The sequence below is a fragment of the Schistocerca cancellata genome, chromosome 7 (genome assembly GCF_023864275.1).
Source record: "Schistocerca cancellata isolate TAMUIC-IGC-003103 chromosome 7, iqSchCanc2.1, whole genome shotgun sequence".
Taxonomy (NCBI): Eukaryota; Metazoa; Arthropoda; class Insecta; order Orthoptera; family Acrididae; genus Schistocerca; species Schistocerca cancellata.
The window spans coordinates 77,157,110-77,229,198 of NC_064632.1; the positions used below are offsets into that span (position 1 = coordinate 77,157,110).

At 42.4% G+C, this 72,089-nt stretch overlaps 1 protein-coding gene and 1 non-coding gene across 2 annotated transcripts; both read right to left on the minus strand.

Moving 5' to 3' along the window:
• Positions 1-36,440: 36,440 nt before the first annotated feature.
• On the minus strand, positions 36,441-49,549 carry LOC126092491 (uncharacterized). Its single transcript, XM_049908108.1, has 5 exons — positions 49,516-49,549; positions 45,311-45,564; positions 37,363-37,428; positions 37,175-37,267; positions 36,441-36,577 (listed from the first exon to the last, which is right to left on the minus strand). The coding sequence occupies exons 2-5, from the start codon at positions 45,548-45,550 to the stop codon at positions 36,563-36,565; spliced, it is 414 nt and encodes a 137-aa protein (XP_049764065.1). The 5' UTR covers positions 45,551-45,564; positions 49,516-49,549; the 3' UTR covers positions 36,441-36,562.
• Positions 49,550-70,118: 20,569 nt separating this feature from the next.
• On the minus strand, positions 70,119-70,193 carry Trnat-ugu (transfer RNA threonine (anticodon UGU)). Its single transcript has one exon. It is a non-coding gene; the product is annotated as a tRNA-Thr (tRNA).
• Positions 70,194-72,089: the final 1,896 nt, after the last annotated feature.

Consider the following 72,089-nt stretch of genomic DNA (forward strand, 5'->3'; position numbering starts at 1 on the left):
ATAGACTACTGCATGATACCATGGGGAAGCGTATGTTGACGACGTCTAGTAGACAGAAGAAGAAGTTTGATAATTTGCTACCTAATCAGACTGTTCGGCATTTAGACGTTTCCCGGACCGTTATCAATTTGTCCAAACGTTCGTTATCTGACGATGAGACATCTGTGCTTGCCAAGGGAGGAAATTTTGCTGTTAGTCCGCGTTTTGTGCCCACGGAAGAAATTATAGCCAATGTAGAAGCAGGAATTCGCAGTGTAGATTCTGTAACAGCTGAAGAAATCCGTATAGAAACAGTGAGAATATTAGCCAATGCAAAACCGCCGAAAAGTAATATAACTGTGGGTGAGAGAAGAGCTTTAAAACTCCTGAATGACGACGGTAGTATTTTGGTTCTCCCAGCTGACAAAGGAAGCGCAACGGTGGTTATGGATGTGGCCGACTATCAGAGAAAAATTACGGATCTACTGGATCCGCAAGCATATAGGAAGCTGAATAAGGACCCCACTAACAACGTTCTCAGAACTGTGTCGCGGTTAATAAAAAAGTCCTCCATTGAAGAGAGTGTACAGAAAGGTCTCTGCAATTCGGTTGCGCTACCACCGAGGCTTTATGGATTGCCCAAAATTCATAAAGAAAATGTTCCGTTAAGACCGATACTAAGTGCCATTGGTTCGCCCACCTACTCGTTAGCCAAGTTTTTGACTACGCTGTTAAAACCACATGTGGGCCGTTCGGACTCTTATATAAAGAATTCGACACATTTCATCAGCAGATTGAATGGCATAGTGGTCCAGCCGGAGGACTTATTGGTCAGCTTCGATGTGGTATCGCTGTTTACCATGGTTCCACTTAATGATGTATTGGAACAGCTGGATCGAATTTTTCCTGCCGATATTTTAGAGCTGTTTAAGTGTTGTTTGACGACCACATACTTCAAGTGGAATGAACAGTTTTATGAGCAAACGGATGGCGTGGCTATGGGAAGCCCCCTAAGTCCCGTAATTGCAAACTTCTTTATGGAGAAATTCGAAGAACAGGCCTTAGGTACTGCCAGCAAGAAACCAAATGTATGGTTCCGATACGTGGATGACACGTTTGTGTTGTGGAGACATGGTAGGGAGGAACTAAGCCGGTTCCACGAACATCTGAACAGTATAAACCCAAGAATTCAGTTTACTATGGAGGAGGAGGTAGACGGCAAACTACATTTCCTCGATGTGCTTGTGTTTAGAAACGAAAATGGTAGATTGGGCCACTCAGTGTACCGCAAACCCACGCACACGGACCGTTATTTGCACCGGGATTCGAACCACCACCCACAACAGAAGCGGGGTGTTATCAAGACGTTAGCGGACAGAGCTAGAAATATTTGTGAACCTGAGTTGCTCGACGCTGAGATGGAACATCTCCACAATGCACTAACGAAGAACGGGTATTCGTCCGCCGAAATAAAACGTGCGTTGAGGCAGCCACGCAGAAATCATACTGACGTACAGGCTACTGCAAAATCTAAGGTTTTCCTGCCGTTTGTTAAAAATGTAACGGAAAGAATAGGGAGGATCTTGACGAAGCGGAATATTACCGTAATTTACAAGCCCACCAGGAAGATACAGGAATACCTTAGGCCTGCCAAGGACGCTCGCAAACCATTGGAAAAATCTGGAGTGTATAGGATCCCATGCAGCTGTGGTGATGTTTATGTGGGTACCACTAAAAGAACTGTTTCTAAACGTTTGGAAGAGCACAAGGGAAATTGTAGAAGAGGAGAAACAGAACGATCAGCTGTTGCGGAGCATGCTTTCCAGCCGGGGAACCACAATATTCGTTTCGAGGAGACGCAAGTACTAGCGGCCACGAGCGGATATTACGAAAGGCTCTACAGGGAGGCGATCGAAATCGCTAAACACCCAAATAATTTCAACAGAAAGGAAGAGGGCGTCAAATTAAACGGTATATGGATGCCGGTGTTAAAAAAGATGTGTACCACTCGTCCACTACTGGGTGACGGCAACGGCGATCGACGGCGACGGACAGCGGCCAATTGCACTGACGTTTTCAAAACACGTGACGTCACGCCGCGGCGCGGGGGCGCGCGGACACGGAATGTAGCGGCAGTCAGTAGCGAGCCAGTGTGTGTGTTGGATCTTCCATCAAGCTACGGACCCCCTTGAAGATGTCTCCCGCAGTCGGAGACGAAACGTTGGGAATCACCACAGCATTCATCAACCGACCACGGCATAACAGCCCGGATAATTATAATGGACATGATATTTGCGAAGTGCACGGAGTAGGAAAAATTTGTAGCGTTTCCGATGCTGCCGTCCAAGTAGGTGAAGTACGTCTCCTAGTGTTAGCGGGATATTCACGAATAAATTAGCTTCCGGAGAACTTCGTATTTCATTATTTTGATTGACTATTTTAATTCACTTTGTGTTCGTTGTGTTGGAGCTACTTCTTGATCAACTTAAAGAGACTTCACGAGCATCTATTTATGTGGCTTACGTCGCGATTTTGAGCAAATAAATGACCTATTGAATTCGCACTTAATCTGAGTGCCACTAGCAAACCCGAACTATTGTCCTGTAACTGACCTTGGGTATGCGAACCTCCAAAAACAAGTATAGCCCCTGCATTTCCAAGTTGCTTTCCTCAGTGTGACTGTGCTCTATTGCAAAGCAGGTGCCAAACTTTTTCTTTAAATATTAAATGTGAGAATATTTTGGCCTGTGATTATTGTTCATGATTTATATGCATTGCACTAGGTTCGTCTTAAACATGCTAAAGACAGGTCCCAGATTCAAGAACGTAGATAGGCAGCACAGGTATTGTTCGTGTCGACACAGATCGGTGGCCAAAACGGTTATTATGCAAGAAAATATAAGATCTGATGTAAAGGGTGAGCAACGAACTGCGGCGGCCTGCTGATGACGCTGCAGTGTACAGAAAAGTGTCGTCATTGAGTGACTGTAGGAGGATAGAGGGTGATTTATACAGAATTTCTGTTTGTTTTGATCAACGGCAGCTTGCTCTAAAAAGTTAAGTAATTGTAAATGAAATCAGTGAAAAAATAGTCTGGATCGCTGAGCAGTTTCAGCAACTCAGGTCAACTGACTTTTCTACGCAAAGTCAACTTCGACTGATGGTGCTGTCTGAGGATGGCCTCAGCCTGGGCCGAAACCGGTCATTTTAATAAAATGCACATTGCGATCTAGATTACTTTTTAACTGATTTTCTATAGATAACAAGATCGCTATTCCCAGAAATATTACCAAAAATTTTGAATTGCAAGTGAGTTGGAAAAACAACACTGTAATATTAAAATGCGGTGTTAGTTTCGTGCTGCTTCACACAGAGACGTCGGTTAAATATCTTGTCGTAGCGCTGAAAAGCGATACCAAATGGAACGCACACCTAAGGACAGTACCAGTGAAGGCGAACGGTCCTCACTCTATTGGGATAATTTGAGAAATGTGCACCTCATCTATAAAGGAGACTGCTTATACACACTGTGTGATCAAAAGTATCCGGGAACCTCCTACGTTTTCCAAGTAAGATGCATTGTGCTACCACCTACTGCCAGGTACTCCATATCAGGGACCTCATTAGTCATTAGACATTGTGAGAGAGCAGAATGGGGCACTCTGCGGTACTCACGGGCTTCGAACGTAGTCAAGTGATTGGGTGTCACTTGTGTCACATGTCTGTACGTGAGAATTACACACTCTAAAGCATCCCTCTGTCCACTGTTTCTGATTCGATAGTGAAGTGCAAACGTGAAGGGACACGTACAGCACAAAAGCGTACAGGCAGACCTCGTCTGTTGACTGACAGAGACCGTCAGCAGCTGAAGAGAGTCGTTGTTCTTGTTGTTGTTGTTGTTGTGGTCTTCAGTCCTGAGACTGGTTTGATGCAGCTCTCCATGCTACTCTATCCTGTGCAAGCTTCTTCATCTCCCAGTACCTACTGCAACCTACATCCTTCTGAATCTGCTTAGTGTATTCATCTCTTCGTCTCCCCCTACGATTTTTACCCTCCACGCTGCCCTCCATTACTAAATTGGTGATCCCTTGATGCCTCAGAACATGTCCTACCAACCGATCCCTTCTTCTGGTCAAGTTGTGCCACGAACTCCTCTTCTCCCCAATCCTATTCAGTAGCTCCTCATTAGTTATGTGATCTACCCATCTAATCTTCAGAATTCTTCTGTTGCACCACATTTCGAAAGCTTCTATTCTCTTCTTGTCCAAACTATTTACTGTCCATGTTTCACTTCCATACATGGCTACACTCCATACAAATACTTTCAGAAAGGATTTCCAGGCACTTAAATATATACTCGATGTAAACAAATTTCTCTTCTTCAGAATCGCTTTCCTTGCCATTGCCAGTCTACATTTTCTATACCCTCTACTTCGACCATCATCAGTTATTTTGCTCCCCAAATATCAAAAACTCCTTTACTACTTTAAGTGTCTCATTTCCTAATCTAATACCCTCAACATCACCCGATTTAATTCGACTACATTCCATTATCCTCGTTTTGCTTTTGTTGATGTTCATCTTATATCCTCCCTTCAAGACACCATCCATTCCGTTCAACTGTTCTTCCAAGTCTTTTGCTGTCTCTGACAGAATTACAATGTCATCGGCGAACCACAAAGTTTTTATTTCTTCTCCATGGATTTCAATGCCTACTCCGAATTTTACCCCTGCCACCTTTAGAATTTGAAAGAAAGTATTCTAGTCAACATTGTCAAAAGCTTTCGCTAAGTCTACAAATGCTAGAAACGTAGGTTTGCCTTTCCTTAATCTTTCCTCTAAGATAAGTCGTAAGGTCAGTAATGCCTCACGTGTTCCAGTATTTCTACGGAATCCAAACTGATTTTCCTCGCGGTCGGCTTCTACTAGTTTTTCCATTTGTCTGTAAAGAATTCGTGTTAGTATTTTGCAGTTGTGGCTTATTAAACTGATTGTTCGGTAATTCTCACATCTATCGACTCCTGCTTTCTTTGGGATTGGAATGATTATATTCTTTCAAATAACTTCCGGGAATTCAGCCAGGTAACACTTTCAGCGACCGCCGATATTTCGGCGGGAGAACACCCCGCCATTTTCAAGGCAAACTGCACGGACAGGCGGCGTTCATACGGTTCTCGGACCGAAGCAGGAAAGATAACACACACACACACACACACACACACACACACACACACACACACACTGAACACTAGTGCCACCAAAGATGACCAAAGACAGAGCTATCGATAGTGAGACTATGAATTCGCAGGTGAGGCAGCATTGACTCTGTTCCTCTGTTTTTTGACAAGGGAGAGAGCCAGATTCCAAACAGAGTTAAAACAGAAACCTCCATCCCTGTAACGAGGTTGCTCGCTAATTTAATCTCAACTGCCTCCCTAATGACACTGTCCCAATAGCTGGACGAGCATGCCAATATCTCGGCGTTATTATACAGGGTGATTCAAAAAGAATACCACAACTTTAAAAATGTGTATTTAATGAAAGAAACATAATATAACCTTCTGTTATACATCATTACAAAGAGTATTTAAAAAGGTTTTTTTTTTCACTCAAAAACAATTTCAAAGTAGTTCAATATGGCCCCCTCCAGACACTCGAGCAATATCAACCCGATACTCCAACTCGTTCCACACTCTCTGTAGCATATCAGGCGTAACAGTTTGGATACTGCTGTTATTTCTTGTTTCAAATCATCAATGGTGGCTGGGAGAGGTGGCCGAAACACCATATCCTTAACATACCCCCGTAAGAAAAAATCGCAGGGGGTAAGATCAGGGCTTCTTGGAGGCCAGTGATGAAGTGCTCTGTCACGGGCTGCCTGGCGGCCGATCCATCGCCTCGGGTAGTTGACGTTCAGGTAGTTACGGACAGATAAGTGCCAATGTGGTGGCGCTCCATCCTGCTGAAATATGAATTGTTGTGCTTCTTGTTCGAGCTGAGGAAACAGCCAATTCTCTAACATCTCCAGATACTGTAGTCCAGTTACAGTAGCACCTTCGGCCGTCCAGAACTTTTCCCTTTGCACAAACACCCATTCTCTGTAAACTGTTTATACCAACGTTTAATACACCACCTATCGGGAGGTTTAACACCATACTTCGTTCGAAATGCACGCTGAACAACTGTCGTCGATTCACTTCTGCCGTACTCAATAACACAAAAAGCTTTCTGTTGAGCGGTCGCCATCTTAGCATCAACTGACGCTGACGCCTAGTCAACAGCGCCTCAAGCGAACAAATGTACAACTAAATGAAACTTTATAGCTCCCTTAATTCGCCGACAGATAGTGCTTAGTTCTGCCTTTTGTCGTTGTAGAGTTTTAAATTCCTAAAGTTGTGGTATTCTTTTTGAATCACCCTGTATAACATGGGGTGACCAGTATCCAAGCAATGTTCGGCAATAGCAGATCTATTTGGCAGCTGTAATCGTGTGTGCCGTTTATGCTCAGTACATCTGTCCTCCACGGTCCTGATAGTCTGACCAATATATGCCACGCGGCAGCTACAAGGAATACGATATACACCCGCCTTACGCACTCCAAGATAATCCTTAATGGAACTCAAAAGTGCTCTAATTATAGATGGAGGTCGGAAAACACATTTCACATCGTATTTCCGTAAAATACGACCGATCTTATTGGACGTGTTTCCTACGTAAGGCAAGAAGGCAGTAGACTTAGGTGTTGACTCAGAATTATCATCAATCACCCGATGTACAGTTGGTCGATAGCGCAACGCACGTTTAATCTGTCTATCGCTGTAACCATTTTGACGAAATGTAACTTCAAGATGGGCCAGCTCAGCTGTCAAAGTCTCAGCGTCAGAAACGACATGTGCCCTGTGTACCAAGGTACGAAGTACCCCTTCACGCAGAGCCGAATAGTGACAACTATTAGCTTGTAAGTACAAGTCGGTGTGAGTACGTTTCCTGTAGACTGCATTTCCCAATGATCCATCATCCTTCCTCCTAACCAACACGTCGAGAAAGGGAAGGCAACCATCCTCTTCCACCTCCATCGTAAAACGAATGTTCGGGTGGATCGAGTTCAGATGTTCTAGAAAGACATTCAAATTCTCCCTACCGTGAGGCCAAACAACGAAGTTATCGTCAACGTATCTAAAGAAACAGGCGCGTTTTAAAGGCGCCGACTCCAATGCACGTTCCTCGAAGTCTTCCATAAACAAATTTGCGATCACCAGATACAACGGACTCCCCATCGCAACTCCATCTGTCTGCTCGTAATACTGGTCATTAAATAAAAAGTAAGTGGATGTCAACACATGCCTAAAGAGATTAGTTAAATCAGCACCAAACCTGGCTTCAATTAACCGCAACGAATCAGACAGAGGAACACGAGTGAAGAGAGAGACCACATCGAAACTCACTAAAATGTCAGAGTCATTCAGCCTCAGTCCCTCCAAACGACGTAAAAAATCAGCTGAGTTCCTGATATGATGTTCACACCGTCCGACTTGTAAACTCAACGGAGAAGCAAGATTCTTGGATACACGATATGTTGGGGCGCCGATGTTACTCACCATAGGACGGAAAGGAACCCCTTCCTTATGAACCTTTGGAAGGCCATATAACCTAGGGGGAAATGCACTATAGGTGTTAAGCCTTTTGATTATGTCCTGCGACAAACCACTTTTCTTCAGGAGGCTGTTGGTCTTTCTCTCAACACTTTTCGTGGGGTCAGCATCGATTCTGCGATACGTTGAATCCGATAGTAAACGTTGCATCTTTTGTACATAATCATGTTTATTTAAAACAAAGTTGGCATTGCCCTTGTCAGCAGGTAAAATAGCAATACTGGGAACAACTTTGAGAGAGCGTAAAGCAGCCCTCTCTGCTGCTGTTACATTACTCTTGGGTAATCCTTCCTCTGCAGCGTCAGGAGGTAGTATACAAACTGCCTGTTCAATTGAACTAATAAAATCAACTACCGGCAAATTCTTCGGAGTCAGTGCAAAATTTAAACCCTTCCCTAGCACGGATAAGGTTGCGTAGTCAAAAGATTTCTCTGTGAGATTTATCACAGAACGTCGAGATATAACATCCGACTCCGCGCGATGAAAACGTTCAAACTTTGCCAAATGCCGGGCAGTAACGGAGTTGTACTCCCAATCAGCTGGGGTCCATGAGGCACCGTCCAACCAATCCCAAGTGAAATCAGACACTTCAGATGCAACCATTAAATGAAAACGATACAATTCTTTGGAAACAGAATCCAAACGTCGACGAGTAAAACGAATCCTTTCGCGAACAAGAGCCAAGCCAGCACGTTGCTTAATTCGATTGGCGGCAGGAGAATTAATATGGTGCACAACCTTAGCAAATGTTGGGACATGATTTTCATCACGACACCTCAATAAAAACGACAAAGCACATTGCAGTCTAACTCGACAGTTACGAAGTTTATCCAACTTACGTAAACACCGATACATTTACTCCCTGTAGAGGTCAACAATGTGAGACCTGAGTTTCTCCTGGCGTATACAACTTTCAAATAACTTCCGGAAATTCGGCCAGGTAACACTTTCAGCGACCGCCGATATTTCGGCGGGAGAACACCCCGCCATTGTCAAGGCAAACTGCAACGGACAGGCGGCGTACATGCAAATTTAATACCTCGGTTCTCGGACCGAAGCAGGAAAGATAACACACACACACACACACTGAACACTAGTGCCACCAAAGATGACCAAAGTCAGAGCTATCGATAGTGAGACTATGAATTCGCAGGTGAGGCAGCATTGACTCTGTTCCTCTGTTTTTTGACAAGGGAGAGAGCCGGATTCCAAACAGAGTTTAAACAGAAACCTCCATCCCTGTTAACGAGGTTGCTCGCTAATTTAATCTCAACTGCCTCCCTAATGACACTGTCCCAATAGCTGGACGTGCATGCCAATATCTCGGTGTGATTATATAACATGGGATGACCAGTCGCCAAACGAATTAAGCAACGTGCTGGCTTGGCTCTTGTTGGCGAAATGATTCGTTTTACTCGTCGACGTTTGGATTCTGTTTCCAAAGAATTGTATCGTTTTCATTTAATGGTTGCATCTGAAGTGTCTGATTTCACTTGGGATTGGTTGGACGGTGCCTCATGGACCCAAGCTGACTGGGAGTACAACTCCGTTACTGCCCGGCATTTGGCAAAGTTTGAACGTTTTCATCGCGCGGAGTCGGATGTTATATCTCGACGTTCTGTGATAAATCTCACAGAGAAATCTTTTGACGACGCAACCTTATCCGTGCTAGGGAAATGTTTAAATTTTGCACCCACTCCGAAGAATTTGCCGGTAGTTGATTTTATTAGTTCAATTGAACAGGCAGCTTACAAACTACCTCCTGACGCTGCAGAGGAAGTTAGGAGGGAGGCATGTCGTGTTTTGACTAGGGTTCGTCCACCCAAGAGTAATGTAACAGCAGCAGAGAGGGCTGCTTTACGCTCTTTCAAAGTTGATCCCAGTATTGTTATTTTACCTGCTGACAAGGGCAATGCCACCGTTGTTTTAAATAAACATGATTATGTACAAAAGATGCAACGTTTACTATCTTATTCAACGTATCGCAGAATCGATGCTGACCCCACGAAATGCGGTGAGAGAAAGACCAACAGCCTCCTGAAGAAAAGTGGTTTGTCACAGGACACAATGAAGAGGCTTAACACCTATAGTGCGGTTCCCCCCAGGTTATATGGCCTTCCACAGGTTCATAAGGAAGGGGTTCCTTTCCGATCTATAGTGAGTAACATCGGCGCCCCGACATATCGTGTATCCAAGCATCTTGCTTCTCTGTTGAGTCCACAAGTAGGACGGTGTGAACATCATATCAGGAACTCAGCTGATTTTTTACGTCGTTTGGAGGGACTGAGGCTGAATGACTCTGATATTTTAGTGAGTTTCGATGTGGTCTCTCTCTTCACTCGTGTTCCTCTGTCTGATTCGTTGCGGTTAATTGAAGCCAGGTTTGGTGCTGATTTAACTAATCTCTTTAGGCATGTGTTGACATCCACTTACTTTTTATTTAATGACCAGTATTACGAGCAGACAGATGGAGTTGCGATGGGGAGTCCGTTGTCTCCTGCGACCGCAAATTTGTTTATGGAAGTCTTCGAGGAACGTGCATTGGAGTCGGCGCCTTTAAAACCCGCCTGTTTCTTTAGATACGTTGACGAAACCTTCGTTGTTTAACCTCACGGTAGGGAGAATTTGAATGTCTTTCCTGAACATCTGAACTCGATCCACCCGAACATTCCTTTTACGATGGAGGTGGAAGAGGATGGTTGCCTTCCCTTTCTCGACGTGTTGGTTAGGAGGAAGGATGATGGATCATTCGGACATGCAGTCTACAGGAAACGTACTCACATCGACTTGTACTTACAAGCTAATAGTTGTCACCATTCGGCTCAGCGTGAAGGAGTACTTCGTACCTTGGTACACAGGGCACATGTCGTTTCTGACGCTGAGACTTTGACAGCTGAGCTGGCCCATCTTGAAGTTACATTTCGTCAAAATGGTTACAGTGATAGACAGATTGAACGTGCGTTGCGCTATCGACCAACTGTACATCGGGTGATTGATGATAATTCTGAGTCAACACCTAAGTCTACTGCCTTCTTGCCTTACGTAGGAAACACGTCCAATAAGATCGGTCGTAATTTACGGAAATACGATGTGAAATGTGTTTTCCGACCTCCATCTATAATTAGAGCACTTTTGAGTTCCGTTAAGGATGATCTTGGACTGCGTAAGGCGGGTGTATATCGTATTCCTTGTAGCTGCCGCGTGGCATATATTGGTCAGACTATCAGGACCGTGGAGGACAGATGTACTGAGCATAAACGGCACACACGATTACAGCAGCCAAATAGATCTGCTATTGCCGAACATTGCTGGGATACTGGTCACCCCATGTTATTCAATCACACTGAGATATTGGCATGCACGTCCAGCTATTGGGACAGTGTCATTAGGGAGGCAGTTGAGATTAAATTAGCGAGCAACCTCGTTAACAGGGATGGAGGTTTCTGTTTTAACTCTGTTTGGAATCCGGCTCTCTCCCTTGTCAAAAAACAGAGGAACAGAGTTAATGCTGCCTCACCTGCGAATTCATAGTCTCACTATCGATAGCTCTGACTTTGGTCATCTTTGGTGGCACTAGTGTTCGGTGTGTGTGTGTGTGTGTGTGTGTGTTATCTTTCCTGCTTCGGTCCGAGAACCGAGGAATTTAATTTGCATGTACGCCGCATGTCCGTTGCAGTTTGCCTTGAAAATGGCGGGGTGTTCTCCCGCCGAAATATCGGCGGTCGCTGAAAGTGTTACCTGGCTGAATTCCCGGAAGTTATTTGAAAGTTGTACACGCTAGGAGAAACTCAGGTCTCGTATTATATTCCTCTTGAAGTCTGAGGGTAATTCGCCTGTTTCATACATCTTGCTCCCCAGATGGTAGAGTTTTGTCAGGACTGGATCTCCAAAGGCCGTCAGTAGTTCCAATGGAATGTTGTCTACTCCGGGGGCCTTGTTTCGACTCAGGTCTTTCAGTGCTCTGTCAAACTCTTCACGCAGTATCGTATCTCCCATTTCATCTTCATCTACATCCTCTTCCATTTCCTTCATGTTGTCCTCAGGTACATCGCCCTTGTATAGACCCTATATATACTCCTTCCACCTTTGTGCTTTCCCTTCTTTGCTTAGAACTGGGTTTCCATCTGAGCTCTTGATGTTCATACAAGTGGTTCTCTTATCTCCAAAGGTCTCTTTAATGTTCCTGTAGGCAGTATCTATCTTACCCCTAGTGATATAAGACTCTACATCCTTACATTTGTCCTCTAGCCATCCCTGCTTAGCCATTTTGCAATATTTCTTCTGTTACCCAAGCATTTCTACTAGCCCTGGTCTTTTTACCTACTTGATTCTCTGCTGCCTTCACTACTTCATCCCTCAAAGCTACCCATTCTTCTTCTACTGTATTTCTTTCCCCCATTCCTGTCAATGGTTCCCTTATGCTCTCCCTGAAACTCAGTACAACCTCTGGTTCTTTCACTTTATCCAGGTCCCATCTCCTTAAATTCCCACCTTTTTGCAGTTTCTTCAGTTTTGATGTACAGGTCATAACCAATTGATTGTCGTCAGAATTCACATCTGCCCCTGGAAATGTCTTACAATTTAAAACCTGGTTCCTAAATCCCTGTCTTACCATTATATAATCTATCTGATACCTTTTAGTATCTCCAGGGTTCTTCCATGAATACAACCTTTCATCATGGTTCTTAAACCAAGTGTTAGCTATGATTAAGTTGTGCTCTGTGCAGAATTCTACCAGGCGGCTTCCTCTTTCATTTCTTAGCCCCAATCAATATTCACCTACTACGTTTCCTTCTGTCCGTTATCCTACACTCGAATTCCAGTCACCCATGACTATTAAATTTTCGCCCCCTTCACTATCTGAATAATTTCTTTTATTTCATCATACATTTCTTCAATTTCTTCGTCATCTGCAGAGCTAGTTGGCATATAAACTTGTACTACTGTAGTAGGTGTGGGCTTCGTATCTATCTTGGCCACAATAATGCGTTCACTATGCTGTTTGTAGTAGCTTACCCGCGTTCCTGTTTTCCTATTCATTATTAAACCTACTCCTGCATTACCCCTATTTGACTTTGTGTTTATAACCCTGTAGTCACCTGACCAGATGTCTTGTTCCTCCTGCCACCGAACTTCACTAATGCCCACTATACCTAACTTTAATCTATCCATTTCCCTTTTCAAATTTTCTATCCTACCTGCCCGATTAAGGGATGTGACATTCCACGCTCCGATCCGTAGAACGCCAGTTTTCTTTCTCCTGATAACGACATCCTCTTGAGTAGTCCCCGCCCGGAGATCCGAATGGGGGACTATTTTACCTCAGGAATATTTTACCCAAGAGGACGCAATCATCATTTAATCATACAGTAAAGCTGCATGCCCTCGGGAAAAATTACGGCCTTGCTTTCAGCCGTTCGCAGTACCAGCACAGCAAGGCCGTTTTGGTTATTGTTACAAGGCCAGATCAGTCAATCATCCAGACTGTTGCCCTTGCAACTACTGAAAAGGCTGCTGCCCTCTTCAGGAACCAGACGTTTGTCTGGCCTCTCAACAGATACCCCTCCGTTGTGGTTGTACCTATGGTGCGGCTATCTGTATCGCTGAGGCACGCAAGCCTCACCACCAACGGCAAGGTCCATGGTTCATGGGGGGGGGGGAGGAGTGTCGTAATGAGTAATATAATGGCATCCGTCGATCCTTGAGGGATGATGGTGTAACATGCTTGGTTCAGAGTCTTCAACGTCTGCTGTGGCTAAAAAGTCCTGCTCGAGAGTGGCAGTCCCTACTGCAGTTTGGAGATGTGAAATTTGAGGGACTTCGAACAGATGCCACTCTGTCTCTTCGCTTTGTCCTCTTCCTGATTTGTTCCTGTGTGCGTTCGTCCTCTGAGAGCTTGACGCCGTTACTCACAGTTACTCGCCACTTGACACGGTCATCTGCAGTGCTTTCCCAGCGACTTGGATTGATTCTGGTCTTAGTCAGGTCTCTCTTGCAGACATCCTTGAAACGAAGATGTCGTCCCACTGCTCTCACACCCTCCTGAAGTTCTCCGTATAGCAGTTGTTTCGGTATCCGTTCAGGATCCATGCGCCTGACATGTCCCACCCATCTTAGACGTCGATGACTCAGGGGTGCAAAGATGCTGGTTGAGCTTGCACGATGAAAGACTTCGGTGTTGGGTACTCTATCTCTCCAAGAGATCTGAAGGATCTTCCGGAGACAGCTGAGATGGAAGCTGTTGAGTCGAGATTCATGCCTAGAAAGAGTTATCCATGTCTCACAGCTATAGAGAAGGGTGCTTATACCACAAGCGTTGTATACTTTTAATTTAGTTTTTGTGGTATGCCGTCCAATGTTCCATACTCTGTTTTTCAATCTAGCTTTGACAGATGATGCCTTTGCGATTCTGTTAGTAATTTCAGTGTCCATGGACACGTGACTATATATTGTGGATCCCAAGTAGGTAAAGTCATCAACTACCTGGAGAGGACAGCCATCAGTGTTGATGGATGGAAGGTTGGTAGTGCTCTGCGCCATGATCTTAGTCTTTTGAAGGCTGATGAGTGGACCAAATTTTCCACAGGCATGTGACAATTTGTTAATTATATACTGCAGCACATCTTCTGTGTTCGCAACTAGAGCTGCATCGTCCGCATATAACAACTCACGGATAACAACTGTATTTACTTTGGTCCTCACCTTGAGACGAGCAATGTTGAAAAGATTTCCATCAGACCTCGTATGTAGATACACAGAAATAGGGAGACATTTATCCACAGCATCACACAGGAATTCCAAACTACATCACAAGAATTCCAAACTGGATCAGGATCACTGCAAGTACTACGACAGTTAGACGGGAGGAGAGAAAACTTCGATTTCGTGGTCGAGCGGCTGCTCATAAGCCACACATCACGCCGGTAAATGCCAAACGACGTCTCGCTTGGTGTAAGGAGCGTAAACATTGAACGATTGAACAATATAAAAACGTTGTGTGGAGTGACAAGTCACGGTACACAATGTGGCGATTCGATGGCAGGGTGCGGGTGTGGCGAATGCTCGGTGATCATCTGCCAAAATATGTAGTGCCAACAGTAAAATTTAGAGGCGGTGGTGTTATGGTGTGGTCGTGTTTTTCATAGAGGTGGCTTGCACCTCTTGTTGTTTTGCGTGTCACTATCACGGCACTGATCTATATTGATGCTTTAAGCACTTTCTTGCTTCCCAATGGGGGACGGTGATTGCATGTTTCAACACGGTCGAGCACCTTGTAACGGAACTGAAATGAGGGTGGGCTGACAGTAATTTGGAGCCCGCGCATCGGAAACAGGCGCGATTGTGTGAGACTGCCAGGGAGTGCACCCTGATGCCATCTATTGGCGAAACTGGGAATTAGCGCTACCTGTCAGACAATGCACTAAGCTCTCGGAGTCAAATGTATTCTTTTTCTTGGTAATTATAAGTTATTACTGTATAATTTAATGTTGTAAAGCGCTAGTAGTAAATCATTATGACTGGTATGAACTCCAGGGTAATAAATATAAATATTCTTAAATACTAAATGATTTCGGTAAAAAGGTGGTAGGGGAACGCCCCCACTCTTGGTGATACGAGTGTAGCTAGGGGTAGCTGGAGACACAGGGACTGAACAATGGAATGGCCTGGGGAGTGTTGACGTGATCGGACGTGCGTAACTGTGCTCACGCAAAAGTGATTGTGCAACAGAGAAGAGGCGAATATCGTCGCCGTTTTTTGGAGTGAAACGCGACGAATGGTTGTTGAAGCCGCCTCTATGCCACTGGGGCTGATTGTAAGAGTTCCTGCGCCCAGATTTTATGGCGGACGTGCAGTAGCTTATCCGAGTGCTACAGCTCGTAGTTCCAGTCGCCATTAAGGGCAAGAGGCGTGAAGAGCTGCATTACCCACATGCATCTCACCACCAGCACCGACACGTCTACCCAAGGCAAGACTGCTTGCAATTGTTAAGTCGAACTTTGTATACATGTAAAAGGAGAATACCAGTTTTCTTTTATGCAAGTGCAGAGGACAGAATATAATAATGAGTAAAATTACGACGCATGTTGTTCATTGTAAAGTGTAGTAACTTCAAACATAGTATAGTGAAATCAGACTGAGGCCACCATCGCCTCTTTCATTTACAATTCTTTTGGTTGTAGAATACTTTAGTGTATAAGAATGTTGTAAAGAGCAATGGTCACACCAGAATGAGTCGCCTATTTATAGTGAAAGGTGGCTACACTGAGCCACACCGCCAAAGATCGCGCCAGAGAGTATTGTTCCGCCGCCTCCACTGGCAGTGCTTATTGAGACGTAGCGGCAGGCAGTTCTTACCGAGAAGTTGTGGTGGACACTGCTTGTCGTGAAGTCAGAGTGAGATGTGGTAGTGGAGAGTGTTGTTCCATGTTTTATGCAGTGGTTTGCTGGGAGAGATAGCAGATGTTGTTCTAATGGAGATATTGTAATGGTCAGAGTGCATTTCGTCAATATATATGGAGGTACTTTCTTTTATTCTTTTATTCTTTCAGTGACCTGAATAATGTGTCATTACAGGTTCAGTCAACAAAGCATCTGGCGTGTGTTCTTGTATTAGAGTGTAATTCTGGTTTTCTTGCGCAATTATAGTATTTCTAATTTTCTTTTTTCACGTCAGTATAATTGGTATTTAAAAATTCTTGTTTTGTTGAAGAAGAACCGTGCCAGATGTGCGTTGAGTCATACTACCACATACAGAACAGCTACACTTGTGTTTGTTGTTTCGTAGGTTTTATAGTTGCTGGGGACTTAATTAATTAATTGTGCTAACAGAAATCTTCTTACATTCTTGTTGTCATTCTAAGCAGTCAGATTGCGTACTAAAACTAGTCAGGGCCATCCGTTTACGAGACTTGCGTAATCGGACTTACAGCTACTAAAAATATTTGCATTTTATTTTTATTTAACTAAGCCCCCATGCATGTGGCGACCGCTGCCTCGGATCGTCCCTTGGAATTCTTCTGATTGTAAAAATAGTAGACAGTAGTATTGTTGTAGTAATTTTTAGTTTAGTAATTGTAGTCTATATTGCATGTGTAGATTTGGTAATTAGCATTCTTCTAATGGTATTTTTCAAAATTTAATTTTTATTGCCTTGTATACGCGTTTGACGATTTGGTGCAATTATTTCAATTGTTCGATTAATCGTGTTTGAGGGAAATATTTCGTGTGAATGGTATTGTTGAAGATAAGGAGCATTGTGTGTAATTTTCGTACAGTGACGAATTTTTTATGTTTTGTAAATGATTACGCGGTCGATGAAAAAGGCGAAAATGATGAATAGTGAGAATGACGAAATTGTTGACATGGCGAACTCGCCAACAGAGGAAAACAGTATGGTGGATAATGAAGTGGAAAACAATGTAATAAGTCGGGAAAATAGTCCGGAACCATTTCAAAATTTTTCTCAATTAGAAAATTCACAGAATCCGAGATTAACGACAGAAGATTCTGGAATAGTATCGAACACAGATAGCCTTATAGCTATGCAGAAGGAAGTTAGTTTTGCGGGAAATGTTAGGGGCGAAAAGAATTTTGAACAAGTTAACACGGAGCAGTTGATGAGTGCAATATTAAATTTGGGAACTCGGTTAGACTCACAAATGGGAACAATGGAGCAGTTAATCTGAATTAAAAACAGATATGGGAACAATGGCAACACGGTTAGACTCTCTGGGATCACAGTTACGATCTGAATTAAAAACAGATATGGAAACAGTGGGATCACAGTTACGATCTGAATTAAAAACAGATATGGGAACAATGGAAACACGGTTAGACTCACGAATAGGGACATGTTTCAAAAACATGAAAGATGAATTAAAGAAAGAAATCAGAGAAGAAGTACAACCGATTTTGAATGCTCACAATAATAGATTAGTTGCAGTAGAGATTAGACAAAGGGAACAGGATAGAGAACAGGAAGAAAGAGTTCGCGCGATAGTACAAAAATTCTCAGAGTTAAATTTACACCGTGCAAAAGATAAGGAAGAAATATTTGAGAGAATCGAGGAATCCGTACCAAATGACAGATTAAATAACCTAACACAACAGTATGAACAGTTAACTACTAAATGTGTTAATACTGAAACCAGAGTCGCGACACTTACGGAAGACGTAAATAAACAGAAAGAACAAATAGGTGATTTATCGGAAAGAGTTGAGGAGATTTCAGATAAATTGACAAGTCTTAGTTTAAATGGGGACAGAGATTCTGACGATACAGCTCCATTACCATTTGCAGAAACCGAAGAGTACCAGAATATAAATAAGCATGTTGAAAATCAGGGAAAATTTAATGAACGCGTGAAAAGGGAATTTGAGGCATTAAAAAAGCAAGTCAAGCAAATTGAAGGCGAAATCGTAGGAAAAGACAGCAGAAGAAATCTAGAATCACAGATAGCAGAGGGCTTTGAAGAAAATAATTTGTTTCATTTACGGGATGCAACAAGAGAGCGCCAGGCGCGCGAACTTTACAATAATCGACATTCGGACTGGGACAGACGCGGTAGGTCTTTGTCGCCACGAGGCGAAAACTTTGACTATAAACACTTATTGACTGTTCGGAAATTTAAGATCTTCCGCAATTCTAAGAATGACATACATCCATGTGCATGGTTAGATCAATTTATGTACGCACTCCCACCAAATTGGCCACTAAGTCACAAACTGGAATTTATGTGTGGATATTTAGAAACCGAACCGGCGACGCGGATGCTCTCACTCATGAGAGATTGTAATAGCCTAAATGATTTTTATCATGCATTTCTATCGGCATATTGGTCCGAAAACACGCAAGACAGAGTCAAACACAGTCTTATTATGCAGCGTAATTTCAAACAGTCTGAGTTCCGCACGCCAGCGGAATATTTTGAAGACATGATTCGAAAGAATCAGTTCCTTTCCAACCCTTATAGCCCGACTGAATTAATTCGCATTTGTTTAACTAAGCTGCCACAATCCATAAGACAAATTGCTTTAGCCGGAAGATGTAAAGACGACATTGAGACCTTTAAGACTTTGTTGCAAGAACTTGAGTATGACAACGATGACGGCACTTCTTGTAACTTTTTCAGTGACAGTAATTACAATAGATTTTCAGAGAAAAGGGATAGTGATCGGAACGGGCGTTATATAGGGAACTTTGAGAATGACAGACGTAACAGACAGGACAATAGATACCAGCCTTATGACAATAACAGACGTTCTAACAGAAATTACACAGACAATTATAATAACGGTAATTCCTACCGGAATGATCAATCATACGGAAACAGTAATCGGTATCATCAAGACAGAAATTATTCATACAGTAATAGAAATTCTTACTACAGAAATAACCAGGGTAGTAGATACAACAATAATTTCAGAAGTGACAGTCGAAATTACACAAGAAGTAGTTATGCAGACAGACAGGAAAACAGAAATTTTAATAACCGACACAACCAAGAATTTGTATCTAACAGACAGGAGGGACCTAATTGGCATCCTCCACGTGACAGAACTTCAGAGAGACAAGTGCAAATCGTAGAAATGGATCCGCGGAATGACACGAATACTCAAAGACGTGACGCAAACAATCGACAATGACTTGCAGCTTCGGCTTCTGGCAGCAATATAGACGGTTCAGAAAGTAATGACACTACAACTTTCCACTACGTACGCCTGGAAGACATGAGAGACATTTTGTTAGACGAAAAGGAAAATAATGTAGACGCATTTTTACATCCTGTTATTGAGGTATGTGTGGGTAAGAATAAGTTCACTGCAGTTTTAGATTCTGGGAGCCCATTGAATGTCATTAGTGAATCAGTTTTTCGTATATGTGAAAGAACTATTGCCTGTCCTGTGTTACCTATTTCTAAAACTACAATTCGAGGAGCGATTTCTGGAAAGGGTGTAGAAGTTAAACAACAGACCAACCTAAATTTCAATTGTCAATGATACGAATTTTCTGCTAATTTTATTATTGTTCCCATACTCAGTACACAAATTATATTAGGTATGGAGTTTCTTAACGCACATAAGGCAATTTTGAACTTTAAAGAAGGAAGTGTGAATTTGACTGTTGCCGGAATGCCGATATGTTTGAAATTTTTCGAGTGTTTAGCAAGATCTGAATCAGATACAAAATGTTTAAGGTTTCTTACTTCTGATGTTTTCGTTGAGCATTATGACGACAGTGTGTTTATTCATGACAATGACAATAGATACAGAGACGCGATGGATGATATAATTAATAGCGAAGAACTAATTAATGAAAAGGTTAAGAAAGCTGAAGTGCCAGATGACGTTGCAAGAGAAGAGCTGCACCAAATTTTCACTTCACATGCTACAGTGTTTAGTCATCACACGGGAACTATACAAGGCTTACAATATTTATTTAAAGTAAAAGAACACACACCATTTCGCGGGAAAACGTACGCTATTCCTTTGGCTTACAGAGACAAGGTTCCCCCCAGGGGGTCCACAACTCTTTTGTGGATACGTGCGTAGCGAGCACGGGACCCCGAGCTAATGTGGCCTTCCATCCTTTCCGGGCTGCATACCTTCCCATTCCGCATCCTTCCCCATCCCTATCTTCGCCCCTCCTCCCCTCCCCTCTGGCTCTTTCCTTCCCTTTCTCCCCATCTGGGAGTATGGTTTGTGCCTACGTCCGGAGACGGACGCTCGTAAATGTACTGCATTCTTCGCCTTTCTTGCTTTTATGTCTTCTTCCTTCCTTTGTCCTTCCCTTTTTCCTTACCTCTTCTCTTTCCCTTTTCTCCGCTGCGGCGTTTGAGACCTCTCTTCTTTCCTTTCCCTTTCTCTTTCTTCCTCCCTGTGCGTGTCTGAAGGCCGACCCACGCCCTTCGTGCGTAGCCGGTGACGGGGTAACGCGTAATTCCCCGCCCCGGGTAGACAGGTAGGACACGTACGTACCCCCTGGTAACGGCCAGGCCCAGGGAGGGGTGATTACCCGAGCTGATACCTTCCGAAAATGCCGATTGGTCCCTCCGTCCGTTTGTCGGGAGGTGTGACCTGAGGTGTGAACAATCACCTAAGGCGGGAGTGCCCTCAGAGAGGGCCCCCACAAGGGAGGAGCGCGCCATCGGAGACGCCGGTAATCATGGGGGATTCTTCCGCAATGGTTTCCTCACCTTCCACTATGTCTGCTCACAAACGCAAGTATACTGAGTCTCAGCCACAGACGATTCTTCCATCGTTGCCACAGTTCCTTGTTGTTTCTCGGACTGATGAAGGTCACGACTTCTCCACGGTCAACCCTTTCATTATTCAGAAAGGTGTCGACGCAATTGCAGGTCCTGTAAAGTCTTGTTCCAGATTACGGAATGGCACCCTGTTGTTAGAAACACACAGTGCCCTCCAGGCACAAAAATTGCTGCGTACTTCTCTGCTCCACACCTGTCCTGTCCGGGTGGAACCGCACTGAACCTTAAATTCCTCGCGTGGAGTCGTTTATGCACGCTCCCTCGATGGATTGTCTGTCGAAGAAATTCAGCACTATCTGTCTGACCAGGGCGTAACGGCAGTTCATAGAGTAATGAAACGGGTTGACACGAACATCATTCCAACCCACACTGTCTTCTTGACATTTGACACAGTTCAACTCCCATCGAAAATCAAAGCTGGCTATGAGATAATTTCCGTTCGCCCTTACGTCCCAAACCCTACGCGTTGCTATCGATGTCAGCGGTTCAATCACACCAGCCAGTCCTGTTCCAATCCAGCCAAATGTGTTACGTGTGGCAAGGATGCCCATGAGGGTGCTTGTCCACCTCCATCCCCTCGCTGCATCAACTGTATGGGTGACCACGCTGCTTCCTCTCGAGATTGCCCCGTTTTTAAGGACGAAAAGCTCATCCAGGAAATAAGAGTGAAGGAAAAGGTGTCGACCTTTGCTGCTCGAAAATTATTCGCCAGTCGCAAGCCCACCGTGCCTCAGACAGGAAAATATAGCACTGTCCTTGCTTCTCCTCGGCCAACAAAGGAGGCGGCCACGCAGACTTGCGACCTCACCTTTAGTGCCACGGTCGTCAGATCGGCCAGCGCAAAGATCGCTCGTTCAACCTCACCACTTTCGCCTGCCCACTCTATGGCTCACCCTTCGTCGGGTTCTGCTAAATCTCGAGCCCAAAAGTCGGACGCCAAGTCTTCGAAAAAAGAGCATACTCGTGAAGAGTTTTTACGTACCGCAACTTCACAACCATCGGTTCCTCCATCTAAACATCATTCTTCCAAGAAGGCTACAAAGAAACCCAGTTCCTCTCCTTCTCCGCCAAGGCGTGTCCCATCTACAGCACCACCTGGCGGAAATCGCCCTCGGCCGTCTTCTGTGTCGCCGAGGCGCACTGCTGGTGGCCGGTCAACCGGCCGATCGCTGGTGGCAGGAGCTGCTCCTGACCAACCTATGGATCAGGATCTTCTGCCTTCGGCTGACTGCCATTCCATGCTGTCGGTCGCTAGCTCCGAGCAGTCTTTGACTTGACAGCAACTTTGGTCACAGTCCTCCATTTTCTGTTCACCCCATGTCCATTATCCACTGGAATATCCGCGGCATTCGAGCCAATAGGGATGAATTGTCGATCCTCTTAAGATCCTACTCGCCGGTCATCTTCTGTCTTCAGGAAACGAAGCTGCGTCCCCATGACCGCTTTGTTCTCCCTCATTTTCAGTCCGTCCGATATGATCTCCCCTCTGTTGAAGGCTCTCCAGCCCATGGAGGACTCATGATTCTTCTCCATGATACTCTCCATTATCACCTAATCCCCTTAAACACTTCCTTCCAAGCTGTCGCCGTCCGTCTTTCCCTTTCCGGATACACGCTCTCTCTTTTTACTGTATACATTCCATCGTCCACACCAATGGCACGAGCTGATCTCCTTCATCTTCTTGGTCAGCTTCCACCCCCCTATTTGCTGGTTGGGGACTTCAATGCCCACCACCCGCTTTGGGGATCTCCACATCCTTGTCCACGTGGCTCCATATTGCTAGACGTCTTCCACCAAGCGGATCTAGTTTGCCTCAACACTGGGGTCCCCACATTTTTGTCTGCCTCCACGACAACCTTATCTCATTTGGACCTTGCGGTCGGTACTGTTCCGCTAGCTCGGCGCTTCGAATGGTTCGCCCTTGATGATACACACTCGAGTGACCACTTTCCATGTGTCCTCAGACTGCAGCCTCAACTGCCATATATGCGCCTGCGACGCTGGAAGTTTGCCCAAGCCGATTGGACACTTTTTTCGTCTCTCGCGACATTCGATGACCGTCGCTTTCCCAGCGTCGACGATGAGGTCACACATATTACCGACGTTATCCTTACAGCTGCGGAACGTTCAATACCACGCACCTCCGAATTGCCCCGGCGCCCCCCAGTTCCTTGGTGGAACGAGGCATGCCGTGATGCAATACGTGAGTGGCGACGTGCTCTTCGCATTTTCCGTCACCATCCTACTTTGGCCAACTGTATCCGCTATAAGCAGCTCCGTGCGCGATGCCGTCGCGTCATCCGCGATAGCAAGAAGGCAAGCTGTAAATTCTTTATTAGCTCATTTAACACCTTCACTCCCTCCTCGGAAGTTTGGAGTCGGCTTCGACGGTTCTCAGGCGCGCCTAGTTTCTCCCCAGTCTCTGGGCTCACTGTCGCGCATGATACCTTAGTGGACCCCGTCGCAATTTCTAACTCGTTGGGTCAGCACTTTGCTGAGATTTCGAGCTCTTCAAATTACCCGCCAGCGTTTCTCCCGAAGAAACGTGCAGCGGAAGTGCGACCTCTTGCTTTCTCCTCTCAAAATCACGAAAGCTACAATACTGTTTTCTCCATGCGGGAACTCCAACATGCCCTCTCATCTTCTCGCTCCTCCGCCCCGGGACCGGATGGTATCCATGTCCAAATGTTGCTGCATTTATCAACCCCTAGACTGCGTTACCTCCTTCGCCTTTATAATCGAATTTGGACCGACAGTACCTTTCCCAAACGGTGGCGGGAAGCTATTGTCGTTCCTGTTCCGAAACCTGGAAAGGACAAACATCTCCCCTCTAGCTATCGCCCCATTTCTCTCACGAGTAGTGTCTGTAAGGTTTTGGAGCGTATGGTGAATTACCGTTTAGCTTGGTGGCTGGAATCCCGCAGTCTTTTAACACCAGCCCAATGCGGATTCCGGAAGCATCGTTCTGCAGTTGACCATCTTGTTGCTCTCTCCACTTATATCATGAACAATTTTCTCCGGAAACGCCAAACGGTAGCAATATTTTTCGATCTGGAGAGAGCATACGATACCTGTTGGAGGACAGGCATCCTCCGCACACTGTTCTCTTGGGGCTTTCGAGGCCGGCTGCCCCTTTTTCTTCGCGAATTTATGGCAGAGCGCACTTTTAGGGTGCGGGTGAACACTACTCTCTCCCGTACTTTCTCCCAAGAAAACGGGGTACCCCAGGGATCCGTGCTGAGTGTTGTACTGTTTGCCATCGCCATAAATCCAATTATGGATTGTCTCCTTCCTGATGTCTCGGGCTCCCTCTTTGTGGACGATTTTGCGATCTACTACAGCTCTCAACGGACCAGCCTTCTTGAACGACGTCTTCAAGGATGTCTCGATCGCCTCCACTCGTGGAGCATCGAAACCGGCTTCCGTTTCTCACCCAGTAAGACCGTTTGTGTCAATTTTTGGCGACGTAAGGAGTTTCTTCCGCCCTCCTTACATCTAGGTCCTGTCAACCTTCCGTTTTCAGACGTCGCAAAATTCTTGGGTCTTATGTTTGACAGAAAACTGTGCTGGTCCTCCCACGTCTCCTATCTTTCGGCTCGCTGTCTGCGATCGCTTAACACCCTCCGTGTCCTGAATGGTACCTCCTGGGGAGCGGACCGAGTGGTCCTTCTCCGCCTCTATCGCGCCTTAGTGCGTTCAAAATTGGATTACGGAAGCATAGTCTACTCCTCTGCTCGGCCGTCTATTCTTCGGCGTCTCGACTCTATCCACCACCGTGGATTACGTTTAGTGTCTGGAGCTTTTTACACTAGCCCTGTGGAAAGCCTTTATGCTGAGACTGCTGAACCTCCGCTGTCCAATCGGCTAGCAGTCCTCCTGAGTCGTTATGCTAGCCATCTGTCTTCCATGCCTGCTAATCCAGCCCATGACCTTTTTTTCGACGCCTCCTTTGATGTAGGGTATGCAGGCCGCTCCTCCTCCCTACTACCCCCGGGAGTCCGCTTCCGTCAATTGCTCGATTCTCTTTCCTGCCGCTTTCCGAAAACCTTTTTGACAACTTAGGGTACAGCACCGCCTTGGCTCCGTCCCCGGATCTGCCTGCTCCGTGACCTTTGTCAATTTCCCAAGGATGGTACCCCTACACTTGTTTATCGTCGGGCATTTGCTGCTCTATGTGCACAAATGACGGACGCCACGTTTATTTACACCGACGGCTCGAAAACATCATTAGGTGTAGGGAGTGCCTATATTGTTGGCGACACCCCAAATCGCTTTCGACTTCCCGACCAGTGTTCGGTTTATACTGCGGAGCTTTACGCTGTTCTCCAGGCTGTCCACTACATCCGCCGCCATCAGCGGATACAGTACGTTATTTGCTCAGATTCTCTCAGCTCTCTCCTCAGTCTCCAAGCTCTTTACCCTGTGCACCCTCTGGTCCACCGGATTCAGGACTGTCTGCGCTTGCTCCACCTGGGGGGCGTCTCGGTGGCGTTCCTCTGGCTCCCGGGACACGCTGGTATCTGTGGGAATGAGGCGGCCGATATGGCGGCCAAGGCTGCAGTCTCTCTTCCTCGGCCAGCTATTCAGTCGCTTCCCTTCACCGATCTACGGAGCGGTTTATGTCGCCAAGTTGCTCATTTATGGCATGCGCATTGGTCAACACTTCCCCGTAATAAATTGCGGGAAGTGAAAGCCCTTCCATGCGCTTGGACTTCTTCCTCCCGAACGCGTCGTCGGGAGGAGGTAATTTTAGCTCGACTCCGGATAGGGCACTGTCTTTGTAGCCATAGACACCTTTTAAGCGGTGATCCTCCTCCGCTCTGTCCCCACTGCTCTCAGCCGTGGACGGTCAGACACCTTTTAATTGAATGCCCCTATTTTAATCCGTTACGCTCCCGTCTACAGCTATCGCCTGATCTATCGTCGATTTTAGCAGATGACACGCGCTCAGCCGACCGCGTTCTCCAGTTTATTAGTGACAGTGAAATGACGTCAGTCATTTGAAGTTTTTTTTTTTGGGGACAACCACCCCCTGTCTGTACTGGATTTTTAAGCATTCTTTCTACTTTTAGTTTCTCCAATTTTATGAGTTTGTTTCCATTGCTGCTGGTTTTCAATTTCGGTTTTTTACTGTCTTAAGTCACGGGCTGGGCGCTAATGACCATTGCAGTTTTGCGCCCTAAAACCACAACCAAAAACAACCAAAAGAGACAAGGTTAACAATGAACTTCAGTACATGTTAGATCAGGGCATTATTGAGCCTGCTGTCAGTCCTTATACTAGCCCATTACACGTTGTTCTTAAAAAGGATGGGTCAATTCGTTTGGTTCTGGATTCCAGACAGATAAATAATATCATCATTCCTGAAACTGACCGTCCACAAAATTTAGATGAACTTCTTCAACATTTTCATGGAATTAAAGTTTTATCCACGATTGATATGCGCGCAAGTTTTTGGCAAATAGAACTCCACCCTGATTGTAGAAAATACACTGCCTTTTTAGCCTTTGGTAACTGTTACCAGTTTCGGAAATTACCGTTTGGACTTACTGTATCTTCAGCAGCATTCATTCGTAGCTTAAATGAAATTTTACCTGTTTATCTTCGTGACAATATTACTTCATATGTTGACGATATTCTTATTGCTAAACATTCTTGAAGTGAGCACAACAATATTTTGGATTCATTATTACGTATCTTTGCAAGAGTTGGCATTACAGTGAACTTGGAAAAATCTGAATTTGGTCGTTCTTAGGTGAAATTTCTCGGTCACATTATTTCTACAGAAGGTATTCTTCCTGATCCAGAAAAATTAGACGCTATTCGTAATTATGCTGTTCCTACCACAAAACGTGATGTTCGTAGTTTCCTTGGTGTCTGTAATTTTCTTAGACGCTTTGTTAGATTGGACAATTTGGCCACACCTCGTTTATGTGAACTATCCGGAAAGAAATCTAATTGGTGTTGGGATGAGGAAGCTCAGTCAGAATTTGAACAACTTCGTGATGCTTTAGTTGCTGCTCCACTTCTTTCACACCCCGATTTATCTAAAGATTTTTGTTTGGCGACGGACTCATCATACAAAGGCCTAGGTGCACATTTATTTCAAGAAATAGAAGAAAACGGCGTTGTAGTACAAAAGACTATTGCATTTGGAAGTCGTGTTCTCTCGAAATCAGAAAAGAATTATTCGATTACGGAACTTGAAGCTTTGGCTGTTGTTTGGGATTTTACAAAATTTCGCACATTTTTGTTTGGCAGACATACTAAGGTTTACACCGATCATCGAGCTCTGGAGTTTCTTATGTCGACAAAATTAACTCATGGCAGATTGTCACGATGGGCGTTGTACCTACAGGAGTTTGATTTTAGTATTGTTTACATACAGGGTTCTTCAAATATTGTTTCCGATGCTTTATCACGTGCACCTATGGGTTTGAAACAAAGTGCTGAAGAGGACTGCAAGGAAAACAATTATTGTTTGATGTATATTCAAGGTGTTGCGTTTGAGAACTTTATTTCGTCTTCGCTCCAGGACATCGCTAAGGAGCAAAATAAGGATCCAATCTGGAAGGACATTAAGGAGAAGTGGAGGAGAAAGGAAAGAGTAGCGTTTAGACAGCATTATTTAGTTCGCAACGACATTCTTTTCAAACGAAAATCGGTCGACAACTCTGTTTGGTTAGTTTGTATTCCTGATGAGTGGGTTAATAAGCTGATTTGGTATACGCATTTCAGTTATGCACACTTTGGTCCCAGAAAATGCTTCCATAAATTACAGGAAAATTGCTACTTCAGTAATATGGAAAAACGTTTTCGATCTGTTCTGGTCAAATGCAAATTATGTCAAAAGGCTAAGCCGCCAACAGTTTCTCACAGAGCACCGTTGTTTCCTATCATTCCAGCGAAATTAAAGGACATGGCTTCAGTTGATTTGTTCGGTCCGGTGGTTCGTTCTACTAATGGTTTTGCATACATTTTCGTAGCAGTGGAGTTGACGTCAAAATATGTGTGTTTTACACCATTATGCAAAGCAACAGCTCGTTCAGTATCTAATGCTTTCATCAAACATTTTCTTAAAGAAGTGGGTCATGTTGATAAGGTTATATCAGATAATGGATCACAGTTTCGTTCTAAAATTTGGCTTCGTACTCTACAGCATCGTAAGATTAAACCAATTTTCATTTCACTTTTTCACCCCCAATCTAACGCTTCAGAGAGATGGATGAAGGAAATCAATAAATTGTGTCGTCTTTATTGTCATCAGAATCACAGAACTTGGGATCAGTATCTTCATATTTTTCAAAACATTCTGAATGAACTTCCTAATGACTCAACTTCTTTACCACCTATACTGATATTAAAAAATAAAGCACCGACAAATCGCATTTCTGAAATCGTTCCTTTTCCGCCTTCACGGAAACTGCGGCATTATGAAGTTGTGAATCTGGCTCTACAAAATATTGCATCTGCGGCTGCTAGAAGAGAGAAATCAGCCAAGCGTCCTGGTCGTTCAAAAATCTTGTCAGTTGGTCAGAAGGTGTTAATTAAGTCTCATCGTTTGTCTCACAAAGGAAAAGGCTTGTGTCGCAAATTTTTTCTGCTTTATAACGGCCCATATAGAATTCGCAAAATTATTCATGATAACACTGTAGAAGTAGAAACTCTAAAATCACGACGCTCTAAGGGAATACATCATATATCTAACGTAAAAATTTTTGTGGAATGATATACTTTTGAAAAATTTTTGTAGAATGACATACTTGTGAGAAACTAACAGCTACATGTAAACATGCGGAGAGTACAAGGATACCGCGCTGTGTTTTGGCGGCGGCATATACCCAAAGCAACAGTCAAGTCTGCGCGCCGCACAAGGCAGTCGTTGACCGCAAACAATTGCTTGCTACGTCACGCGCCTACAGCTGGTCGAGCGCTCGTTGCGAATGCACTGACAGCCGTAAACAAATACACAGTCTTTCTCCGAATAAATTCAGTATAAAGCTATAGTGACTAAATGAATTCTGTTATTAACATTCAGTATTTTTCAGGATACGGTTCTATAAAATATTTAAGAACTTCAGGTAAATTCTGGGCGTGTCCGACGTTAAGACGACTTGCTATCGAGAAATTTTCAGGAAGAATGTAATTTCCAAGAAGAAACTAATAAACTAAAAAAAAGGTAACTATTAATTGAGTTTATTTTTCAGGTAACATATTTCCACTTAGGTACGTACTTTAGACATAATTTGCTGCTCGCGATTACGTGATTCATACTTTGTACTAATTTCATGTTCTATGAATTTAGTTGTGAAGCGACGTGCTTGCGTACGTTAACTGATTTTGACAATGATTATTAATGAACTGGGTTGTAACTTGTGTATATTATGCATCGCTTGACTGCACTGCTTTTTCACTGATGTCATATTTTTTAATTATGTGTCTGCTGTGCTTATTTCTTTAAATTATAATTGTCACCTGATTAATTGTGCTGATGTGGTTAGGTATGTAAGTTATACTTTGTGATTTATCTGCTTGCGCCTTCATGTTTATTTATTAAGATTACATATGAACATTTATTTGCATACGGTGATACGATGCTGATGACCTGTTTATTACGTAAGATATGTTTGCTGCTATGCGTATGGATTGCATATTTATACATTTCTGTTTGTTGTCACAACTACTCTTTAATTTGGTATATAGAAATGCTGTTGTACTGTGTATGAACATAGAGTTTAGGCTACACTATGGTATTAGTTACAGATTGTTCGCTTGGCAGAGCCTCGTTTAAGAATTGTGCTGCATCCACTTGTTGACATTCTGTTCACTACTGGCATATTTACTCGCTAATGCTTGTTTTGCTTACGCTCAGTGCTTTATATTTTAACATAAGAAAATGAACTGCAGTAATTCGACGAGCGACTTTAGTACAAGAAACATCATAGAAGTCACATGAGCTGGAGGTTTTATGGAAGCTGTATAAATTTATGCTAATAGGAAGGAAGCTAACGATATGACATACAAAAACTAGGTTTAGACCATTGACAGTTATTACACTGCATTTTTCGTGAGCAACTGAAATAGGAAGTGACACTTGACACAAGAAATACTCCACATGTTTGCTTCTGTTTGCCATAATTCTTGAAGTGGTGTACACACTGTGAAATATTATAATCATTCACACTCCGTAATCGTACTTAATTACTGAGAGTTATTCGAACTAAGTCTGTTAGAGGTCATGTGTGCATTTCTTTTGTTTATAATTCATAATAAGTAGAAGATTTTGGTCAGATGGATTACACGGAGGTTGTGTGTTGACAGTGTGTCTTCGGATTGTATGGGATGAACTGAAGTTTGCATTAGGATTTTATCTGTACTTGTTCGAGGAGACTGACTAGAGGAAAGAGTTGTTATGGAAGTGAAATGATACTGGCAATAAGGTTTATATGTATCGACGTATTGAAGAGGTATTATTGAGGTATTGAGATTATATGAAGTTGATTGGAGTTTTAGTGTATAAGAGGTAAAATAAGTGAGGTGCATATTTTTTTTTTGTTGGTCTATATGGAACAAGGAGGATGAAGATAGCAGACTAGATCACTAAAATGGAAGGAAGATTGTCTACACACACTTTGTTAAATCACCAAGCAGTATGTACTTTTTTTTTTTGGAGAGAGGAAGTTGCATATCTTGGCACACTGACAGTTGTTCAGCAACCGTACATTTTTATTTGGCTTGGCAAACATTGGTCTTGACATGATGACTAGGACGCTGACTTAACTATTATTGACTGTTATACATTGCTGTCACTACTACTTGATACACATGATGAACATGAAATTTTGACAGAAGTGGATTTACACAGTTAACACTATTCAATTACACTGTAGTACTTAATGTGGATGAAAGATGAGTGAGTGTGTTTTGTGTGTTTTCCTTTCCTAATCCTACCCACCTATCTCCTAAATATTATTTTGTTTGTTTGTAGTGGCTTGCACTGACACCCATAAATATTATAGGTTTACTGATGTTTGTGTATTTGTAATAGCAATATGACAATTATCTGATATCATTTGTGTGTTTGTTATGATTTGTATGTTTAGTGTAAAAGCATTTGTATGTGTATTCAAACTATTGTTCATGCTTGAACTGTCTGAGTAGTGATGGTGAATATTATGAACTGTTACCTGCACTTTTCAACATGATGCGTGACACTTAGAAATGTTTAATTTCTGCTGATGAACAGTGTGATCAGTGATAGTGAATATTATGGACTGTTACTTGTACTTTTTCTACATGATTGGTGCCACTAGGACATGTTTAATTTCTGCTGAGGAACAGTGTGATCAGTGATAGTTGTTTAATTTTTGCTGATGAACTGTGTGATCAGTGATAGTAAATATTATGGACTGTTACTTGTAGTTTTTCTACATGATTGGTGCCACTAGGACATGTTTAATTTCTGCTGATGAACAGTGTGATCAGTGATAGTGAATATTATGGACTGCTTTCTGCACCTACTCCACAATGCTGGGTGCCACTGATGGACTGCCTCTACTGAAATGATGTCACCTGTTGGAGTCTGCACCTGTTCCACAATGCTGGGTGCCACTGATGGACTGCTTCTACTGAAATGATGTCACCTGTTGGAGTCTGCACCTACTCAACATTGCTGGGTGCCACTGATGGACTGCTTCTACTGAAATGATGTCACCTGTTGGAGTCTGCACCTGTTCCACAATGCTGGGTGCTACTGCTGGAACTGTCAGCTACTTGTTATGAAAACATTTTATGTGAATATTTGTATAAACTGATTTTTTGTGTATTACTGTTTGTGAAAAGTTATAAGACTCTTACCTGCTCATATTCGTCATTGCTGACGCTATCGATTGAATTGTTTAACCACATGATATTTGTGTAAACTATTATGTAAAGTCATATGTATGAAAGAATTTGTATTGCTTAGTGTATTTTATATATTAGGCTATTGTAAGGTCAGTGCAAAGCCAAAATTTTATCTAGTTATATGATATTTACGTATTAATATTATCTTTTAATTTTGTCTGTATTTTTTGACGAATTTGGTGGTATTTTCACCACCAATGCTGGCAAAAATACCATCAAATTCTAGCCCGTGGAGGAAGGGCATATGAAAGGTGGCTACACTGAGCCACAGCGCCAAAGATCGCGCCAGAGAGTATTGTTCCGCCGCCTCCACTGGCAGTGCTTATTGAGACGTAGCGGCAGGCAGTTCTTACCGAGAAGTTGTGGTGGACACTGCTTGTCGTGAAGTCAGAGTGAGATGTGGTAGTGGAGAGTGTTGTTCCATGTTTTATGCAGTGGTTTGCTGGGAGAGATAGCAGATGTTGTTCTAATGGAGATATTGTAATGGTCAGAGTGCATTTCGTCAATATATATGGAGGTACTTTCTTTTATTCTTTTATTCTTTCAGTGACCTGAATAATGTGTCATTACAGGTTCAGTCAACAAAGCATCTGGCGTGTGTTCTTGTATTAGAGTGTAATTCTGGTTTTCTTGCGCAATTATAGTATTTCTAATTTTCTTTTTTCACGTCAGTATAATTGGTATTTAAAAATTCTTGTTTTGTTGAAGAAGAACCGTGCCAGATGTGCGTTGAGTCATACTACCACATACAGAACAGCTACACTTGTGTTTGTTGTTTCGTAGGTTTTATAGTTGCTGGGGACTTAATTAATTAATTGTGCTAACAGAAATCTTCTTACATTCTTGTTGTCATTCTAAGCAGTCAGATTGCGTACTAAAACTAGTCAGGGCCATCCGTTTACGAGACTTGCGTAATCGGACTTACAGCTACTAAAAATATTTGCATTTTATTTTTATTTAACTAAGCCCCCATGCAATAGTTACTTAAATTTTTCTGAGTATCCGTTCAAGTAAAGTCACTTAACTAATTCTGTATCAATTGTCCAAAGAGTAATATCCAAAATCATTAAATAAGTTGAAGGATAGAATTTTGTTAACCCAAGGTGCATAAACTGTCTTGGTAGTAATTACCAAGCCAACTCACAGAAATTGAGAGAGTATTTGCTTTGTAGAATCATCTAGAATGATCAGAAATAGTAATATTCAGAATTTAGTTTAAATTCAACTCAAACCGTTTCTCTTTGAAACGAGCCAAAAATTGATTTATTCTTTTGCTCCTTCAGAGCTGGCGACCGTAGTTATAAGTATTTTCAGGAGGATTCGACGGTAAGTCTGCTGCTCTCGTCGTGCTGATAGGATTGTCCACTGCTGCTAGCAGTGGTGATTGGATACATAAGCTCACTACCAAGTTAAGTGGGTGAGGCAGGCAGTGTTACCGTGTGAACTGTAGGGCACTGTAGGCCGTGGATCGAACCCGTTCAATCATCACAGCTCTTAGGGAAATAGTCCGGTTAGGAGTGTACTCAATCATTAGGTAAATACTGGCGAGTAACGGTCAAAAATGTATACGCAAGTGAATTTAGCAAGGTCCACGTAGCACCTAGTTAATGTGGTGCAATGACGAGGGTAGGAGTGGAGTAAAAGTGAGCTGAGCTTGTGGCAGCTGTGCTGTATTCAAATATTAACAACGTGAATTCACTACTACCTCTTACCATTAGGACTGAGCTATTTACAGTTAAAATACGTAGCAGTAAGCGCAAAGGCGTGACAGCTACTTGTCCGTATTGGTTTTATACATACGGAATTAGGAAGCGGGTCATTCCGTCAGTGGAGGGGGTTAAAACAACCGAGTCAGTTGAGAACATACCCCATTTACTGATGGAAAGATTCGGCGGTTTGGTCGCAACCTGTTCATAATTCACGATCTGTGGCGGAGTGGTTGCACGACATAACATCCCTGTAGTGGACTGCCCAGCACAGGGTCCTGACCTGAATCCTATAGAACACCTTTGTGATGTTTTGGAACGGCGACTTAGTGCCAGGCCTCACAGACGGACATCGATACCTCTCCTCTGTGCACAGTCCCTGAAGAATGGGCTGCCATTCCCCAAGGTACATTCCAGCATGTGTGCATTTTTAACTTCCAGCGCCTTAATGAATAGTCCATTAAATTTCGGGCATGCAGCCGCGCAACTAAAATTTCCTCCACTGAAAGGATTTTTTCCGCAACAAAATCGTAGAGCATTCAATGCAAAACCTATAATGCAGGTATGTGATGGGGAAGAACATAGTAATTCCTTCAGATCTAGTGCGATTTTTTCCTATGTGGGTGCTCTTTCCTCGAAGATAGGCCGTATTCTTGAGAAACACCGTGTTGAGGTGATCTTCCGGCCCCCCACGAAATTGCAGCTTCGCTCGGCTCTGTGAAAGACTATTTACAGCTTCGTAAAGCGGGTGTGTATCAGATTCCTTGCGGAAATTGTGAAAAGTCGTACATGGGTCAAACAACAAGCACCGTTCATGGGAGGTGCGTGGAGCATCGAAGATACACACGCTTATTACTGCCAGACAAGTAAGCTGTGGCCGAACAATGTACTGATACAGGGCATTCCATGAATTACAGTGATGTGTTAGATTTTAACATTCACCTCTTCCTTGTGAGAATCTGTCTTCAAGGAAGCAATAGACACTAGATTAGCTAATAATTTAATAAATAGAGATAATGGTTTTAATTTGGACAAAGCATGGAATCCGACTTTTGGGGTAATTAAACTGCAGAGAAGCCGTCATGGTGTCACCGCCGCCGATCTGACATCGATAAGTGAATCGAATGTTAGAACGCCTTCGCCACTGGCGGCGCATGTGTAAGCGTATTTCTTTGCCGCCGACCAGCACCTGTGACCCTCATGAGCTGTACCGCCACGGTGGAACATATAAGGCCGCGCTTGGCATCTTGTCGTCAGTCTTGTGACTCATTCTGAGGATGGCGGACGATACGCGGCCGAAATATCAGAGGTGGAGATTTTATTTGCGCGGCTGCATGCCCGAAATTTAATGTACTTCTAGCACGTGATTGAACGTATGCCTGTAGAGTGGAAACTGTCATCAAGGCTAAGGGTGGGCCAACAACATACTGGGTTCCAGCATTACCTATGGAGGGCGCTACGAACTCGTAAGTCATTTTCAGCTAGGTGTCCGGATACTTTTGATCACATAGTGTAACGGTAGTGCTGCCCTTTCTTGAGTATTGCTCAAGTGTTTGGGCTCCCCACCGGGTTGGATGAAAGGTAGCAGTTCAGAGACGTGCTGCTAGATTTGTAAGCGGCAGGTTCGATCAACACACGAGTATTGCGGAGATGCTTTGTGAACTGAGATAGAGGGACCTTGGGTTTTTTTTTCGCGAAACAGTGTCTAGAAAATTTAGTGAACTGGAGTTTTTGGCTGACTGCAGAACGATTCTTTTGACGGTATCTCTTTTACAAAAGATTCTAGGCAGTACATTTTATTCTTTTCCACCATCAACGTAACAGTACCGATCAAGGCCAGGGAATGCCTTTGTCCACAAATAGCATAGTGTCCGATAATAATAGTGAAAAGATGATCGAATGCGATGTGAAATTATTGGACTAAATACCCCCTTAAATTTATATAAAATATTTTCCGCTTTTAATTTTTTGTAATTATTTTGATTTTTGGAATACTTAAAGGATCCAAGCCAGTTTAACTGTTTCTAAGCTCCAGAAATATCCTCCTTGTGACGAGAATAGAGATGACACTTCCTTTCACTTCTCAATTGTCGTGAAAGTGAAGGGACCATCAAAGCAAAAAGTCGCTTTCCCTAATCCTGGTCCACGGCAACGTAAATACCAGTTTCTGTGTTACATCACTTGATTATCTCTTTATCATGAACATTCTCACGTGCGCCCTCTCACGCCCGTGTGCTTTGCAGATCAGTCGGTGAAAGTAAAATTTCACATTTCTCAAAGAAGTACTGGAACTTCAGACGTTGCCGCTGTTTCGTTACTGTCAAATTTTTAGCACATTTGTGAAACTCACACACACAATCCGAAAATCCAGTATCAAATACTTACACAAAAAAGAAAAATGTAGGTGTCGCACACTTACTGAATGGCTGTTTTGATGAGTACTCGTCAAAAGAGTCGATTTTTCGAAAGACCTAAGACGTTTCTATGTACGTGAAATGTGGTAAACACAGGTGACCAGTGCGGCATTTACAAGTTCCTCGTCTCCTATAGTAGTGTCCCTGGCATCGTGCTCCTGTCTTACAATTATAAACAAAAAGTGGTTTAACACCATTACCGGGTTAAAAATGTGCTATTGAGAGCATCATAGTTTGACTTTAGACCCTTGTTAAATCATCCATATTTGAATACGTGTGAGATCTTTTCGTACTGTATAGATTCTCGCAGGCGAGAGTCATGGCCCAGAGTTGTCAGAGCTCTACAATTGAGAAAAAGAGTTATTTTGTTCTTTCCACTGGTCCGGAAATCGTCACGTCACCTAGGTGGAGACATTGATGTATAATGCAGAAATTTTATTAAAGCAGGTAACTTGCTCAGTATAGTTCTTTATTGTGAGGATACACGACTGTGCTTCAAAGATAAAGAAAAATAATGTAAGGGTGCGGAGTATGCTGGAATCAAATTTTAATTTATTGAATTGACATGTTTCGTATATTTGGACATGGTGTTCATGGTTCTACTTTCCTTTTCCTTCAGAGAGAAGCAGACGTGTGGATTACCAGTTCAGCGCCTGAAAAAGTGGAAAAAATAAGTTATTATTATTCATGCTAAGCCAAATCACAAAGTCTTTTATATTATTTATCGTTACTATTTAGTAACAGGAACACATATTTGCGCATCTGAGACTGGTACAAAACATGTTAATGACTATCCTCATGTTGAGGCCTGCCATGCATGGACTTACGTAAATATCTTGAAACTGTTAGTACACGTCAATCTTGAACTAATGCAGCGAATCTCATAATTTTTCGTTATGTTTCTACAAGCATCCATTTATGCACGGTAAAACTGTCACCTGGCTAATCGTCTTTGATTACATGAATTACGCTAATGGACATCATAGCAAAGCTATCTCAGAATCCCAATACACAAGCTCCATTCCACATTCTCCGCTCACTATCTGCTAAAATACCTTTTCTGCTTCCAACGCTACGAGATGTGTGGAAATATACCCGCTATAAAAAAAGTGCTCATGCATATCCTGGGAAGATAACTTCAAGAAACTATTACCGGCAGAACTCCAGTCTGCGCACAGTTATAATTTCATGTTTCAATGCTGTTAATCATGACATATTGCGAGAGTCTTGACTGAGGGTCGAGTACTTACGATATGCATCTTCGACAGAACGCACTCAATGACGGTGATCAGTTTCAAGCCGACCTCTTTCAGGACACCTCTCAGGTACTCGTCGGCTATCACCTAAAACAAAACAAAAAGTGGGTAATATTTTGATGTTTGGTAATGTATTCAAATTTCGAAAAGAGTCGGTGTTAAGAAAGGACGGTAGCTCTCACCTCCTTTATCATGTTGCTTATGCCGGTCCAGAGCAAACGGATGTCAGCCTTCAAGAGATGATTGAGCTGAAAATAAAAAAAGGGCACGAAAATTACTCGGAATCTAGTCACTGAGAAAGAGAGAAGAGGGAGCCAATATTTTTTTAATAATTAAATTAATAGTATCAACCTACTGCTCCGCTGCCAATTATTTACTTCACTTAAAAGTACGGTATATGTTTCGCAACTTGGGTCACTTTCAACTGTCTTATAGTAAATGTAGGTACACACCCTGAAATTGAAAAAAAGATAAACATGTAATTCGACAAACGTGTCGCACCGATTCCGGTTAATTTCGTGTACATAAAGTGAAGTCACATTACATGTATCAGCATCAACAAGTTCCTCACTCTGTTACTACGTGCTACTGTACACGTCATTATACGATTCTAAACAAAGCGTGATCACATTTGTATGTTCTTCAGGTATATCCCAAAATACACACTTTCGACAGAAAAGTGAGGCACCCACAAGATCTGGTCGAATGGCAGCTAACTTCGTTCACGTATTCTATACACCATCAACGGGAAAGTAAAAGATTAGAGACGCTTTTCTGTGTGAGAGGCAGAATGGCCACCAGAATGCATTAGTGTCGTTCGTGCGTAGTGTTGTTACGAGGCCTGCTAGCGTGTACAGATTAATGGGCGTGAACTGCTTCAGGTATTGAGCGATCATTGCTCGCTTCTGACTCGGGTGTGTTTCTCCTGCAGTGTTAGTTGAACGTGAACAGCGATACACACTAGTATGGATAGCTTTATTGGTGAAGACTGGCCGATATGCGCTTCGTGTGACGGTTCACCGAGTTCAACAGAAGAGCGATTCCACGATGCTATGCTGAGCTGTCCCCCGGTGATGACATCTAAATAGCATTTATAGGTTGTTGCGTTACCCGGTATTTTGTGTTGCACGTTTTGCTCTTGTTCATGCTTTTTCACAACTTCTTCCAAGTTGTAAAAATTATATTTCACTACCTAATTGGGCCGCATCAGTCGAACGCAACCTCGCCTATGCTGCCGAGAAGGACAGACCACGTATCACTACTTGTACCTGTAACACTGTAGCACTGACTTGCGTTCTTCCCAAGTTTTATCGCTGCCTCAAAATCCTGTAACAAAATGACTAAGCCTTGCTCTACTACCTTCTCCCACCCTGTACCAGCTTATAACCCCTAAAACACTTTTTTTAATGATGCTGCCGCTTTTTGACTGACGTAATTTTTATTTCTTTGTTGTACGATCCAGATTTCGGCCATTCAGATGGACAAAAAGTTATTTAAATGACAAAAGACAGGTCCTTCCTTCATACCATTCTGATCGATTTTGACACATAAATACGTTTTTGACCTTGAAAATACCCTAATTCCGAAATCTGGATCGTATAACAATAAAATAAAATTCATACAAACAAATTGCTGCAGCATCATTCAATAAATTTGACTGTATTCCAGGATAAATAAAAATTACCTAGAACACTTTCCCCTGTCCTACACCTTCCATGAACTTGAGTCCCAACACCGTGTACTGTCTTAGGCGCCAGGAAACTCTGGCGAGCTACAGCGGTTCCATTAACACATCACAATTTCTGCTCTTCTAGAAACTCTCCATGTCCTTTCCCAATGTAATTTAAAGAGCATTCCACTTCGGGGCCGCTAGCTCGTCCCTAAAATCTTCCCTTCCTTAAGACCATACTGCATCCTACGCAGCCCACCATATTCCAAATGATAGTTGCAGCTCTTCTACTGCTATTTCACTTACGTCCGAATACTTGTATCCCAATTATCACACAGACATCCCCAATCTTCTTCCATGCAATAGTCTCCCCAATACTACACACATTCATTATTCAAAGTTGTCAGATGCCCCCATCTCGCTCAGAACAAAGACAATGTACAAAGCATAACAAAAATTTCTTCATGGAAATCATCATTCCTAAATTTTTTACTGAAAGCGTCAATTTTGTAATTTAATTGCTGAACAATGGCAACTTGGCAGGTGTCAGCCTAGCACGAGTTGGGAAATTGAAAGAAGTGGACGAGAACGACGGTTGTTGGAATGCGTCGTCTGTAGTTTCTACAGTTCCAGCAACTGAATCCTTAGGGCGATTTTGGACCTGGCGAGCTGAAACGACAGCCAACTGTGAGAACCTGTACCTTACAGGTACTTCTACTGATAAATGTATTGATAGCACCTGACTACAGTTTGATTATCAGAATCCGTCCCAGTCGCCGCACCTTTCGCCACCGCTCTTCACCGTCGGGAAGCAGATGCCGCCTATTCCAGCCGTCCATGTCGTAAACCATAACCGATGACCTGATCAGGATTGACTGCCTACCCTGACAGCATCTACAACAATCTGAGCGCTTTTGATATGGAACCTGGTGCAAAATAAGCGAAATGTTAAGCCAGGACTTTGGCGAGGAGAACACAAAAGGGACCAGGAAAATTAAAGTGTAATATCCCGTCGACGACGAAGTGATTCGAGATGGAACACAAACCATTACCGGACAGGGATGTGGAGGGAAATTGCCCGTGGTCTTTCAAAGGAACCATTCCAGTACTCACCGTACACGATGTAGGGAAATTACGGGAAACCTAACTCTATAGAGGGACTGAAAACGAGACCGGTGTCTTGTCATTGCGCCAATTCCTTCAGCCGCAAAGAGATACAAGACCTGCACTTTGAAACAGAGATGGTTCAAAAAAAGAGGAAGCCGTTTACTTACTTGGGAAGCATATACACATTGCAATGTTAAAAGTAGAGGAACCAAGACTACAATATCGTGTAGGATATATGTATTGTACGTCTCATGACGTGTTGTGGCGCGGAAAATGTACAGGATTTAGTGATAAAGATCAAGAGTTTGATCTAGGAGACAGTTGTAGTGACTGTTGCGCCTACTTCTGTACACTGCACAGCTTTTGTGGAAGGGTGAATAGTGGTCCAGTATCATTTTCGCCTTTCCTATGCCGTTTGCGATTGACACACATAAAAAACACTATAGCATACTAGAGTGACACCTAAACTGTAATTTTTTATTCATACTCATTTCTTTATCTGCATACTTGTGGGAGAAGGATGCTCCTTAACTCATTTTGGAGCGAGGGCCTTCGGACTTCTGTAACCCACTCCGCAATGTGCAACGTCTCTCTTGCACCATCTGCCTCTGCAGGTCATTGTGGAGTTCTGTGACGCTATCACACTGAGTAAATAAACGAAGCCTGCAGCTCTCGTTTGATTTGCTGACTCTCACGTTGAATCAAATTGGCGAAGACGCTACAGCGAGGAAGAACTGTTCAACTGAACATTTTCTAAGCCACCTTCTTTGTGTGCAAACAACACATCGTAGGATTCGTATATCAATTTCTGTCTGGTATCTCCTTTTCCCATCCGTTAGATACTCCTAGAAGCCTGAAGGTTTTAGCAGTGATTGATCCCCGATAGCGTACTCAAACACCGAGCGAGGTGACGCAGTGATTGGCACACTAGACTCGCATTCGGGAGGACGACGGTTCAGTCCCGCGTCCGGCCGTCCTGATTTAGGTTTTCCGTGATTTCCCTATATCGCTCCAGGCAGATGCTGGGATGGTTTCCTTGAAAGGGCTCGGCCGACTTCCTTCCCCATCCTTCCCTAATCCGATGGGAATCTATGAGCTCGCTGCTTGGTTCCTTCCCCCAAAACCGACCAACCAACCGTACTCAAACGTCATCGATTTTTACCGTGCATCAGCGATCATTACGTAAAAGCCTGTTCAGAGCGAGACATCATTCTATACACCAAGCTCTCATCATCTGCAAGCCTCTCAGGTTTTCGTAAGACGTTCCTTAGAATGTAACCTCGCTGTATAGGGAAGCGTCGTCTGCGAACACACTACAAGGACTACAGACGCTATCTGTCAGATTACGCATGTATATCGCGCCTGCCTCACTACGTTGGTACAGGCAGGATGTAATATTGCTTCTGGTACTGTCTCCATATTATTAACGATGTACTGATTGTCGGGTTGAATGGCACAGTGGTCGCTACGGTTAGGGAGGTCCATTGTTGGAGTCTTCTCAACATTCTGATTTAGCTTTCAGTAACCTCGATAAATCGCTTAAGGCAGATGCTAGAATAGTTCCTATGAGAAGGACACGGCTGATTTCCTTTCCAGTCTTTCCCAGCCCCATCTTGTGCTGCATTTGTAAACATCCTGTACTCAACGACCTCGTATATCTGAATCTTTCGTCCTCCTTATAAGATGGTGAAATTTAGAGCACCAGTGGCTAAATGGTTCAAATGGCTCTGAGCACTATGGGACTCAACATCTTAGGTCATAAGTCCCCTAGAACTTAGAACTACTTAAACCTAACTAACCTAAGGACATCACACACACCCATGCCCGAGGCAGGATTCGAACCTGCGACCGTAGCAGACCCGCGGTTCCGGACTGCAGCGCCAGAACCGCTAGACCATCGCGGCCGGCTTTAGAGCACCACTGGAACGGATTTGTCTACCGTGCAAGAGGCAACCGAAGGCGTTACTCACGCGGGAAACTATGTTGTTTGAAGAAGGTAAGGCACAAGGAACAATTAGCTGCGTCAGATGACTTTTGTCACCGCCTATCCGGCCGTGGTGTTACCTCGTACCTTTTATTCCGACTCGTGGACATAACGCTGTCGTGCCTCTACATCGCACTGTGTCCATAGCTTCCTACTCCGGTGAGAAATTCTTCAGCTTGTGATGCCTGTGGTATACGATTCAACAAGAGCCAATTTTTGTAAGAGGTTAATTTATATACAGACCAAAGGCCAGCGTCTAATATAAGTAACTAATGATGAGGCGAAAGCTACACACGTTTTTAATACACACGTTTTGTCCACAGTGCATGCTCAGATATTATTTTTAGGTTACAACGTGTGGCAGTCTGGTTCGATCGTCAACCAACAATACATATCTGACGCAGTCTTTGGATCACTTTTTGAATGGATCAGAATTTTCATTTGATCTTTTAAGAACTGAGATAGGATGAAGTCTTACTGTGTATATATATATATATATATATATATATATATATATATATATATATATGTGTGTGTGTGTGTGTGTGTGTGTGTGTGTGTGTGTGTGTGTGAGAGAGAGAGAGAAAGAGAGAGAGAGAGAGAGAGAGAGAGAGAAAGAGTTACGCAAAATAATTCTAAAAAGCCTTACTGAAATTAAAAATAAAATTTTTCTTTTAACTTTAAGCCATTTTTATCATTTAGGTAAATTATTCGAACCGGTGGCACATTGCCGGCTCGTAGCGAAGGTTCTAACAAACGAAGTAGATTCCCAGATTCGTCACTGGCTCGAAGACTTCTTGAATAACAGAAGCCAGCGTGTTGTCCAAAACAGCGAGTTTTCGACAGGAACAAAGGTATTGTTAGGATACATGATAGGACCGTTGTTATTTTGTATATGGATAAAAGATCTGGCGGACAGTATGCGGCTGTTTGCTGATGATGATGTGGTGTATGGTGAGGTGTCGTCGTTGAGTGCCTGTAGCACATTACAAGATGATTTAGAAAATATTTATAGGTGGTGTGATAAATGGTAACCATATCTAAATACAGAAAAAATTATGTCAATGCAGACGAGAGCGGAAAAAAACCAGGATGTTCGAGTACAGCATCAGTAGTGTGCTGCTTTCCACAGTCACGTCGATTAAGAATCAGGGCGGGCCGTTGCAAACCAATATGAAATGGAATGAGCGTGTAACAACTGTAGTAGAGAGGGGGAACGGTTAACATCCGTTTATTGCGGGTACGTTAGGGAAGTGTGGTTCACCTTTAATGGAGAACGCATATAGGACACTAGTACGACCCGTTGTTGATTACTGTTCGAGTGTTTGAGGCCTGCACGAGGCTACATTAAGGCAAGATATCGAAGCAATTCAGGGGCGGGTTGCTAGAATTGTTACCTGTAGGTTCGAATAACATGCAAGTATTACGGAGATGCTTTGGGAACTCGGTTGGGTATCTCTGGAGGGAAGGCAACGTTATTTCGTAGAAGCGCTACTGAGAAAATTTAGAGAACCGGAATTTGAGGCTGAGTGAAGGAAGATTCTACTGCCGCAAACGTTCATTTCGCATTAGTAAATGTTGCTTCACACAGTCACTTCGACTGAGTATCTAGGCACATAATTGAAAATCAGTATCAATTGGAATTAGCATATGAGAATTGTAGTAGGGGAGGCAAATGGTCGGTTTTGTTTTTTCGCGAGAATGTTGGGAAAGACATATGGACAGTCGTTTTTCTCTCGTGCTCTTTGGGAGTAGACAGAGGGATAGAGAAACAATTGAAATCGCTCAAAAGAGGAAAGGCCGCTGGTCCTGATGGGATACCAGTTCGATTTTGCACAGAGTACGCGAAGGAACTTGCCCCCCTTCTTGCAGCGGTGTACCGTAGGTCTCTAGAAGAGCTTAGCGTTCCAAAGGATTGGAAAAGGGCACAGATCATCCCTGTTTTCAAGAAGGGACGTCGAACAGATGTGCAGAACTATAAACTTATATCTCTAATGTCGATCAGTTGTAGAATTTTGGAACACGTATTATGGTCAGGGTATAATGACTTTCCTGGAGGCTAGAAATCTACTCTGTAGGAATCAGCATGGGTTTAGAAAAAGACGATCATGTGAAACCGAGCTCGCGCTATTCGTCCACGAGACTGAGAGGGACATCGATACGGGTTCCCATGTAGATGCCGTGTTTCTTGACTTCCGCAAGGCGTTCGATACAGTTCCCTACAATCGTTTAATGAAGAAAGTAAGAGCATATGGACTATCAGACCAACTGTGTGATTGGATTGAAGAGTTCCTAGATAACAGAACGCAGCATGGCGTCTTCCGATGTAAGAATGATTTCAGGTGTGCCGCAGGGGAGTGTCGTAGGACCGTTGCTATTCACAATATACATAAATGACCTTGTGGATGACATCGGAAGTTCACTGAGGCTTTTTGCAAATGATGCTGTGGTATATCGAGAGGTTGTAACAATGGAAAATTGTACTGAAATGCAAGAAGATCTGCAGCGAATTGACGCATGGTGCAGGGAATGGCAATTGAATCTCAATGTAGACAAGTGTAATGTGCTGCGAATACATAGAAAGAAAGATCCCATATGATTTAGCTACAATATAGCACATCAGCTACTGGAAGCAGTAATTCCATAAATTATCAGGGAGTACGCATTAGGAGTGATTTAAAATGGAATGATCATATAAAGTTGATCGCCGGTAAAGCAGATGCCAGACTGAGATTCATTGGAAGAATCCTAAGGAAATGCAATCCGAAAACAAAGGAAGTAGTTTACAGTACGCTTGTTCGCCCACTGCTTGAATATTGCTCAGCAGTGTGGGATCCTTACAGATAGGGTTGATAGAAGAGATAGAGAAGATCCAACAGAGAGCAGAGCGCTTCGTTACAGGATCATTTAGTAATCGCGAAAGCGTTTCGGAGATGATAGATAAACTCCAGTGGAAGACTCTGCAAGAGAGACGCTCAGTAGCTCGGTGCGGTCTTTTGTTAAGGTTTCGAGAACATACCTTCACCGAGGAGTAAAGGCGTATATTGCTCCCTCCTATGTATGTCTCGCGAAGAAACCATGAGGATAAAATCAGAGAGATTAGAGCCCACACAGAGGCATACTCAAGGTACCCTCCGCCACACAGCGTCAAGTGGCTTGTGGAGTATGGATGTAGATGTAGATGTAGGAAGAAAATGACTTTGATGGAACAGAGTCTCCTCCGCCACGCAGCGTACGGTGTATTTATGTAGATGTAGAGGTGTATTTACTCACTCGTTGTTTTATTTTAGTCCTGGCCTAAAAATTTCGACCCATCGTGCGTCCGACAATCTCACCGTCATCGTCGTTAAAGAAAATGTTAGCTTCTTACCACAGCGACGAGGAAGAAGGCGAGGTGCAGGGAGTAGGAGAGCGCCTGAGGCACCTTCACGCCCACGCCGACGAGCAGGTTGTACATGGAGAAGACCCAGCCGTCCATGATGAGGGCGTACTTGTCGCACGTCTTGCAGTGCATGTACTTGTCCACCTTCTCCATGTGGGGGTTCGCCCAGCTGACAGAGCAGCAGGCCGCCAGCACGGCGAGCAGGATAACCAGCTTTCCGGAGTACATGGTGCCTGCCGTTCCTGAAACAGGACAGTGCGCAATGATTCATTCAGACGTTGATCCAACACTGTTTAAAAATTTTGTCAGAGTTTCTAACAGAGACACTTGTGAGACGGTTGCTACCGTTACGGAGCACTGATATTGTTACCTATCCATGTTACTTTGCTTCTGTTATTTATTTTTTGATACGCCGTCAGTATTTAGAATGGTTCGACGTAATCCTCCGTCCTTTTCCATTTGGCACTTATCGTTGCATCTCCTTGTAACTGCTATACCGAACATTCTATAATCTCTTTTTGCGTTTGCTGGTCTTTGTCTGCTACTACCATTTTCCCCCTCAACTGCGCCTTCCAACGCAATGTTAGCTATCTCTGGACGCTCTCACTAACCTGTTCCCTCTAGCAAGAGTCTTCGATAGCCCACTTTCCTTGTCCACTTTTCTCACACATTCATTTCGTTATTTATCTATTCACTTCATCTAGGTGAAAACAAGGCTCCGGGAATAGGCGACATTCCCTCATAAATACTGATATCCATGAGGAGAGTCAGCCTTGATCAGACAAATCGTATATCCTGGTGACCGAGATATACTTGACAGGCCAAATACCCTCCGACTTGAAGAAGAGTATAATAATTCTAGTTGAAAAAGGAAAAAGAAGAGCAACTGGTGACAAGTGTGAATACTAACGAAATAAGTCTTGCTTGCAAAAGAATGGGAAAAAAAACTGTTTGAAAGTGAGATCTGGGAAGATCAGCATGAGATCCGGAGAAACATAGGAACATGCATGCCACTACTGAATGGCTCTGAGCACTATGGGACTCAACATCTGAGGTCATTAGTCCCCTAGAACTTACAACTACTTAAACCTAAGGACATCACACACATCCATGACCGAGGCAGGATTCGAACCTGTGCCGTAGCGGTCGCGCGGTTCCAGACTGAAGCGCCTAGAACCGCACGGCCACACTGGCCGGCCGGCAATACTGACGCTATGAATTATCTTATAAAATAGGATGAAGAAAGACAAACATACATTTATAGCATTTCAAGATTTAGAAAAATCTTTTAATAGTGGCGACTGCAATACATTCACTGAAATTTTGAAAGTAACAGGGATACAATATAGAGAGTGGCAGGTTATTTACTACAGACTAGCTGTAAGAATCAAGGATTGAAGTGGATGCAGTGGTCGAGAAGGGAGTGAGATAGATTTGTACCCCACCTCAAATATTATTCAACGTGTACACTGAGCAAGTAGTAAAGCAAATAGAATAGGAATTTGGGAAGGCAGTTAAATTTCAGGGAGAGGAAATTGAGACTTTCCGATGATATTGTAATTTGGTCAGAGATGGCAAATGAACTGGAAGGGCAGCTGAATGGAATGCATACTGCCTTGAAGAAAGGTTTTAAGGTGAGCATCAACAAAATTAGAGTAAAAGTAATGTAGTATAGTCGCTTTACATCTGGTGGCACATAGTAAATTACGTTAAGAAAAGATACACTAAAAGTAATAGATACGTTACGACATTTGGGAAGCAGAACAGTAGATGATAGCTGAATTAGGGAGGACATAAAGTGAAGACTAGCAATAGCAAGAAAATATTTCTGTAAAAGAGGAATTGGTAGCGTCATACATAAATTTAAATGTTAGAAAATCCATTTTTCTGAAGATATTTTCCTGGAATGCAACCTTGTACGGAAGTGAAACGTGGACGGTAGGCAGTCGAAGCAAGAAGACAATAGAAGCTTTTAAAGTATGGTGCTAAAGAAGAATGTTGAAGATTAGATGTGGAAATTGAATAACAAATTAGTAGGTACTGAATGAAAAGAAGGGGTTGCTTGATAGGGCACTTCTCGGGGAACCAAGAAGTAGTAAGTTTAATAATGGAGAGCGAAGGGTGCGATGAAAAATTTTTGGATCGATACCTTGGCTTGATGACTGTATACAACTTAAAGAGGACATGCTAGTAGGTAGTAGTAGTGACGCAGAGAAGGTGAGGCGTGCTTAGGATTGAATAGTGTAAAGTGCCTTTTGACTAAAGACCGCAACAACAACATGACCACCAATAACAAGAGAAAGTGTATCCTGTTGAAGAAGGAAGTACGAAAAATTTGGGAAGAAAAGGGACACAAAAAATTTGCGGAAGTTTTGGTATATAGATCGAAGCAGGAGTTCTATGAGAGTGAAGAAACGTTTTGCATGAATATGCGTAAAAAGGAGGTTCCAATGTACATCATGAGAAAAGACTACAACGTGCTGACGAAAAATACACAAAACGAAACTTGATAGACGTATGGAACATACGAATGTAATATTAATAAGGGAATAATGGGGAGTAAAAGTAAAACGGTGTAAGATCAGAAGTGGACAGACTGCAGGATAAAAAATTAAAGGTAATGAACCAAAGAGGACCAGAATGAGCTAAAGAATGAACAGATATTCTGAAAGAAAATCAGACGTCCTGACCAGATGATCAGTGATGCCGAAGGGTTGTGACAGGCCAAATAAAATAATATGTTATATTAACATTGTTCCAGGTGGCTACTTCAGTAACGCCTAAATCTGTTTGAGAATAAACTGGACAAGAAAACACAACGGTTTTTGGTCGGTACGGCGGTCTAGTCACTGATTTGAGAATGGCATGAAGGAAAGCGCACTAGAGACTGCCAGAAGCCAGAAGCAGCTCTTCCGAGAGGTTTTATTGTTATTAGACGTGATGCGCAGCATCTGTAACATATTTCCCTTTGTTTACATTTAAATGCCGTGTAATATAATAAAGCTGTTAGGAATACATAGTCAGTTTTTCGGATAGAGAATGCTGTGGTGAGTAAAATGCTACATGTTTTAGAACTTATCACATAACAAGTGGATAGTTAAGCTAGTTAAGTACGATGTCGTCCGCCATCGGTAGCTGAGTGGTCTGCCCTCTGTAATAAAAACAACTGAGTTAATGGATCAACAACGAACTGAAATGGGTGTATTTCGACGTCCGCCCCGAGCAGATACAACTAACACAATGAGAGCCGACACGGTAGCTCAGCGTGTTCCGCCAGAGAGCCGGTTGGCCTCTGTAATAAAAAACTGAGTGGAAGGATCAACAAACGAATTTGAACCGAAATAATGTGACGTCCGCAACGACCAAACACAACGATCAACAACGAACAAAATGCAAAAACAAAAAAAAAAAAAAAAAAATGTGGTCTGCCCGACGGAATGTTAATCCTAAGGCCTCGGGTTCCATTCCCGGCTGGGTGGGAGATTTTCTCCGCTCACGGACTGGGTGTTGTGTTGATTTCATTCCCATCGACGCGCAGATCGCCGAAGTGGCGTCAACTCGAAAGACCTGCACTCCGCGAACGGTCTACCCGACGGGAGGCCCTAGTCACACGACATTTACATTTTTAGTACCATCTTGTGCCATGAAACAGGAAAAAAGATCATTTTGCGTGCAACATATGTTACTTGCAAATGAACTAAATTTCTTTATGCCTCAACGATTTTACCTATCTCCAAAATGTAATTTTGTGTTAGTTCTAAATAGTTTCTATTTCAAATTTTATTTAATTTGTACCTGGTTTTCAATAATTCTTCTGGTTAAAGTGATTTCATTTCCTGATTATCCGTGTGTAGTATTGTAGTAACGTAACAGGTAGACTTTTAAGTGCAGTATTGACGGGATTTTCTTGACTGTAACGCTTTTTAAACTACAGTCGAATATTTGTTCCTAGGTACACGATCATGTTGCACCTAGGAACATGCCGTCACTTTTAGTAAGACTTAAATTTTGTGGAGTTATTGTCGCAAATTCAGAAGAAGACTGCAGCACATAAGAAGCAGACGCCATAATTTGAAAATGAAAAAGAGAATGTATTAAACTTGAATCACAGGGCTTGCTAGAGAATAAAGTCTGAAATGTGGACAAACTCTCTACCCTGCTGAAGCGAAATATTCCACTCCCCCTTTGCTCACCTAGATGGACGAGACGTAATACCGGAGCAGTCAGAACCGGATGAGGACTGAGGTTGACTCCGGGCTAGAGCTTCTTAAAATACTGCCGCCGGGGTTGTTATCTCGCAGGATTCCGTAAACTGAAATTAACTGGCCTGCAGACGTGCCTTGTGCAATAACAAGTAGGTCCCTGCAGGCCAGTCCGAGATAGTGCAGTTCGTCACCTCACGGAACACTGATAGCGCCCTCAGAGCGTCGTGTGCTTTCGGTGTCCAGTACTCGCTTGTTGCTCTTAGTACGTAACTGTAGAAGTTGTTAACATTACTTGAGTTCACAAGTTTACACAAAGCTGCACCTTGTGCCGTAACAGTGCACATGAGGGATTTGTTACTTCCGTTAATTTATAAAAATTTCGAATCTGGTAGTGCCTCTCCACTGAACCTTTATCCAACAACTCACCGTCATTGTATTAAAAGATTAACAACGTTTTAATATACTGGGAATTTGTATGATTTGCAGATTGCAACATTTTTCTGGAGAATCTTAAAAGTTTATGGCTTTACAGACACAGTGAATACTGATTTTGGTGACGCAAGGTGCCGAAACGTTGCTCACCCTGCATTATTCCATTCATAAATTTCGTGAGGGTTAATTTCCTGGGACGATTCCGCACATATACATAAAGTATATGTTGCACAATAAAAAACTCTAGGATAATGTTTTAGGACCACTATCAAACTGTTTCTTGTGACTTACGAGTCACACTTTCTAAATAGTAGTACCAACTACGTATAGAACTCTATCAACAGAAATACCTTCTCTGCCCTAAACTTACTGCTGTATACAGAATAACAAACTACGCGACCATATAAGTATTTGATCATGTCTGTCGTATATTCGTGGTACTGACACATAATAATGCTGCTTTACAACCAAATGGACATCATTTTTGCTTCTTAACTCCTTGTACTCGATAGACTGAATCTGTGTCTAATTGAGTGACATTTATTAAATGTTATTGTAGATTTATATTATGTTACAAACCTCGTTATACAAATAACCAGCAATTATCCGTATATTAATAGAAAAATATTTTATTTGTAAACCCAATATACTGTCTAAATTGCAGTGAGTGGTCTCAAAAATTTAAAAAAACTAATTATATACCAGAAGCTACCTCTTTAGTCGAAATGAGAATTACTCGTTCCCTTTCTATAAATGAGATTGTTTGGCGTATTGTGGCAATTTTTTATTATATTCAAAATTTATGTTTAGATTAGGCTCCCAGAGGTTCAAGTAGTTTTAATTTTTTAATAATATATTTATGCAACAGTTTTCGACGATTTTACTATAGGTGATGGTTCAGATGGCTCTGAGCACTATGGGACTTAACATCTGAGGTCATCAGTCCCCTAGACTTAGAACTACTTTCACCTAACTAACCTAAGGACATCACACATATCCATGCCCGAGGCAGGATTCGAACCTGCGACCGTAGAAGCAGCGCGGTTCCGGACTGAAGCGCCTAGAACCGCTCGGCCACAACGGCCGGCTATTATAGGTGAGAAGAATGGTTACAAGGCAACATCATTGCCAGTGACGTCACTGTTATTTATCAAAGTTTACTCACAGATGCTAGTAACGGTTGCCTATAGCTGAAGCGAGGATAAAACGTAAACTGAACTAAATTTAGTGATTCGCACCAAATGCGATAAATACAGATGAAAAAATTCTGAGACCACATACAACGATGATCACGAAATTAGCTTAGAAATATCGAACCTACTCTGGAGTGAGCATACAGAGACAAATGAAAGTTTCTAATAGGCCCGAATTGGGATTCAGAACTCTTGATTACTTTAATACTTACTACTTCGACTTCGTTGCTGAAAGTTTAACGCAAATAAAATTAGTCCAAATTTAAATGTGGTCATTAATAAACTGTCACCCTGTACCTAACCCACTCATAAATAGTTTAGCGTGTGCATGTGCATTAAGAAGGAAACTAATGAATCTAAAGGCAGATTACGCACATCTGTGAAATAAGCTCCTAAGTAACATTTAACACCGTATTGTTCCATACTTAGTATTCTAACTTGCTTGGATCGTCCCAGTCGTGCTGTAGCCCTTGTGGATTTTCCTATCAAACTTGTCCCATTCCTCAGGAGTGTCTGTCATGACGTCATCTAGTACGTGAGGATAATTTCTCAAACGATGCGCAGAAAGTTTCATTTAGTGTCATTCAAGCTCAGTAGAAGCCATGTCAACACACACACACACACACACACCGGAATACGTCTCACGCAGGTGGTTGCGCTGTGATAATGCTTTACAGTCTTGAGAGACTAACACGTCACCGACCTACACAGTAGGCTGGAGCACCATATGAGAAGTCAATAAGTGTGATTCCCTTTTTTCATCTATCAGCTGTTTGGCTAAGAGGACTTATTTTGAAACTGAAAATTATGATGAATCTATTTTATCCACTTGTGCGGAAACCTTGGAGGTATTCTGCAAGAATTGGTGCCTCCGCCTAAATCCGCAGAGAAAAATGATACCTGCTTTTCACTTATCAAACAGATCAGAAGTCATATTCAGAGGTCATATCTTGCCTTACTGGAGTTCACCATAATACCTAGGACTTACTTTAACTTTCAAGCATCACCTCTCATATTAACTTCCTCTTCATTGGTACCTAAAGATAAGCTAATGCTCACGTATTAAGAATCACAGCCTCATCCATATCATTGCTGCTGAATACTGCTGTTCGGCCAGGATCAATAGTGCTCACACTGAGAAGACAGACTGTAGCTCAGTCAGGAAATGATAATAATTACGTGATGTACTCTGATACAAATACCCTTTTGCTTTCTGTTCTTAGGAATATCCAACCTTCCGCTCTCAGAAGATAAGAAGCTCTTGAGGTCTGGTACAATATTTTCAAGAATCTTCACATACCCATTCATCGTGATATTACAAATGCAGAACGCCAAGCTCGAAATCAAGCGAGCTGTAGAGGAACACAGCAAATAAAGTTTATGGCTCCTTTTTTCAGTGTCAACCGGTCATGGAATATCCAGTGGGAGCAGTCATCAATAGTCAACAAATGTCTCGTATGTTTCCATGCTGACACAAACAATCGATCTCCCAATACATTAATGGAAGAATTCGAATTCGAACAGAACAAGGCAAAATGCTTCCATACTGATACAAGGAGTAGATCCTCCCAAAAGTCAATGGAGGATCACGACCCGGAATCGAACACGAAAACAAGGATGTTGTTATCTGTGGCACAAGTGGGGATGGGTTAGCCCCAAATTATGACAGACATCTGAAATTCTATTCATGTTTGTTCTACTATTACAGCAGGTAAAATTTTCAAAAAATATGGTTGTGTTCTGTGTGTATGGGGGCCATAGCAGAACGTAAATAAAAGGCTTTTGTTTGTCTGTTATACATAGCTATACTTTATTTCTGAAAAAAGCAGGCAATATCGACGTAAAGTAATCTCCAGCCAAGTGTCTGCAGAATTAAAAAAAATATTTTTTTTGACAATGACGTGTATCAGGCGACCAGTTGTGATTATAAACTCATTAGAACTCATAATTTAAAATACATCGAAAGCCACGATAGCCACACCCAGTTTAATCTCACATTGTAATTGGATATTTATTCACTCTTTCCGTAATGGCTTCAGCGCCTTAGCTCATGATGGATGTAATCTGTTCTACATAATGAAATCCAACAGTTTTTATTTTCAAATTAGAAATTATAATCACTTTACATTCACAACTCAGAGCCAAATATTATTTATCATTATGAAAAAATATTTCAGTAATTCTTCTGAAGAAGATATTCTTACCAGCTTCGAAACGAGGATCAAATTAAAAAAATAAGTAAATGCTCGCAACATGCTAGCTGCATACTTTATTAATTGCAGACTTACTCACAGTTACGGGAAAGAACCTTGTTCAAGATTGTGAAAGTGATTGTAATAGTTTGTGTATTAACTACGCGCATACGGGTTGCAGTTGTGCTTATTGGATCTGCTAATCACTGCAAAGCGAAAAGCGGATTTAGGTCAACTGATCGGAGCCGCGCGACTGCTACGGTCGCAGGTTCGAATCCTGCCTCGGGCATGGATGTGTGTGATGTCCTTAGGTTATTAGGTTTAATTAGTTCTAAGTTCTAGGGGACTGATGACCTCAGAAGTTAAGTCCCAAAGTGCTCAGAACCATTTGAACCATTTGGTCAACTGATATGTGGCTAGCACAAGGATTTCTACAATTTGTTCCAATACAGCAATAGAGTTTCAAGTTGCCTCTGAAGTAGCGTCATTCTACTCGTATAGAAATTCAGTTTCAGATTGTTCTGTGACAATGAGCTTGTTATTTAATTCACTGCCAGACGCTACAATCCGTTCCAAATTACCCTCATGACTTTCTCTAACGTCTGTACTCTGAGAACTGTCTTCCACGATTTCCATATGAAGTTCACGACTGACACTTCTTGACAGACTTACTTCATTCCTATCCACTGTACTCATCTTGTAATAACTACGTGCCTGAGCACGCTTTAAGACTGAAATAACCAAAAACTGATGTAAAGCAACCGCTTCCCCTCAGTTACCAAATTCGTAATCCAGACCCTCCACGAAATACAACGAGATTATTACAAAAATTACAAAGACCAAATATTTACCCAAAATTGCAACGTCGAAACACAGGACGACAACGGACACTATCCACCAACCTTTGCCGTAATATGAGTAGAAATTACCACAGTGAAAACAACATATAATTACATTAACTTCTTGAATTACCTTCGTCATTGTGATGTTCGCCTATACATTTCCGGTTAAGATGCTGTCAATAGGCAAGTCATTCATATATCAAGATCGGTTGATCTAAGAGAGTTTACTTCGTATATTACAGAGTTCTAGACTTCGAAAATCCTGGCTAAGGGTCGACACATTTCTGTGTGAGGCCTCGGCTGAGTTGTTTGCATACCCCAAATGTACAATAAGTCCGATTCCTGGTGACCTACAGTGAAGGAAATCTCCTCGTATTCTGTGGAAAATCGTCATTGGGAAAAAAAATTTAAATTACAGAAATGCTTATGGTATATAATGTCCATACAATAACCTCTTGTAGACCGGCTCTTTATACTACCGGACACCCTTGAAACAGCCTCTCAGTTGGTTCACAGTTAAGAATGGGAATAAAAGTGATGCAAAGACGGTTATGTAAACTTCCTACAGTTTTTACTGAGACAGTGTATTACAGTTTTGATCCCACTGCACGTTCAGTGTCATAACGGCAACCACAATAACGATCCCCAGAAAGAAAATAATGCATCAAATACAGTGACAGAAATGGAAATAGTCTTATACACATACCAAAACTTGTGGATATATTCATCATATAACGGATTTGTTTCATTAAACTTTCGTAACATTCAGAACTGGAGTCTGTATCAGTACCAGAATGATGTGCGATCTTGTACACGTATAAATACAATTTTGTGCTAGTTGTGGCATAGAATGAAATTGCATTCAGATGCTATCCTGGGGAATTTCCTGCAATCCCTGAAACACATGCTTTGTCGATTAATGATTGGAGGCTACTATAAAATCATACGTCTTGCTACTGCATCCTAGGTATGCTCTTTGAGTGAAAAATCGAGAGACTGAGCACGTGAATCAACGATCCGTACATTCATCAAGGCGTTATAGATGTGAACTCAGTGAGTGGGTCTTGCATTATCCAGCTGGAATATACCATTTGGTAACCTATGTTTATTGGATATGGTGATATTTCGGCCTCCAGTTGTGAATAGGCCTCTTCATCTTTCTTCCGTCCTTGATAAGAAAACCTGGAGAGGAAATCCGCTTTGTTCAGTTGTTCAACACGCCGTTATACAATTTTATTTTCACCCACGGAGGTTTCAGTACTTTTGGTGCTACCTTAAGTGGATTTATTTGTTGGTTTTCTTTCTCACATGAAGCTATCAGTTGTGCATGCTGGTAGCTTTAAATGTACTAGACAGTCTACAGCTTGTCATGATTTTTGATGCTGTAGTGCTTCTTCCCTCATTTTTGTCGAGTTGACAAGTAATTTTTATTTATTTATTTATTTTACAACATATCTCTGTTTACAGAAGTACAAGATATTGCCCATGCTTTCTGGACACAAATTATTTCGTAACTCGTCTTTGGATGAAGGCATAATTTAAATATTTATTGATGTAACACTTTCAGTAGGTTCGAGAAACAACTGTTTTATTGAATAGTTAACTGTTGGTGATCAGTGATTTATCGTTCCCACGAGACGCCGAGTGTTTAGCATTTTTCATGTCGACCCCTCCCATGTCTTCCTCGATCTCCCCTCCAAAAATACAGAGATAAACACAATGAATAAGTGATGAACAGCTACCGTCGATAAAAAAAGTACTCACCGTTTTTGACATAAGCAAAATGGTACCTATCTCATAAAGTATTCATAACAAAAATGGCAACCGATAAATATAACCATAACTACTGTGGTAATGCCGTGTGAAATGGAAGCTTATCTCTGTAAGCGGTTGTACCTCTTTAGCCAATGGAAGTCGGACGCATGTTTTTGGAATATTTAATTTTAATTAGTATGTACTACCATCTCCTAAAGTATTTACTGTTCCTTCTGAAACAGCTTTGTGTTAACTGGTAAATATTACACGTAATTAACGAATATAAAAGAGTAGAGCCGGGCGGGATACGGTGTCCAAAGCGCAGTGACCAGTTTTCAACCAAAGAGCTGGGCGAGTCCATTCGTTTTTTCGGAACGGGAGACGTACAAGTGTGTGCCCCTTTCGGCCAAACGGCGATCATAGAATCGAGGCGTATGCCCTGCAATCTTTCTCAGACGATTTTACAGAAACTGTTCGGTAAAACAGTTTCTTTTTTGCATTACTTACGGCTTTATGTGTAAGCTTCATAATCATGCGCCCATATTTTCTCTAATGGTCATAGTTATTATGATATTTGCATGGAAGTAGGACACTGGGCTAAATTGGAAAAAGTTTACAATGATAAACAGTGATCGCTCTGATTTTGCGTTGGGTGCATATTACATAACATGCTGCTGCGTATGAAATGTAGCTAACATATCGAATGTGTCTTCATATTTGTCACCTGTATGGGGAAAATGATCTGATGTAGCACATTCATTTGCGATGACGAGTGGCAGCGATAAAGCCTAAGTGAAATATCCAGAACATTCCCCATATTTCATAAATGGTTTGAGATGCCGAAGTGAGATTTTGGCAAATGATGACACGCAAAGAGGAGAATGTTTTGTGATGTGGTTCTAATACAAAGCTATGATTATCTGTCGTATTATTCCACTAACTAAAGATGTTCTCGATAAAATAATGTAATTTTAAGGGTTATCGATAGCTGGTGAAACGAGAAATAATATGGGCTTTGTAAGAACACAAGTGAAATTTGTTCAGCCTTTCACTAAACATAAAGTGGAATTTTTTTTTTCCTCGGAACAACACAACCTGTAACAGTCACGCAAATTTTACAGTAATTCGAGATATGTACGTTTCTGTCTCCATTTGTCTACGAGAAATGTTTTACGAAGATCTGACTCAGCACTGATTGCTACTCTGTACTGTAACACATTCTTTTAGCATACGGATCAAACTGAAGGTTTTGTAACATGTCTTTGTGGTAGTGTCTATTTTTCTAATTTGAGTATAGCTTCATGCACCCAAAATTTAACTTCTACTGAACTCTGTTGAACTAATCTGTCTTTTCTTTGTCTAACAGACAAACTTTACACATGTATCAAAAGATGTCATGACAATATTGTCCTCCAGTCTAGGTGTTTAGGATATTTAGCAAGTGAGGATGAAATTCATGCCCCGCAAGGTGTGACCTGGATAAACAGTATAATTAGAATGGGGAAAAAGCAATCAAAGAAATTAGACGGTGAAAGTATGTGGGATGCTAATGCTGATTTTTTTTCTTTCCAGAAGTTTCCTTTTTACCATGGCAGAGGATAAGATTCTCGTCTATATGTTTTTCTACTAACATGTGTGACATTTCAGACTACATATCTTCTTGTATTTACATATGATGTAATATAATAATGTGCTTTGTTTAACTTCAGGCTGAATTTCCCTCATACATTTATGTAACTGATTGAGTTTCTTCATAATGCTTATTCTCTGGATAAATTGTTACTATAGGAGGTGGCACCCTTAGTATAACAATTGTGTTAAGTTAGAACTGCATCGAGCTCTCGTAAGTCATAAAGGTTTTGAAGGACGAAGCAAAGAGAAAAAGGTCAGCAAGGACATAGCACAACATATACATGAGCAAAAAATGGTAACAAAGGTGAATTGGAGATGAAATGATTAGTTAGGGTAAAAATCAGATAAATACGATTAGCTAAGGCATATAAGAGAAATGGTTAGCTAGGACAAAGATGACGAACGGTTGGGTAAGGCAATGGAGCTAAATACTATGAAATTATAAGAATGTATAAATTATATAACAGAAAGAAGCAGTGAGATAAAATAAACAGTTTTATTTGTTGGAAGTTTGATGAAATTGTGGGTAAACTGATAAAGAGGTGCCCAAACCAAAGAACGAAGTATAACTAGAGAGCATGCTAATTACTAATCATATTAAGTATAATAATGGACTGAAGTTTGACTGACTGCTTAAACTATTCTTTGATGTGATCCTTGCTTACTCCCAAACCCACGTTTTTCCTAATTATGCAGGACGTTTTTTTCCACCGTGTACAAACTCTAGGGACTTATCGATGAAAGGATACGGAACAAAAAAGGTATAAAGAACTTATGTCCGGAATTACATGGTCTCCATGCTAAAAGCCATTTATTTACTCATACTTTCTTAGAGACTGCGGTCTGATATACGCTGTACCATGCAGCCATAGTTACAATAGGCAGAGTTTCCTCCTAGATGTTAATACTGCTCCTCATACGTCATGCCCTTGCACCCTCTCCTCCTTCCTGGTTGCTCCAGAGGCCCAGCGTCCTTTTAGACTTGTCAGAGTACCGGAGGAGTTGCACTCCAGCGTTTGTTTTTACCTCCTTATTTTACGATATTTTAAACCAGCATCCCGATCATGTACCAGTATTTACTGATGGTTCTAAACAGGGGGACTCTGTTGGTTGTGCTGTTGTTTTCCCTGATCGAGTCGTCAAGTTACGGCTTCCTGCGGCGTTTACCATCTTTGATGCCGAATTGTTTGCGATCTTGCGGGCATTGGAGCGGATGAGATGTGTTCCCAGTCTTAAGTTTCTCATCTGTTCTGACTCCCTGAGTGCCCTTCAGACCATGCAACACTTGTACCCAGCGGATACGGTCGTCCAGAACATCCACGATGCCCTACTCCACCTGCAACGGCAGGGGAAGGAAGTTTCTTTCTGCTGGGTGCCGGGGCACGTGGGTATTAGGGGAAACGAACTGGCGGATGTGGCTGCCAAAGATGCATGTTTCCTCCTTCACGTTGTTGAATGTGCCGTCCCCCTCCATGCTGTTACCTCCCTTTTGCGTTTTCGTGTTATGCGTCAATGGAAAGAGGAGCGGCTGGCAGTCGGTGAAAATAAGCTGCGTTTGGTCAAGGCCACCACACGGCCATGGCGTACGTCGTACCAGTCATGCAGGCGGGTTGAGGTTCTCCTCACTCGCCTCCGAATCGGGCACAGCCCCTCAACGCATGTTTTTATACTCCGGCGGGAGGACCCCCCAATCTGCAGTGCTTGTGGCGTCCAGATTACTGTCCGCCACATTCTAGTTGACTGTCCATTCTCTGACCAGAGGGCGATGGTTTCCTTGCCACCGGATTTGCCCACTATTTTGCAAGACGACGCAACGACTGTGGTTAAGGTCTTACAGTTTGGTGCCCTGTCCAATTTGTTGTCTCGGATTTTAGGGAGAGGATTTTCATGTGCTGCTGGGTGACTGGCTCACCCAGGTTTTATGTAAGAGGTCCACCAATCACGATCACCTACTTGTTTCACTCCGATTTCTGTTCTCTTTTCCTTGTGTTTCCTTTGCTTTTTAGTGGGTCTCTTCTCCTCTTGTTTTGCCTCTGTATGTGAGGATTTGGAACTGCGTCAGGTGTGTGTCTTTTAGCTGTTCTCCTTGTTAACTGTCCGTCTTCGTTCCTTTACCGCATGTGATCCTGTTTCTATGCGTTTGGGCGCTGATGACCACGCTGTTTAGCGCCCGAAAACCTCAAACCACACACACACACACACACCCTCTCCTACCGTAGTAACTGGTAATGTTGTGTCCGATTCACTCCTCTTGCTGACTCGTCTTACAGTGGATGTGATACAGTGTTGTAGACAATGGTTCGATATTTGAATCGAGAGCTTGCCGACATGTTTACTTACCGAAAGGCAATGGCAAGGGCGTCGAGCAGCAAGGTCGTATCAGGAGACGTATCCTCGCCGCAACAACCACAGCATTCAATGTTTGCAACAGTGTTTCGCCATTTGTCTAAGGCAGGGTAGTTTCAGGAAGCAGAAAATCATGAAGGACGTACCCGAAATTTTCGGACACCAGACTTGTAGGAGAATGGAGTAAGCGCCATGTCAGGACGAAGCAGTTGGCCCGCCAGTACGCGGTAAGTCAGAGGACTTGGTGGAACATTCTCTGTGACAATTGTTTCTACCCTTACCACTTACAGCGTGTGCAGGGCTTACCAGAGACGGACTTTCCACAACGGGAAAAGTTTTATCCCTGGTTTCTTCACCAGACAACCACAATTTCGGGATTCGTGTCATCCATCCCATTCACCTATGAGGCCACCTTCATGTGGAGTGGTATCTTCAACCTTCGTAACAGTGATCTGTGGGATAGTGTGCAGAACCCTCATGGTACGGTGGCAGCGAATCATCGGCGTCGATGCAGCCGGAGTGTGTGGGCCTGGATAGCTGGTGACCATGTTTTGGGACCAGTCTTCCTTCCATGCGGTCTAACAGCCTGGAATTATCGGTGTTTCTTGCGGGTGACCTTGCTTCTCCCGCTGACAGAAGAACCATTGATGATTCGTAGGGTTAATCAAGTCTTCCCTGGTCGATAGATCGGACGAGGGGGTCCAGGTGCATGACCTGCTCGTTCACTGGATCTCAAGTCGTGCGATATCTGGTTATGGGGCCTTCTCAAAAGTATCGTGTATGCACAGCCCACTCCGGATGTGGACACATTGGAGCAGTGTACTCACGCTGCCTTTGACACTGTTCGAACGCAGCCTGGCCGATGTGAACGTGTGAAACACAACATGCTACGGCGCGTACACGCATGCATTGAGGTACATGGAAACTATTTTCAACATATACTGAAACTGTGACTGCATGATACAGTGCGCATTAGACCGCAGTCTCTGTAACAATGTTGTTGTTGTTGTGGTCTTCAGTCCTGAGACTGGTTTGATGCAGCTCTCCATGCTACTCTATCCTGTGCAAGCTTCTTCATCTCCCAGTACCTACTGCAACCTACATCCTTCTGAATCTGCTTAGTGTATTGATCTCTTGGTCTCCCTCTACGATTTTTACCCTCCACGCTGCCCTCCAATGCTAAATTTATGATCCCTCGATGCCTCAGAACATGTCCTACCAACCGATCCCTTCTTCTAGTCAAGTTGTGCCACAAACTTCTCTTCTCCCCAATCCTATTCAATACCTCCTCATTAGTTACGTGATCTACCCACCTTATCTTCAGCATTCTTCTGTAGCACCACATTTCGAAAGCTTCTATTCTCTTCTTGTCCAAACTAGTTATCGTCCATATCTCACTTACATACATGGCTACACTCCATACAAATACTTTCAGAAACGACTTCCTGACACCTAAATCTATACTAGATGTTAACAAATTTCTCTTCTTGAGAAACGCTTTCGTTGCCATAGCCAGTCTACATTTCATATCCTCTCTACTTCGACCATCATCGGTTATTTTACTCCCTAAATAGCAAAACTCCTTTACTACTTTAAGTGTCTCATTTCCTAATCTAATTCCCTCAGCATCACCCGACTTCATTTGACTACATTCCATTATCCTCGTTTTGCTTTTGTTGATGTTCATCTTATATCCTCCTTTCAAGACACTGTCCATTCCGTTCAACTGCTCTTCCAAGTCCTTTGCTGTCTCTGACAGAATTACAATGTCATCGGCGAACCTCAAAGTTTTTACTTCTTCTCCATGAATTTTAATAGCTACTCCGAATTTTTCTTTTGTTTCCTTTACTGCTTGCTCAATATACAGATTGAATAACATCGGGGAGAGGCTACAACCCTGTCTCACTCCTTTCCCAACCACTGCTTCCCTTTCATGCCCCTCGACTCTTATAACTGCCATCTGGTTTCTGTACAAATTGTAAATAGCCCTTCGCTCCCCGTATTCTACCCCTGCCACCTTCAGAATTTGAAAGAGAGTATTCCAGTCAACACTGTCAAAAGCTTTCTCTAAGTCCACAAATGCTAGAAACGTAGGTTTGCCATTTCTTAATCTTTCTTCCAAGATAAGTCGTAAGGTCAGTATTGCCTCACGTGTTCCAACATTTCTGCGCAATCCAAACTGATCTTCCCCGAGGTCGGCTTCTACCAGTTTTTCCATTCGTCTGTAAAGAATTCGCGTTAGTATTTTGCAGCTGTGACTTATTAAACTGATAGTTCGGTAACTTTCACATCTGTCAACACCTGTAAAAATGTATGACTGTATAAATTATCTCTGGCCGTGCATTTTCGGACAAAAGTTCATTAGACCTTTTTTTTCCTTATCCTTTCATCGATCAGTTCCTAGAGTTTGTAAACGATCGAAAAAAACACCCTGTGTATCTGTAATCTCCTTATCTGTGTGTGTGTGGCCACTATTCTCACGAAATTATTCATTGTGTTTGATCACTATCCTTATGCGTCTCATTCTACATTACTCCCCCTACTTTTGTGTATTTTATTGATGAACATTCATAAATATTTATTTGAATGGATTTAAAATTTTCTGTAGTTTATTCTGCATGCATGTAATTATTGTTTCTTATCATGCTTATTACTGCACACTGTTTCATATGATTTCCTTCTCTGACGCCTCTGTAATTCATTACTGTAAAAACATGACTCCAATTTCCTCTTGCTTTTTTTATGGAGATAAAAATCTGTTGTTACCATTACACTGCATGTGCACTCCATATGTATAACTATATAAAATCTTACTACCTCTGTCTTCATATAGGTAATTATTTACTGTAAGTATAACAAATTGTAACTATTTGACCATTCACTCCAAATGTTTGAGTCATACCAGGGCAGAAGATGTATGTCTACTGATTACATATTCTCCGCCAAATTTGGCATACTTCACCGATACAAGCTGTAGTTGAGTTGTAGAAGAAAATGTTGGACACTACAAGATGCCTTTGGAGCTATCAATGGATCTACAGTCTTCTGCTCGCAGATACTACTACTTATTTTACTGTTTGTGCATGTATCAGGTTGTAAGCTGAAAACTGTGCTTCGTCTTACTGAGTCTGCTTCTGCATAGCTCCCCAAAACAGCGACGTGACTGAAACCCATTAGAGAAAGTTTGATCGTTTGTAACAAGGACACTCTTACACCCACTTACAAATTACTACTCTCATATCAAAATTATAATTTTATATTTGATGGCCAGTCTTGGTAAATCTAAGCTACGTAGATGTGTCTTATCCAACTACGAGATTAAATTACAGTTCTGCATAATATACTGTAATGATAACTTAAATGCGCTGTAACCGCTCGTAAAAAGTAAAATTATAATTAGCGACGACAGCTGTTGAAGTTTTTCTTCAAGTATACCACCATCTGATATCTGTAAAAATCAGTATGGGTATGGGATCTTTGTAAATGTATGTTGGAACCAGATGTTTCTATTTCATTATTACAAGCATCTCGGTGTACTGAACATTTACATGTTTTGTGACAAGTTAGTTATTAACTTTTTTAATGAACATATGTTTAAGTCTTTTTCACTTATACCACATGCATAAGAAGTGTACGTTTTGGATATGTGGAAGATACATTAGTCTATTTGTTTTTCTCTTTTATTGTGTTTTCTGGATTTTCTGACATATTCTACATCTCAGAAGATATCCTAACTAAGGATCCACTCGCACAAAAAGTACATCTAATCTCTTATAAACTAGATAAAATTCACTACCGTGACTGAAACACAAAAAAGAAAAAAATTACATCTTTTGTGTAACGATAAGAACTAGCTATCTATGTAACATATAACTACTGACTTCACTACAGGCAATCCATTCCATTCACGTGTATTTCTGATCTCTTTCAACACCACGTTCAGCCTTACAATGAAGCTTCCTGTAAGTAAAAACAATATTAAGAACTAACTCGTTACTCTCAGAACTGAAGTGAAAAGCGATCTCTGTTGTCCAAAATACACTGATAAAATCTGAGCTAAATTTTTTTAAAATTACACGCTAAATAGCCTTGAAGATAAAGTACTGAAATGATTAAACTGGGTAACAGGTATGGGTAGATGGTAATGTAAAACGAGCGTACCACCATCGTCTTGCTGATTGAGCTGTACTGTTTCCAGCGCCGATAACCATGTGAACACCTACTGGAAGAACGGGACTGAACAACTTTGAATATAAGCCAAAAATGCCATTAAAATGACTGAAGTAATTTACCAAAAAGAAAATAGTAGAAATTAGTTACAAAATAGTAGACTAAGTTTATGAGTTTCTGTTGTTTAGAAAAGATGGGAAAACTGACTTAGTAGATAAAGAAAATTTCTAATAAAGAGTAAAATTATGGAAGTGATTTTAGCTGAGGGAATAAGATTTCGAAACTGTAGATTAGGCACGTAACAAAATGGAATTTTACGATCAGTGTGTATCACGAGTATTGAATTACATGTGTTTCATTTAATTTTGCTGCGAAAATCATCCAAAGACTGATAGAGATCATGGAAAGACTGTCGTATATATGTATGATATCACTGGTAGAGACAGAAAAAGAAATAGACGCTGTAACCCTCTGAAGTAGGAACGCTAATGAAAAGTGGCATCGCCGCTGTTCAGGTAAAGGTAAAAACGTATTTTACACGTATTCGTTTATTTATCAGTGATTCAAATTAAGATGGTGAACTATTAAGATGGTGAACTATCAGTCGATTTATGTACTTCTGTGGAAAACTTTTCTTCCCTGTTCCTCCGTGACGATAAGAAAATAAATTATCTAAGCGTATAGACAGTACAGAAGAATTGTGTTGTGCTCAACAAAGCACAGAACGTCACGTAGTGTACCGAGTTGCTAAAAACCGCACGTACCGTTGCACTTGCAGTAAATAAACAGCCGTAAGATGCGCGTGAGGTAACAGATAAGTTGAGGATGGCGTATATATAACCAGTATGTGGCTTCCCATCTGTCACATAGTTGTACCTCCTCCGAAACATTCGCTTCGAGTGTTCTACAGTAAGTAAGCTGTTTTACTGTACTGCTTTCTGAGGAACTGAAGTTTGTATCGTTCTCAACAAAGGGTTTCTCAAGCTAAATGTTAATGTCGATCAAGTGTCCGACAAAGTTTGCAGAACGGAGCTGGTAGGCTAAGTATCAAGTATCAGTCATTTCTTGTCAAGATCACACTAGCGGACGTCAAGCTGTGAGAGTCGAAGTCGTGAGTCATATTTGGATAGCTCAGTCGTTAGAGCACCTCCCAACGATAAACGAAGAACCCTCTTCATATCTCGTTGCGTCACACAGTTCTAGTGAGGCAAGATGTTTCAGATCAGCGCACACTCCATTTCAAAGTGAAAATTCAATTTTGATTTGACAACGTTTTAGTGTGGCCTGATGTTTCAAATCCGCGCACACACCAGTTCAAAGTGAAAATTCAATTTGGATTTCTTTTGTATCTTGTAAAGCTTAGCCCAGTTTTACCTTCTTTTCCCAGAAAGCTTCTGAGGCTTAGAGGCTCTCATCTTACTCTAATGCGTTCGATCTTAGAATCTCTTTAGTCATAGACGATATTCTTACATTCTGTTCTCCAAATCCTCCTTCAGCTTCTTCAGCCAGTTAATTTGGTTCTTGCAGCTTTACGCGTACTCCAGGGTTCTCTTAACCGTTCTCTATGGTAACGTTTTTTTGACATGGGGGCTATGTCTCCTCTTATTAAAGAATATAGACAACTTTTTCAGTTTACTAATTTTATCTCTTATTTGGTCCTTATTTGCTTTTTTATGCGTCACTTTTAGACCCAAAGTTTCTGAATTTTCCCCCACTCTAGTTCTAAATTCTCTAGCCGATACCTTCCGATAAATGAGAAACATTCAATGTATTGCACACAAACTAATTTTTATGACTAACTTTTAGTGCCAGAAATTTACTTTGACTGAGATAGATCTTTCTGATACAGTTTCGGCAGAATACCGGACCTGCTTCGTCGTTTCCCGTAACGCAATACGTTGTAGTCTGCTGGAGCACTGACTTAATAAATCACTACTTGGTCAGGAATGTTTGTGTCTGATTTCTTTGATCTGTATCATTATTTCTGTCTTGTAAGAAGGTATTTTCATTCCCATATTTTCAAGGAACTCTTGAAGCATATCGGTCATATCTTGGCTGCTTCTATATCATTTATTAGTTTTGACACACCACACGCTAATGCCATGTAGTCACTTATTTTAAATTTTCCTGCTCTTACCATATCTTTACTGTAGTCTCTGTTACGTTCTTTGTCCATTTCCTGATAAAATATTTAAGGGTGATGATGTCTGTTTACAAACACCTACGTGTTCCAGCTACCAATGTTTTCTTTTCTGACATACAAGCAGTTGTAGTGTCTTTGATTAAACACTACATTTTAACATCCATCCAAACTCGTCTAACATGATTATCAAGTTTTATCTACTAATTGAGTCGTATGCCTCCTTATTATATTTAACGTTTTACGGTAAACGATAAAATCTCGCCTTTTGTAGGAATTATTGTTTCTGTGAGACGTTTCGACATGTGAGCGACACAATTAGACTTAATTAGGCTACACGAAAATCGTATACCTTAGCTCTACGTTACTTCCTTTAAGTTTAGCTGTGTTGATCTGTCTATCACTTGCTCTTGTCGGGACTGGGCGGGATTAGCCGAGCGCTCTAGGGCGCTGTGGTCATGGACTGTGCGGCTGGTCCCGGCGGAGGTTCGAGTCCTCCCTCGGGCATGGGTGTGTGTGTTTGTCCTTAGGATAATTTAGGTCAAGTAGTGTGTAAGCTTAGGGACCGATGACCTTAGCAGTTATGTCCAATAAGATTTCACACACATTTGAACATTTTTTGCTCTTGTCGGTATTGAGTTTCGCCATTGTTGTAGTAGGTTTCCTTGCGCGTTCACTGTTTGTATCGTGTCTCGCAATTTTATAAGAAACGCGCTTTTCACTAAACTGGTAATCGCCGAGCCGTAACAGAGAGATTGTGGAATATTACATCAAAATATGGAGAGCGACCTTTTAATCCGTGTTCAGAAGTGTTGTGTAAATTAGCCAGTGAAATTTGATTTACGTCTGTAAAATAGTGTTGATTCGGTGAAAGACTGTAGAAGTCATGTGATGCCGCCAACTGCTACGTATCTATTTCATTTTAGCGTCACTCCTACTAGTCACACAGTTGTTTCCATCTTCCTTGAATGAATTTCGTGCTATTCGTTGTGATTTACAATATCTCAATTGATCAAGACATTGCATAAACAATTTAAAAAACGTATATTTACATTGCTTTATACTAGTTTATCAGTGACTGCTAGTTCAAACTCCTGTACGGTGCAGGGAGGCTAGTTTCAAAGGAAAAAATGTTAATCAACTTTTGAGTGTACTTCTCAGAACAGACATTTCAGTCCTGTCGACAGATTGTTAGCAAGTTTTATAACAATGTATTTCAATCCCTTTTGCACAAAATTAGATTTATTAGTCGAAAATTAAGAATCTGCGTTCTCTTAACTTTGTAGCTAAGTGTTTACACTTTGAAATTACATTTAATTGAGAATACAGGTTTCCTCGGTGACTCTAGACGTTGGGGTTTTCTCGGATTATCAGCCGAGTCAATGCGTCGTATTGTGGCAACGTTTCGATGAGTTTCCTACCAGTCAACTTCAGGTGTCACTTCGTCCGAAGATGACGAATAGGAATCTCGTCGAAACGTTGCCCTAATACAACGAATTTGTGACAGTAAAATTTATCAGTGAATAAATGTACTATGGCGGTGTGATTAATTCTGCAAATTGCATGTACACATACAAGGTATTCGTATGAGTTTCTGACAACTTTCTGTCACAGGACCTACACTTTTCTATAGCGTCCAAGGCAATACGTTCAAATGGTTCAAATGGCTCTGAGCACTATGGGACTCAACTGCTGTGGTCGTAAGTCCCCTAGAACTTAGAACTACTTAAACCTAAGTAACCGAAGGTCATCACACACATCCATGCCCGAGGCAGGATTCGAACCTGCGACCGTAGCGGTCGTGCGGTTCCAGACTGTAGCGCCTTTAACCGCTCGGCCACTCTGGCCGGCCCAAGGCAATATGTGTCCTACCTTTCTACTGTAAGTAGTTTTCAGTCATTTTTCGTTGAATCATTACAGAACTTCTTTGTTTCTTACTCGATCAGTTCGTCTGGCCAGTGGCAAACTAGCACTATATCCAGAATGAGAATTTTCATTCTGCAGCGGAGTGTGCGCTGGTATGAGACTTCCTGGCAGATTAAAACTGTGTGCCGGACCGAGACTCGAACTCGGGACCTTTGCCTTTCGCGGGCAAGTGCTCTACCATCTGAGCTATCCAAGCATGACTCATGCCCCATCCTCACAGATTTACTTCTGCCAGTACCTCGTCTTCTACCTTCCCAACTTTACAGAAGTTCTCCTGCGAAACTTTGGATGGTAGGAGACGTGGTACGGGCAGAAGTAAAGCTGTGAGGAGGGGGCGTGAGTCCTGCTTGTATAGCTCAGATGGTAGAGCACTTGCCCGCGAAAGACCAAGGTCCCGAGTTGGAGTCTCGGTCCGGCACACAGTTTTAATTTGCCAGGAAGTTTCATATCAGGGCACACTCCGCTGCAGAGCGAAAATTCTCATTCTGGAAACAAACCCCAGGCTGTGGCTAAGTCATGTCTCCGCAAAATCCTTTCTTTCAGGAGTGCTAGTTCTGCAAGGTTCGCAGGAGAGCTTCTGTAAAGTCTGGAAGGTAGGAGACGAGGTGCTGGCAGAAGTATAGCTGTGAGGACGGAGTGGGTGCTTGGGTAGCTCAGCTGATCGCCGGCACGGTAGCTCAGCGTGTTCGGTGAGAGGGTTAGCAGCCCACTGTAATAAAGAAAGTGAGATAATCGATCAACATTGAACTTAAGCGGATGTCTTACAACGTCCGCCCCGAGCAGATAAAGCTAACAATAACAGATTTTTTTAAAAAAAAAGAGAAAAAAAGGAGAAAAGGAAAAGAAAAGATGGTAGAGCAATCTTCCGCGAAAGGCAAAGTTCCCGAGTTCGAGTCTCGGTCCGGCTCACAGTTTTAATCTGCCAGGAAGTTTCATTTTAGCACTATATAAATTATTCTTGAAGATTCTATGTATACTTCGTTAGAAAACAATTGTACTGCTCTAGTGACTTAACGTTTCTACTAACGTTATTTCTGACTGTACTTGCTTGGTGGTAAATTGCTGTACTTATATGCACAAAGCTGACTGAGGATATATCTTATTCAATAGTGTAATAACTGCTTTACGATAACAGGTGACCATTGTTGGCAATGGGACCATCCGCTGCATATTTTAGACCTGAAGATGGCCAAATTCCTATAAATCTGTGAAACGGAATAAATGGACTGTGATCCAAACTGTGGCTCTCACATGAAATTATAAAACAAGGCCACTGTTTCCTCCGGCCAATACGACGCCGCCCTTTCAAGTTGATACTCTTACTTTTTCCGCAGGCATCCGCTATGTCACGGGGGAAGCTCGCCACCATCTTGGCTGTCGCCGCGTTTGCGTGCCTGTTGGCGCCCGCTCTTGCGAACTACGGCGACAGCGACTGGAAGGATGACAAGCACGGCTGGAGGGATGACAAGCACGACTGGGATGACAAACACGAATGGAAGGATGACAAGCACCACGAGTGGAAGGACGGCCAGAAGGAAGAATGGTCGAGCGAAATCAAACACACCGAGTTCCTGGTGTGCAAGCACTGCGGCGACTACAGCGTGCTGACGGACTCGTTGCTGCTCAACACGTTCAACATGATCAAGGTGTACAACGTCGACCTGGACACGGCGCTCTGCTTCACGCTGCACCTCGTCTACGTCTTCGTCCTCATTGTGAGTACAGTCATACAGTCTCTAGGAAATGGTGGAAAGTGACTTTATACATAATAATAACAACTCTATACGTAGTCTACTTGATATTAAGTAATTAGGGAAGTATATATGACGGTAGTACCTGTTCCCGAAAGAACAGTTACCGTGGATGACCATGCAGTTTTGCTAAAATTGAAATGATAATTAAATGGACACCCTAGCTGCAAACAGGCGTTGATATACTTCATTCGGGACATGTTGAAAATACGTGCCCTGACCGGGACTCGAACCCGAGATCTCCTGCTTACATGGCAGACGCTCTATCCATCTGAGCCACCGAGGGCACAGAGGGCAGTGCGTCTGCACGCTCCCCGTGAGATCCACATTCCCAACATGTCCACACCACTACATTCGTAGTACAATGAAGTACATCAACGCCTGTTTGCAGCTAGGGTGTCCATTTAATTATCATTTAATTTCTAGCAAAGCTGCATGGTCATCCACGGTAACTGTTCTTTCGGGAATAGATACTACCGTCATATATAGTTAAAATATGGCTTCCCGGCCATTGAACTTCTTGTGCGAACGCACAGGCTATGCCCGAACTCGTACGGGACTTGGTAGATTAATCTGCCACGAGTAATGAGTATGATGAGCAAACATCTATTAGGCGCACTACGAATGTAGTGGGGTGGACATGTTGGGAATGTGGATCTCACGGGGAGCGTGCAAGCGATAAGTTCCTGCAGACGCACTGTCCTCTGTGCCCGCAGTGGCTCCGATAGATAGAGCGTCTGCCATGTAAGCAGGAGGTCCTGGGTTCGAGTCCCGGTTAGGGCACACATTTTCAACATGTCCCCAATGAAGTACATCAACGCCTGTTTGCAGCTAGGGTGTCCTTTTAATTATCATTTCAATTAGGGATGTATCTCCCTTCAGGAGAGCCACTTCTGTTATTTATTTGGTATCAACACCTCATTATCTTTTCTATCTTTTTTACCTAAACTCTTCATCTCTAAATAACTACGGCACCACACATCTTTTGTACTTTGTTAAGTACTAGTCTTTGTCTGTCACAAGTATTTTACCCAAACGTCACCTCAACAAACCCAAGATGCCGTGTCAGATATCGAAATTACTTCTACCTTCTTCAGATATGGATCTTCCATAGACATTTTTCCTCATCTGTTTTTTTAGTAATTCTTCGTTTCGGTCATCATATGTTCACGTTGTTTTTAACAATCTTCGATAGCACCACATTTCAGATGCTAATAGTTTTCTTCCTTCCCAAATGTGACCTCCATACAATGATGTGCTCCATCCGGACACCATCAGGAACTTCTTCGCTTACGATACAAATAGAGAAATATTACTGAAGAAAGCTTCCCTCGCTCTTGCCAGCCTACCTTTGAAATCTTCTATACTTTCGCCGTTCTGCTCTGTCTTACAGCTTGGGTAAGAGTACTCTTTCCATTCACCCTCTGCTGACTCGTGCCGCTTTAGATCTGACTACATTCGCTGCTCCTTATCGCACTTCATACTTTATAATAGTACGAATGGGGATGTCTTGCAGACTCTCCCTGTTGTGATAGGCCACCGCTATGTGGTGACAGCTGAGAGATGTCTATACACGAGAGTGGGGAAGACACCTCGAATCTAGTGCACCATAGAAACGAATAGCTTTAGACTATATTTCGGATTTCTACTAATCAAAGTCGTAAAGCAGGCTCTACTTAAGTTGGACATCCTTATGAGCTGAATATACACTGGAACTAGAAAAGAAAGCAGGTCAGCATCAGTCGTGATATCACCTGTATTTTATAGGAGATCTAGATTTCAGCCAACAGTGCAGCTATCGTCAGTGCGTTATACGTAGTCATGTAGACTCAGCATAGTCGTAACAACACATATTACAATACAGCTTCGGCATTTGCAAGCATCACGTCCTATGGAACCTAACTTGACGAAAACACGAACGAGTTATACGTCTTGTAAACCTGAGTCATGTGTCCCTTCTACCCCTACGTAGACATTATGCATCCCACTATACAGTCCATGGCGTATTAACTTTCTTTACTTTCTCATCTGTCTTCGAACTGGTTCGATGGGACCATCCATGACTTCTTCTCTTGTTCTACACTCTTCACTCTATGACCTCAGCAGTTTGTTGGATATACTCCAACACCTGTCTTCCTAAACTGTTTTTGCTACCTATGACTTATTTCAGTACCATGTACATT

Coding starts and splice junctions, on each gene's coding strand:
- LOC126092491 (XM_049908108.1), bottom strand. CDS start 45,550: ATGTACTCCGGAAAGCTGGTTATCCTGCTCGCCGTGCTGGCGGCCTGC. Junction 37,429..45,310: donor CCTTCTTCCTCGTCGCTGTG/GTAAGAAGCTAA, acceptor TTTTATTTTCAG/CTCAATCATCTCTTGAAGGC. Junction 37,268..37,362: donor TAAGCAACATGATAAAGGAG/GTGAGAGCTACC, acceptor GTTTTGTTTTAG/GTGATAGCCGACGAGTACCT.